At 41.9% G+C, this 59,290-nt stretch overlaps 1 protein-coding gene across 4 annotated transcripts; it reads left to right on the top strand.

Moving 5' to 3' along the window:
• Window positions 1-13,231: 13,231 nt before the first annotated feature.
• LOC131226124 (mitochondrial thiamine diphosphate carrier 2-like) lies at window positions 13,232-49,528 on the top strand. Of its 4 annotated transcripts, XM_058221829.1 has the most exons (9): window positions 13,235-13,419; window positions 13,540-13,594; window positions 13,711-13,878; window positions 31,474-31,590; window positions 38,474-38,585; window positions 46,680-46,807; window positions 48,068-48,220; window positions 48,668-48,817; window positions 49,235-49,528. In XM_058221829.1, exons 3-9 carry the CDS (start codon window positions 13,762-13,764, stop codon window positions 49,451-49,453), a joined length of 996 nt encoding a protein of 331 aa, XP_058077812.1. In that variant the 5' UTR covers window positions 13,235-13,419; window positions 13,540-13,594; window positions 13,711-13,761; the 3' UTR covers window positions 49,454-49,528. The 4 variants fall into 4 exon arrangements, with proteins under 4 accessions (XP_058077815.1, XP_058077813.1, XP_058077812.1 ...); XM_058221828.1 differs by lacking the exon at window positions 13,540-13,594; XM_058221832.1 differs by lacking the exons at window positions 13,540-13,594; window positions 48,068-48,220 and having other exon boundaries at window positions 13,232-13,419.
• Window positions 49,529-59,290: the final 9,762 nt, after the last annotated feature.

Raw genomic sequence — 59,290 nt, 5'->3', positions numbered from 1 at the left:
GTACGCTTTCGGAGTCGGCTCAGGAAAATTTCTCGGGTTTCAGGTCAGCCAAAGGGGCATTGAAGCGAATCTTGATAAAATCCAAGCACTCCTTGACATGAGTTCGCCCCGGACTGTCAAAGAAATACAATGTCTCACGGGGCGAGTCACAACACTCAGACGTTTCATATCCAGAGCAACAGATAAGTGTCTCCCCTTCTTCCAACAGTTGAAGGGTTATAAGAAGGCAGAATGGACGTCAAAATGCGAACGAGCCTTCCAGCAATTGAAGAAGTATCTGGGTTCACCCCCTGCTGTCCAAGCCCGAAGAAGGTGAGCCCCTATTCCTGTACTTTGCAGTTTCGGCCTCGGCCGTTAGCTCGGCCCTGATCAGAGAGGTCGGAGGCAAGCAACACCCTATATACTACATGAGCAAGGCTATGGTACCTGCGGAGACAAGATATCCGCCCCTGGAGAAGCTAGCGCTCAACCTCGTCATTTTAGCTCGAAGGTTACATTCGTACTTCCAATCCTATTCGGTCGTTGTGTTGACCAACTCCCCTCTCAAACAAGTTCTCTAGATGCCTGAAGTTTCAGGTCAGCTACCCCAGGTGGGCCATCGAACTCAAAGAGTTCGACATTCAGTTTCGTCCGAAGACAACAATTAAGGATGAAGCTGTGGTCGACTTCATTGCCGAATCACCACTCCGAATGCAGAAGAGGTCAGCGTCGAAAGCGAGACTATCCCACCAGAACCCCCATCCAACCTAGGAACTGTATCGAAAATCGAATGGATCCTCTATGTAGACGGATCATCCAATGCTAAGCGAGCCAGAGCCGGGATCATCCTGATCGCACCTGATTCTACGTCCATACAATACGCAATCAGACTCGACTTCAAAGCCTCAAACAATGAGGCATAGTATGAGGCTTTACTGACTGGACTCAGATTGGTAGCAAGTCTGGGTGTCCAGACTCTCCATATCTGATGCGACTCTCAGCTGGTAGTAAATCATATCTCCACCGAGTATGAAGTCAAGGAGACGAGGATGATCGCTTATCTAGACGAGGCGAGAAAGTTAATTAGAAGATTTTGGAATTATACGATCCACCAAATCCCCAGAGCAGAAAATTCGTGGGCCGATGCTTTGGCGAAGGTGGCCTCAGCCTCAGAAGGGAGGATCCCACGGATCGTTCCTGTCGAATTCATAGAACATCCGAGCATCGACCAGGTAGAGAAGAAAACGGTTAATCCGGTCCAAGCTACTCCGAGCTGGATGGACCCGATTTCCCACTACCTCACATCTGGTGAGATTCCCTTGGATAAACTGGAAGTCAGGCGCCTGAGAGTCCGAGTTGTGCGGTATGTCGTCCTCGACGGTATCCTATATAAGAAAGGGCATTCTCAACCCTACCTTAGATGCCTCTGACCCAACAAAGAAGACTATGTTATTTGGAAAATTCACGAAAGAATATGTGAAAATCATTCCAGCAGTCGAGCCTGGCCCTGAAGATACTTAGGTAAGGATACTTTTGGCCGACCCTCAAGCAAGATTCGAAAGACTACGTCCAAAAATGTGATAAATGCCAACGCTACTCAACCTTGCCAAGGCAGCTTGCGGAGGAAATGACTCTCATGAGCGGTCCGTGGCTGTTCGTTCAGTGGGGGATCAATATCATCGGCCCCTTGCCCACAGGGAAGGGGCAGGTCAAGTTCGCCATCATTACAGTCAACTACTTCACCAAATGGGCCTAGGAGGAGCCGGTTGCGAAGATCACAGAACGGAAAGTGATTAACTTCGTCTGGAAAAATATCATATGCTGGTTTGGAATTCTGCGCACTATCGTGTTAGACAATGACCGGTAGTTTGATAATGACAAGTTCCGAGGCATGTGTCAAGAACTCGGCATCACAAATGCGTATTCCTCTCCTCGGCACCCCCAGTCCAATGGACAGGTGGAGGCAGTAAATAAAGTTATCAAACACCATCTTAAAACAAAGTTGGAGAAAGCGAAAGGCAGTTTGGCCGAGGAGCTCCCATTTGTCCTCTGGGCCTACAGGACCACAACTCAGTCCTCAAGTGGGGAAACCCCATTCTCACTCGCCTATGCCTCGGAAGCAATGATACCAGTTGAAATTGGCCTTCCTACTACTCGGGTAAAGAATTACCAAGAGAACCAAAACTTCGAGCAGATCGCAGCTAACCTGGATCTGCTTAAAGAAGTCAGAGACATCTCAGGGCTTCGAGTCGCCGCTCGGCATCAGGAAGTGGCACGATTCTACAATTCCAAAGTCAAGGTCAGGCGATTCCGCCCAGGGGACTTAGTCCTTCGTCGGGTCTTCCAGAACACCACTGAGCCGGGGGCTGGGGCACTCGGGCCTAACTGGGAAGGGTCGTACCGTGTGGTCCGAACGACTAAACCGGGCTCCTATCACTTAGAAGACCTTGAGAGCCCCTAGTTCCCCCATCCCTGGAATGCCAAGCACTTAAAGGTCTACTACCCATGATGAAATAGCCTTTAAGGCTCTCAATAAGTGTACGCCTCCGAGCGACTAGCCTTTAAGGCTCCTAATGAAATTCACTATTTCCTCTCTACATAATCAGATTATCTATTAAGGAAAAGTTGCATCTCATATGCAGAGGCGGACTGAACAAGCTAATCCCTTAAAGAAGGGGTTAGAGCGTAATCCCATGAAAACTCGACAAGGCATCCCCTCTTAAAGTCAAGGAAAAAGCCAAAAGATGACCCAACTCCTCTATAGAGGAGTCGGCTCATCGCACGACTAACGGATAGAGCTGAGGTTTCTTGCCAATCGTGGGACGAGCTGACCCCCTAGGGGTTCGGACGCAACAATGATCAGGCCATAAAGGCTTAAATGTTCTACGAGACGGCATTGGAAGGGGCTGACCCGTCAAAGGGTCGGCTTAGCCATACCCTGAAATAAACCGACTTATCAACGAGTCAGTTCAGCAATCAACAATCAGCAGTTAACATTCAAAAATTAACTACGGATTAACATATATGAAAGTAAAAATCATCATCCACATGCCCTCTCTGGAGGGTCAAAAAATAAAATCAATCAGCAGTTAACATTCAAAAATTAACTACGGATTAACATATATGAAAGTAAAAATCATCATCCACATGCCCTCTCTGGAGGGTCAAAAAATAAAATCCATACACAAAAAAAGGGTTTCAAGTCAACTACGAAGAAATATCAAAGGCTATACGGTCGAAGGAACTTGGGAGTTGGGGGCTTGATGCAGGCTAACATCTTCAGCGGGCATGTCTCCGGTGTCTTCGGACAACAAAGGTTTGAGGTTGAGGTCCGAATACAAATCCTGGACCGCTTCAATACAAGCATCAAAGCCACAGTTGTAGAACTTGGTGGCTTCGGCGTCTCTTTCCTTTGAAGCCTTGAAGGCGTCTACCACAACAGCCACCGCCTGAGCCAGGGAGGCCTCGTCTTCGGCTCGCTGAGCTTCCATTGCTTAGGACACGAACCGGCTCCATTCTTCTACTGCCTAGGCTCTGGTCTGCTCTAGGACTTCGCCCAGTCGGGTAATCTCCTTGGCCAACGAATCCACATGGGCCCTAGCTCGCGTCAGCTCAGCCGCCGCCGCACCGCATCGGGCCTCGAGATCATTGATGACCCCCTTCAGCTAGAGCTCTTTAGTCTTCCCGTCCTCAAGTTGCCAGCATAGCTCACCCTGCTTAAGTCAGAGAAAAGCGGCTTCATCCCTCAAGATCCCTGTTTTGGCCTTGAGAGTTTCCACCTCGGTGTCGATCTTCCGACGCTCCCGCACTCTTTCTCAAGCCAAGAGGAGTCTCGAAACGGACTGAATGAGAACAGGAGAATAAATGAAATGGAAGTTGAGAAATACATAAGTAGGCAGGAAATACCTTGTAGAAGACAGCAGCCAAGTCATTCAGAAAAGAATCATCCGACTTGGTGAGAAGGCTGACGATCTCCTCCTCTGGGGCGTGTTTGGATGCCTAGTGAGCCAGGCAGGACATGTGGTAGCCTAGCTCGAACCTCCCTCCGCTCGTCCCTACATGGGCTGAGCCTGTACCTCCGTGGCCCCAGTTCTGCTGCCAGCCGAGGCCTGGGCCTCGGCCCTAAAATCATTCCCGGTGTCGAGAGGAGAAAGCATGTCATCAGTCATCCGAACGGCCTCCCTCCATTTGGAGGAAGATAGCACGGTAATGCAAGGTCCGGGGGCTACAGGAGGAGCCTCCACAGTAGAGGGAACGGTGGTGGGCGGGATAGAAGAAGTTATGGTTCCTGGGGAAGGAGTTATGGTTGTTAGGGAAGGAGTTATGGTTGCTAGAGTCGGAGCAATGATTGCCAAGACCCGGGTCTCGGCGGGCACCGCAGGGCCAGAGGGGCCCTCCCCGCGAGGAACGGCCTGCCTCCTCCGAGCGGTGGTCTTCCTTCGGGACTCGGCCCTCAACATTTCTTCTGCCATCGGAGTGACTTTCCTCTTCTGAGATCCATATGCCTCGGCCATGCCTGTGCAGAGAAAAACAACTCAGCAACTAAATGAATAAGTTTGATCTCTCCTAAGAAAAAGGAAGAAGGCTTACTGAAAGAGGTTGGGAGAGGTTGGGACTTGCAAAGCTCGGACCAATGAAGGTTGGCGACTATGATCAAGTCTGACCAGGAGCGAAGCTCTCCTGATCACGCCCTAACCTTAGCAATGCGGTTCTTCTGATCCGAGTCGAGGAGTGACGTGCCCCTCGGGAAATATACAAGGATAAAGAGAGCTTCAGTCCGACTGGAGTAAAAAAAGAGGAAAAAGAACAGGGAAGAAAATACTTAAAGTCCGACCTGGTTTTGAAAATCGGGTGAGGACCCGAGTTGTCAGAGTCCCAAGCACCGTTGCTGGCGCCTCCCATTCGCTCGCAGCCCAGAACCACTTGTTCTTCCAATCCTTATTAAAAGACGAAAAATTCATCACCAGCCCCGACCCTTTGCTACCTCAGGTAGCGAAGTAATACCATGGTTCTTGGTTGTGGTGCTTGACCAGGTACAGGCTTATCAACTCCTCTGGTGTCAGCTCTGGATTCCCGACTTGGCGCCAGATGATGAAGGAAGAAATTAACACCCTCCATGCGTTAGGGGTGAATTACCTGGGAGCTAGTCCGAGGTAGGCTGTTATGGCTCGGACGAAGGGATGCAAAGGGAGACGGAGTCCACATTGCAGCGCATAGAGAAAAATGGCTACTTCTCCCTCAGTAGGCGCGCCAGCGATGTCAAGGGGCTCTAGGGCCCTTATCTGAACGGAGTCTGGGGTCTGAAAATCCGAACGAATCCATCCCATTTGAGACTCCGATAGTATGAAGCCCCCTAGGACTACCTCCAAGGCCCGCCCACTCAGGGGCATCTCGATGACTTCGGTGGTTGTGGTCCGGGGGGCTCGGGCGGCTTTCTTCTTGCCGGCCCGATGAGTCCGAGCACCCACCTCTTTCTGTCTTTGAGGCGGGGGGAACAGGGGTACAACCTCAAAGGGTCCTTCAGAGGCTCCTCTCCCGTTATCAGAACTCCCCGGCTCGGTGTCATCATCATAATCCCGAACAGTTTCCAGATTGGACGACATTTTGAAGGGAAGAAAAAGGAATGCTAAAAGAGACTCACCGGACGATCGTCGAAAATCGCCTTTGCCGGAAATGCTTGATCGGTCAGAATCGCCTGCCGGAAACTTCAAATCAATCAAAATTGCTCTCACCGGAAATCGCCTCCTCCGGCACGCGCTCAAATTCAGAATACAAGTGGGGAGAGTGGTTCCGAAGGGAGTTTATATAAGCTATATTAAATCATTGCATTAATGGAGAAGAATGATGGCCGCCGCCGAATCATCGCGAGCTGACTCTAGGACACACGTGGCCGTCCGCTACTGGCTCGGTCCCTGTCAGATGGCACGTTTCTGACATTGAACAGGGGAAGCGTCACCTGGACGCTTCCGTGGGCACACGCGACAACCCATCATAGGCTCAGCTGTTATTCGGAATCGTAACCGTCGCCATGTGTCCGCTAAAGAACAGTCCATAGACGCAAAATCCTGAGGGAACAACGCTTCGAATGCTGGGACCACTATGATATCGGCATGCGTGGAAGGTTCAGCAGTTAAGGCGGTTGATCTTTCGTATAATTACTCTCCTTGTCCGTAGCTAACCTCGAAGAGTAGGGGGCTTCTGTTATGAGAAGATCTGAGCCCCTTACAGTCCCGAGGACTGGCATCGTTCTAGTCCAGTCGAATCTGTATGAATATCCAAAACGACGAACACTATTGAAGAGGAAGACCTTCAGAATGTGTAGTAGATAAGTGAAAACTAGTTACCCTCCGCTCGGTCTGGAACTCAGTTCGGATTCATGACAGAAGACGCATCTAGGAAAGGGAAGTCCACGTCAAGCCCTAGCGGACCCGTAGACGACGACCTTAAGCCGAGTAAGGTGTGACCCCACCGATGGACAACGGCCTGAGCTGAGGCCCCGTCCTCATCTCCAGCTTCGTTTAAAGAATGGTTGCCGAGCCGAGGGTTCGTCCTCGGCCTCATCCTCATCTTCCTCCAAGGAAGGGATGGCTCGAGCCGAGGCCCCGTCCTCGTCTCCGGCTTTGTTTGAAGAAGGACCGTCTGGTCGTGGGCTTGTCCTCGTCCTCATCCTTATCTTCCTTCAAAGAAGAGATGGCCCGAGCTGAAGCTAGGGCGAAATGTGAGTGCATTATGCATCAAACTTGGAAACTACCATAAGCGGACGTGACTGATAACTTCGCCCACAGATGCGCATGATATAATACACGATCCTTAGATTGCGTATAATATCTCCACGATCCTAAAATCCTCCTGATTGAGCGAATCGTGCTGAGATTAACGGACCCATACCATCTGACAATCAGGTATAAATACGATGAGACCCCACCGCTACGGGTATGTAAGATCTCACACCATTTCTATGTAATCAACTTAGACCCAGATTCCCTTGACCTGACTTTGGCATCGGAGGGTCCCCCGGCTTAGCCAAGGTCTCCTCTGCTCACTCTTTGTGCAGGGCAAGGGCTCGCTGTGAGTTCGCTGCGCCGAGTGGAGGGTGGTCTAGATTTTGTCCTCAACATTATACATTTTACTTTCGTTGTAATTAGAAAAAAAAAAAAAGTAAAATGAATAAGATAGAGTAAAAAAGTAAGAAAAGAAAAAGAAAAGAATAAAAAAGAGCAAAATAATGTTTGGAATTCAGGTGGATTAAGTACTAACCCCTGGGTTTTAAGCTTGGGATAGGTGGGGGTTCCGAGGGCCACTAAGGGGCCACTGTGATGTATCAATTTTATCCACACCATTCATCTATTTTTTTTTCATATAATTATAAAATATTAGACCGAAAATAAGGCAGATTCAAAGCTCAAATGGACCAGACATTAAGGATTAAATTCCTACCATTAAAAAATTCTCAAGGGCTATAGAAGTTTTAGATCAAGATGATATTTTTTTTTTTCACTTCACACGGGTGTATATGACCATATCAAACAGGTCGGATGGAAAATAAACGACATGGTGGACCCTAATAAGGTTTCAATGGTGGGCGTCCTTAGCACCGCTTCTTCCTGGGATCTATCTTATTTTGAACGGTGTGGATAAAAGTCATACATCACGGTGGCCGCCCAGTGGCCCTCAGATCCTCCGCCTGGCTTGATTTCGGAAGAGGAGTGGGTAGTACCTAATCCTCTTCCTTGAAATCCGGATCATTTGCCTGCCACAAACAAATTTTTCCTGATTTCCTGTACAGTAACTAATCTACGCGGTGGCCGGCATTGTCAACCCTACTTTAATAAAAGCGAAATAACAAATCACCTTCCAAGATATGCGCTAACATGATCGCTGGCCCATCTTTAGATGGGTCCCAATGCTTTGGGGGCGAAAATGTGCCAATTGGCAATTTTAGTGGGCCATGATCTTCAAAGCAATTGGACGCCCGAGAAAAATATGACCAAGTTTTTCTCAGCTGTCCATTTGTTACTTACATGATGGGCCTCCTCGACTTTTGGGCCAAGGCATCTACACGGGAACCCCCAAGATGGATGATCTGGATCTCTCACTTGTGTACAACATGGGCAGCATATATCAATGCCCTGGCCAGACCATCGACCATTTTCCCAGATCCGGTTCGTCCTAGGTAGAGTTGACGTTGGGTGCCCGGGTCCTGTCCAGACACTGCCAGCTTACAACGATGTTGACTTTGTAACCCAGCCCGGCTCGATCTGTGAAGAGATAAGCTGAGTCCAATCACCGTCCGTTTCCCGGCAGTGACCCATTCCAAAAAGTGGGTCCCATCTTCTTCTGTCTTTTGCCAAAAGGTAGTCCAAGTGGGTCCCATCTTCTTCTGTCTTTTGACCAGAGGGAGTCCAAGGCGAATTCACTCTTATCGTACTAAGTAAACTCTGTTGGGCCCACTGTGAATATATGTGGTTTATCCACACCGTCCATCCGTTTTTCCAGCTCATTTTAGGGTTGATCCAAAATTTGAAGCTTATACAAAGCTAAAGATGACCATATCATAGGAAACAGTGTAAATAATGATTTTCACCGATGAAACCTTGTTAGGCCCCACAGTGATGTTTATTTCTCATCCAACTTGTTCACAAGCTTACAAAAACAAGGACGAAGTGAAAAAACAAATATAAGCCTGATCCAAAACTTCAATGGCCGTCAAGAATTTCCACGGTAGACATTTAATTCACACTGTTTCCTGTGGTGTGATCCATTTTAGTCTTTCATATGCTTCGTTGTTGGGATCTGGCATTAAAATTATATGTTAAAATGGACGGACGGATTGGATAAAATACATAAATCACAGTGGACCCCACAGAGTTTACTTAGTACACTTACCGTACTGAGTTACTCGTTGCGCAGTCTGCTTCCATTGCAAGACTCGGGGGACGCGGATTGCGTCCTGCCCCCGCCCGGACGGTAATCCGTCCGGGAGGGGCTCTGTAGGGCCCATCGTGATGTAATTGTTTTATCCGTGCTGTTAATCACTTTTCTCAAATCATTTTAAGAAATGAGACAAAAATTGAGTTGGTTCAAGAGCTTAAGTGAACGACAAAGTAGGGATTGAATGTTCACCATTAAAAACTTCCGGGGAGCTGGAGAAGTTTTGGATAAGCTGGTATTTGTGTTTTCACTTCATCCAAGTCTACATGACCTTATTAATAGATTGGGTGGTAAAAAAAACATCACGGTGGCCCTTAGAAAGGTTTCAACGGTAGGTGTCATTATCACTGCAGCTTCTTTCGATATGGTCCACTGGAGCTGTGTATATGCTTCAAGTTTTGTCTCCTACATTAAAATGATCTGAGAAAAGTAATGAACGGCGTGAATAAAACATTTACATCACGGTGGGTTTCACAGAGCCCTGCCTATACCGATTACCGTCCAAGCGGGGGTAGGACGCAATCCGCGTCCAAACTCGGGCGCGGATTAGAAACTGACGAAGTTAGTATCCAAATGGCTATGGAAGCGGATTGCGTACTGAGTAACTCATTACGGTAAGCGTACGGAGTAAACTCCGTGGGCCACAGTGTCATTCATGCATTATATCCACTCCATCCATCTCTTTAATACATAATTTTAGACTTTAACTCAAAAATGGAATATATCCGAGCCTCAAATGGACCACACCATCAGAAATAGTGTGAATTGAACATCCGCTGTTGAAATATTCTTTGGGACAACAGAAGTTTTAGATCAAGCTGATATTTGTCTTTTCCCTTCATCCATGTCTTTCTGATATTATGAACAGGTTGGATGACAAATAAACATCACCGGGGGCCTTAGAAAGTTTTCAATAGTTGAAATCAATACTTCCACTTTTTCCAGTGGTATGGTCCACTTGTGGTTTGTATATGCATCAATTTTGGTTTGAACCCATAAAATGATCTGGAAAAATGAATGGACAGCGTGGATAAACCACATGCATTCATGGTGGGCCCAACTGAGTTTACTCAGTACGCTGAGAGCTTACTGAGTAACTCAGTACGCAATCCGATTTCAATGGCTACTGAAGTGACATCACCAAGCTCTGTGGACCCTACAACGATGCATATATTATATCCATGCCGCTCATCCATTTTGAGAGATAGTTTTATGCATGAAAAAAATAATGAGATGGATCTAAAGTTCATGCGAACCCCACCATAGACAGTGACATCCACCGTTCAAAAGTTCTTAGGGGCCACAGAAGTTTCTGATCAAGCTTATATTTTTGTTTTCACTTCATTTATCTCTATGTTAATTTATGAATAGGTTAGATCTAAAAAATACATCATGGTGGGCCCTATAAATGTTTCAATGATGGGTGTGGCTGATCTCATGGTTTTCTGTGGTGGGTCCACTTGAACTTTATATCTATATTATTCTTTTTCTAATGCCATAAAATGATCTCTACAAATGGTTGGACGGTATGGATACAATATATGCATCACGACTAGGTCCACATAGCTCAGTGATGTCACTTCAGCGATTTGGCTACTGACCATGCTAGTATCTTATCCGGGCCCACAGGGACGCGGATTTACTGTGAAAGCCTTTCGCAGCAAGTTCCTGCGCTGGGAACCTAGGCAGGCCCAATGTGATGTTTTTCAGGAATCAGCTCCGTTCATCCATTTTGTTAGCTCATTTTAGGAGAGTAGATCAAAATTAAGCAGAATCTAATACTTAAGTGAGCCGTACTAAAGGAAAAGGTGTTTAGGAAAATTCCTACGGTTGAAACCTCCCTAGGTTCGACAGTGATGTTTACATGCCATCCATACCGTTAATAACATCATTCCTACTGGGATGAACTGAAAACACAAATATTAGTATGATTCAAAACTTCTGTTGGCCCAGGAATATTTCACATGTGGACGTTCAATTATCCCAATTTCAGCCCACTTGAGTATTTAGATAAGGTTCATTTTTAGCCTCATATCTAAAATGCATTCAGAAAGTCAGATGAACAGGGGAACAAACATCCCAATGGGCGCCTCCTAAGTTTCCAGGAAGATTTACTGCTAAATCCTTTAGCACCAAGTGTAGAAAGTTAGGTGGGGCTTATTGTTATGTTTGTGAAAAACCCACCTATCGTTATGTTTGTGAAAAATCCATCCTGTCTATCCTTTTTGTGAGTTTATTTTAGGACCTAACGTCAAAATTGAGCTGGATCCAATACTTAAGTGGGCCACACTAAAAAAAAATGTATGTAGGAAAATTTCTGCCGTTGAAATGTTCCTGGTGTTGACAGTGATGTTTATATGCCATCTATACCGTTTATAATGTTATTCATATTAGGATGAAATGAAAACACAAATATTATCCTGATTCGAGGCTTCCGTGGCCACACGAATATTTCAACTGTTAACATTCAATACTCACGTTTCTGGCCCACCTGAGTATTGGATGCGGATCACTTTTGCTCTCATGTCCTAAAATGAGCTCAAAAAATGGATGAATGGAGTGGATTTTTCAAAACCATCAAGTAACAAGCACAGGGAATTGCGTACTGAGTGGGGAAGGAATTGCGAAAGGCTTTCGCAGGGAATCCCTTCCGGCTTCAGTGGGGAAGGAATTGCGTACTGAGTGGGGAAGGAACTGCGAAAGGCTTTCGCAGGGATTCCCGTCCGGCTTCAAGGAATTGCGTACTGACCACGCCGAGTAAAGTCGGTGGGCTCCACCATGAAAGTTTTGGATACAAATTATATTCGTTTTTTTACCATCCGTCCATGTTTTTATCTTAAAAACAGCATGGATGACAAATAAACATCACTGTGGGGGATTAGAAAGGTTTCCACAGTTAAAGTCATTATTTCCACTGTTTCCTGTGGTACGGTCCACTTGAACTTTTTATAAATTTCAATTTTTGGCTCAATACCTAAAATTAGGTTGAAAAACGGATGGACGGTGTGATAAACCAAAAACATTTACAGTGGGCCAACCGAGTTTACTCAGTACAATAGGGCCGATTTCCTTTGGTGGTTCCCTGAATGGGGGGCCTAACTTTATGTACGTGACTTACATCCATCACTGTTTATTCATTTTGAAAGCTTATTTTAGTGCAGGATCCAAAAATAAAAGCATTTCTAAATCTCAAATGGTCCCCAAAATAGTAAGCAGTGGTGATTCAGCATTAATAATTCTTGTGGTCACAACATTTTTCGATCAAGTTTAAATTTGTTTGGTTTCTTCATCCAGGTATTATTTACCTTGTCAACAGGTTGGATGGAAAATAAATATTCAGGTGTCACCCAAGATGTTTTTAATGGTGAGTATTCAATCACCACTGTTTCTGTAGTGTGGTCCACCTAAGAATTTTATCTGCCTCGTCTCTGTTACAATAAATCCTAAAATTAATGTTCAAAACGGATGGAAGGAATGGATCTAAGTCACATACATCAAGGTGGGCACCACCATCAGGTATACACCGAAGACAGCCCCCAACTGCGAACCCGGAGCTAGTCATGCCAAACGGTCTCCGCTCTTTATTTCCCGTTCATTTGGGTCTATTTGATTTCTCATATAAGAGGTAATAACCTATTAAATGGGTAATAATTACTTACTCATGTAATTACTGCAACGTGTCAGATGCAAACATTCCCAGCTAAACATTTCAGCACTGGAACCGTAGATGGCTGACAAATGAATGCAGGGCCACTGTGATATACATGGTGTATCTACACCATTCATCATATATGTTGGCCTCATTTAAGGTATCCACACCGTTCATTATATATGTTAGCTTCATTTAGGGCATGAAACCAAAAATGAGGCAGATCTAAAGCTCCAGTGGACCACACCACAGGAAAAAAGTGGAATTTGGATGCCTACAGTAAAAAAATTTGTGTGGCCCTCAAAAGTTTTGGATGAAGATGATATTTGTGTTTAACCCTGATAAGTGTTTTTATGATTTCATGAATAGGTTAGGTGACAAATAAACATCAATGTGGGCCCAATGAAGAAAATAATTTTCAATCGTGGACGTTAAAGGCCATTGTTTCTTGTGGTATGGGCTACTTGAGAGTTGCGTCTATCTCAATTTTGTACGTAGCCCCTAAAATCTCCTGATAAAACAGATGGACGGTGTGGATATCTCATGAACATCACAATAGGGTCCACAAATTTAAGTCAGCTTATTTTGACCAGTCTGGGAGACGAAAATACACTTGAAATTTCACACAGAATAAAAAGGTAATAATTAGCATTTCGCAGCGTATTTCCCACGCACACGAAAAATCAAACAGCGCTCTCATTTCCCCTCAGCAGTCGCACTTAAAATAGGAAAATCTTCGTCGGAAGCCGACATAAAGCCTTCTAATTCCCCGCTCGAGTCGCCTTAAAAGAGAATTTTTCCGCCTAAAACTCTCTTTCTTCAATGGCGGCCTGCTTCTCTCTATTTCTTTCACGTTTCAGGTACTCTTCTCCCTCTCTCTCTCTCTCTCAATCTCGTGAACCCACGATTTCTCTGTTTCTTGTTTCTTGTATCTTTTTTCGTTTTTATTTCAATCCTGTAACGAGAAATCTGTGAACCAGTACTTTTAGGCATCGTTTTCAGTATGCGTAGGTTAAGCACTTTAACAATCCCTGCGCAAGTTAGAACCTCCTGTTCTTCCCTCTTTTTATTTTGCCAATCGGTTCTGTTGATTTTCTATCTTTGATGTGATGATGTTTATTTGGGGTGTTGTGTTGGTGCGTATACTGTAGGTTTTGAAGGGAAGTGGATATATACATATATTTTCTTTATTGGTTTGGTAAATGGAAGAGTCTGGGCAGCTGAAACGTGCGTTTATAGATGCTACGGCAGGGGCGATCTCGGGCGGTATTTCTCGGACGGTGACTTCACCCCTCGACGTTATTAAGATTAGGTTTCAGGTCTGTTTCTGATTCCTCTCTCTTTTTTGCCTTCTTTCATTCCGTAATATGTGGATATTTGTGCGTGGTTGATCATAGTTCTTTTGTTATTGTATGGAGCTGGTGATTCTTGTTTGAAATCTAAGTGAGTATATGGAAATTTAGTCATGGAAATTTTTTATTTCGTTTTTATTTTCAATATTTGAAATATTGGAAAGCAATGGGGTGTGTTGCACACTAAGGCCAGTTGATGTACAATCACATTGGATTGGAAGCAGGAGCAACACCTAGTTAAGAAGGATTGATGTAATCTTGTAAAATCATGGATCCCTGGCGCAAGGCCTGCCACTGGTCTATGAGTCTCTGGCTATAAGAAAGAAGGAAATACTTTTCTTTAAGGACTTCTTTCACCTCGGTCCAGTGCACAGTTGGGGGTTCTCTTCTCCTTTCAATTTTACGCTCTATGTTGGTCCAAAAAAGTTTAGCCTGACCTATCAGCGTCATCTTAACAAGTATCACTTGACGGGTATCAGACATATCATACCACTCAAAATAGTGGTCCATGTTTGCCACCCAATCAAGGAATGCTTTGAGGTCCAAGCGACCATCAAAACTGGGGGCCTTAACTTTGACATCCTTCATGACTTACGCATCTGGATCATGATGGTCATAACGTTCCTCACATTGTCGTGGCACTTATGCTCAACCATGGCCCACGTCTTGGCCATGACCACGCCTTCGCCTATCAACTTGATCTCCAACCTGAGATTGAACATCTTCCCCAGTGTCGGGGTTTGCTTTTCTCTCTCTCTCTCTCTTTTTTTAAAAAAAATTCACAAAATCGAATGGGAAAAGCTCTTGCTTTTTTCCTTCTTCTTCCATCTTCATGAGATTTGAAGATAACTTTCATGTGATTTGGAAGAGAGATTGGTGTGAAGCCGATCTTCATCAACGGAGGTGCGAGGTCTCTATCTATCCCCACATCATCATCCCATCATTCTCCATCAAGGTATTTTCTTCAAAGTTCTCCGATTATCTCTATACCAAATCTTCACTTTTCTTCTAATCTCCATTACCCATACCCATTCACAAGCCAAACTCTAAAAAACCTTAAACACTTATAAACCTAGCCACATGTGTGACCGTACGGCCACACGTGTGAACCTCCCGGGTTGGCTGTACGGCTACACCTTATCTCTTTTGGTTTCCCATCACCCTTGGATCAAAACTCTCTTCACTATTGTCCTAAACCCTAACCCTAAACCTAGAAATCCATAACTTTCCTATTTTCCTAAACTACCAAACCCTAACTTTTCCCACTCTTCAATTCACCCAAAATCCTTACACCCCTTTTACCTAAAACCTAATTCCCATATCCTAACATTTAAGCCCTTTAACCCCTTCACCCAATTTGATTCTATAAACCCTAATTTCTAAATTTTCCCAATTTCTTAACCCTAATTTTACCCTAGGTAGTATTAGATCTCTCACTTCGAAATAGACTTTTTCCTATGCTAATTGGATGTCCTTACATCCATTAGATCCCAGTTTCTTTTATTTAATGATCTTATATAGCGATGTTTGGTAACCTACTCTAGGATTATGCATGATATTCTTTTGGTTTTCTTGGTATTTGTGATGATAATGGCAAGTTTTATGTTTTTTTTGTTAATTATTTTAATTTTGTTACTTGATCTCACACTATTTGGTTCATGCATCGGTCCTACATCAATCCAACTATATAAGATTTAATTATCAGATCATTTTGTTTGAAGCGACCAAACTTATAATGGAGTTCTTGTCATCATTTGAGGGCATGGCGTGCAAGTGCGAGTAATGGTGGGGACTTACGCATTATAGAAAAATGGCCCGTAACTCCCTATTATGGGCCAATTATGTTTTTTCTTTTTAAACAACCATGATGGCTGTTATGGTCATCATTATTCTTATCAAATACCTTGTTCAAGGGCCTAGGCTGTTTTTGCGCTACATCCTTTATCTTCTTCTGACTCTCAAATTGATGCACTTGCAATTCTTTGGAGTTGGGTCTTCCGCGGAAGTGCATGACCCCATTATTGGGTCATTACGAGCTTAACCGTCTATTCTGGCATCTTCTTCCATTTGAATAATTGCTTTACATGAACCGACCATCGAAGGGCTTTCCTATTTGCATATCTTTGTAGAACTTGGGCATCTTGATGTTTACATCGTAAGTGTAATCATCATGATCCTCTTGGTGGTCACCTCTCCTACTGTGGGATGATTGAATGGAACGCCATTGGAATAACTATTGTTGGACTCCACAATCTTATCACTTTCTCACGTACAAGGAGGCTCTACGTGATGTTGTCTAGATGGTGTCAACTTAGCCATAATATTTTAGATCTCTTGAGGAGCCTCTTACCATCTATCTCACCCTCCCAATCCATTTTTCCAAGGTGTTTCTCTTTTTGTTTGCCATAGCGATCTCCAAAACAAGCCCACAAATTAACTTGGCTTTGATACCAATCTTGATGAAGAGTGGATGGGAAGTTGTAGGAAGAAGAAGAAGAAAAGAAAGAAGAATAAGAGCCACACCTCACAATTCAAGGAAATTGATTTTTGGGTTTTCTTCTTCTTCAATAGAATCTCTTCTCTAAAATAGGCTCGCTTTCTTTATTCAAGCCACATGTCATCTTCAAAACTCTGTATACATATAAAGAAGCTCTAACCTAGAGTTATTTGCACCACTAAACTCTACTGAACCCAACCATTAATTCACCTTAAAAAACTGAAGTTGGTATAATGCATGACATTGGGTACTCTATCCTTACTCTTACACACAACACTTGATGGGATTGTTGTATGCAAACTTGGTTACAGGCAAAACCGCATCTCAGGTCCTAATATGGTCTCCCACCAAACATCGTAGCAGATTCCCTAAGCTTTGATTGATGACCCCCGTTTGACCATCAGTTTGAGTATGGTATGCTAAAGAGAACTGTAACTTAGTTTCCATCATGTGCCATAGAGTTTTTCAAAAGTAACACACAAACCGCACATCTCAATCTGACACAATGGTCTTCGGCAAACCATGCAAACGAACTATCTCCCCAAAGAATATCTTAGCCACGTTAGTGGCATCAGACATTTTAGAACATGGGAGAAAGTGAGTCATTTTTGAAAAGTGGTCTACAACTAGAAAAATGGAATCATGCTTTTCAATTGTCTTGGGGAGCCCAAGCACGAAATCCATGCTAATATCAACCCATGGGGTGTGAGGGACTGGCAAAGGTGTATATACCGGTGTTCTGCTTCCTCTGCTTTGCCAGCTGACAAGTCCTACATTGTCCTATAATATTCGCCACGTCTCGCTTGAGACTTGGCTAATAAAAGCGCTCATCTAGAAGGGCAATAGTTTTGTCATGCCCAAAATGACTAGTTTTCCCTCTATCATGAAGCTCTTAGACAAGAAAGTCACGAAGGGATGTACGGGGTATACACAATCTACTACCTCTAAACAAAAACTCACTGATTAAGACGAACTCACTACTATCCCTAAACTGACAATCTAAGAACGATACATACACCTCCAAATTTGGGCAACTAGGATAATATTCCTTTAAACGCTCAAACCCAGTGACTTCGACACTCATGGAGTGGAGTAATGCAACCCTATGACTCAATGCATTGGCGGGTTTATTCTCAACCTTGGCTTTGTGCTTTAACACAAAAGTATACCTTTATAGAAATTAGACCCACTTGGCATGCTTTGGGTTCAACTTCTTTTGCCAGTTGAGATAGCATAAAGTGTCATGGTTAGAGAATAAGACGAACTCTTGCGGTAATAGATAATGTCGCCAATGGCGCAAGGAATGCACTACCATATAGAATTCCATGTCATAGGTAGAATACTTTTGTGTCGCTTCATTCAGTTTTTCGCTAAAGAAAGCGACATGGTGTCCTTCCTGACTAAGCACTCCACATATACTTACACCAGACGCATTACAAGTAACCTCAAAAGCCTTGAAGAAATCTAGAAGTTGCATGACAGGAGCTTCAGTCATCTTGACCTTAATCTCCTTGAACGCCTTAGAGGCTGCTTTAGTCCATTGGAACCGGTAGAACCGGACCGGAACCGACCAAACCGCACGGTTTGGTTTGGTTCTGAAGTGCATCGGTTCCGGTTCCAAAAATCAAAGAACCGATTAGTTTGGTTCGGTTCAGTTCTCGGTTTGGGTTTCTGTAGAATTGAACCGAACCGTGAACCGGATAGTAGAATCGAACCGTAGAACCGAACTTTGAACTGGACTGTAGAACCGAACTTGGACCCGAACCTGGAAGCGGAACGTCCAGTCAATAAATATTTTAAAAAATAAACATAAAAAAGTAAAAAAATAAGTGTTGAGTAATGCATGTAGTGTGATTGAGAGAGTTTATGTAGGTGGGTTAGGGTGAAATGCAGTTGTAACTGTGGGATTCCTTGTGATGCTAAAGGATGAGAATGGTGGGCTGGGGTCATGGTTTCCAAAAGAAGGTACTTAGTTGGATCATGGTTTCCTAAATAAGGTACTCAGGGTTTGTTTGGATGTAACTATCCTAAGATGTGATGTGAGGATGAGGGTTGGGGGTGTGGTTTCTAAATAAGGTTGGTGTGTCTAGTGTTCGAAATATCAGTATTGCGTTATGTATCACATCCTTGGGATACAGATATGTATCGATTATCGCACGGGATGTATCGTTTGTATTGGGTAATTTATCACACTTTTTGGGAAACATGGGGAATCATTGGGAAAATGGTTGAATTTTTCAATGAAACTTCAAGGATTGTTAGAAAAGACCTTAATACACACTTTTAAATCATAACATCTAAAAAAAAGTGCACATAATAGGTTTCCTTTGTATAGGGTCCTAAGTTATGCATTGTCTAATTGAACTAATATTGAATACATAATATTTAGAATGTATGTGATGATCATTTCATCAAACACTCATAAATACTTCAAAATTAGTCTCAATTGACAGTTGGTTGAAGGGAAATTTCAAAAAAAAATTAATATTTTAATAAATTTAATTAAAAAATGATTTTTATTTTTTGAAAATTGATGAGGACTTAACAAATTAGTAGATCAACCCTCATACATGCTTGATTTCATGTTTGGAGTGCAACATTGCAAATAATTTTGGAGAAATTGGGAAAATTTCAAAATTTCCCCAAACAAGACCACCTACACTTAAATTTCAAAATTGGAGTGTATGTGATGTTCATTTCATCAAATACTCCTAAATACTTTGAAGTTGGTCTCAATTGATAGCTGTTTGAAGGAAAATTTCAAGAAAAAAAAAACATGGAGAACATGAAGAACCAATGGGTATTGAAATCAAAGCTTCAACGCCATGATTTTTTATGCAAAACATGAAGAATCAACAGATTTGTAACCATTTGACACCGATTTAATATAATTTCAACAAAAAACAGGATTGAAAATTGAAAATGCTTGCCATATCGAACATGTGGGATATATCGGCACTACTTATGCGTTTCGTTTTGCACAAGTGGTATACAAGATATATCGTGGGATATATCAGCTGATATCGTTGATTTTTAAAACATTGGGTGTGTCATAGTTTCTTTAAGAAGTTACTTAGGGGCTGTTTGGATGTAACTTCCACAAAAGGGCTTTTCCTACAAAACTGATGTTTTCGTTGACTTACTAATGTTGGTTTTGTGCGAGTGGCATTTTAGATGGTTTTGAAAACAATGATTTCGGATGTGCTGTGAAACTCTCATTTTGTTCCAAAATGAGGGTTTCATCTATATGAACGACCATTTTGACAGTGCATCCAAACAAACCCTTACATGGTTTAGAGACATGCATGCACGCTGCTATTGTACAAGTCGCATCTTCCAAAATTTAGACTATTTAATGTCAGTTCGATCTGAAGATACATTTGTAGTAACCATTTAGATGTGATTGCCATTGCTCTATAATGTTAGCCACGCCTCGCTTGAGACTTGGCTAATAAAAGCGCTCATTTAGAAGGGCAATAGTCTTGTCACACCCAAAATGACCAGTTATCCTTCAATGAAGCTCCTATACAAGAAAGTCACGAAGGGACGTACGGGGTATACACAATCTATTACCTCTAAACAAAAACTCACTGACTAGGACAAATTTACTACTACCCCTAAACTGACAATCTAACAACGATACATACACCTCTCCAAAATTTGGGCAACTAAGATAATATTCTTTTAAACGCTCAAACCAAGTGACTTCGACACTCATGGAGTGGAGTACAACAACCCTACGACTTAACGCATCGGCAGGTTTATTCTCAACCCCGGCTTTGTGCTTTAACACAAAAGTATACTCTTAGAGAAATTAGACCCACTTGGCATGCTTCGGGTTCAACTTCTTTTGCGAGTTGAGATAGCGTAAAGTTTCATGGTTAGAGAATAAGACGAATTCCTGCGGTAATAGATAATGTCGCCAACCGGACACCTGTCCATCCTGCCTCTACTCCCTTCGATCTCAACCGGACACCTGTCCTCCCTAACCTTCATCTTGCCTCTTGGCTTCCCCTTCCTGTGCATTCCACAGACTCGGTTCTTGAGTTGGATGAGGAGAAGTGAAGCAACATCAGCGACATTGGGCTCACCTCGTAGGAAGACATGAGCTTTCACCTGCAATTAATCCCTTTTGACGTTTCTCCAGAACTTCCGCTGTTTGAAGAAGATACGTTCTTCTCCTCGCAATCCCCTTCATCCTTAATGACTCCTAGATCTGAGTGTCTTTCGCTCCCATATGAGGGTTCGGAACTCAACCTCCTGTCTCTCTTCCAGGATTCTTCAGGAGCAGGCGTCATCATTGCGGAACCTCTCCAGACTAGAAGAGGTAATCCCGAGGCTGGGCTGGTATAGGAAGAGCATAGGGCTATGTTGAGCAAGAAGATGCAAAGGAAGAAGTGGATTCAGGACATCATGGGACACATCGGAAGACTGCTCGGACTTTCGTTCGGCGACTGCCCAGAGGACTACCTCGCTCTTTTTCAGTGCGTGGAGAATAGGGGTCGTCCGTTGGATCCCAACAGGTTTTCTCAGAAAAGAACCCCAAGGGGGGGTAAGAAAAAAAGATCAGAAGCATAAAGCTATTAGTTCAGGAAGCATATCTGAATTCTCTGTTGAGGCAGATAATAAGGGATCGCGGGGAAGTGAAGTTCTCCCATGAAGATGATCTCATGGAATGTTCGGGGGTTGGGGTCCAAACAAAAAAGAAGACTTATTAAGAATTCCTATGGCAGAAGTAACGCCCAAATTATCTGCTTTTAGGAAACTAAGGTGAAAGCGATGGACAATCGGTTGATGAGATCGATATGGAAGGCTTCGGATGCCAATTGGGTGCTTAAGGAAGCGTCGGGCAGCTCATGGGGCATTGTTATAGCCTGGAGGTCAGTGTATTGGACCCTTCTGAATAGCTCAGTGGGTTCTTTCTCCATCACAGCTACCCTCAGGAACAACACAATGACTTCAGATTTTCTCATTTGTTCGGTATATGGGGATATAAATAACAACTTGAGGGGCGAATTCTGGAACGAATTATCTTCAGTCTGCCAGAGCTTCAACGGCCCTATCTGCTTCGCTGGAGACTTCAATACCATCAGATTCTCGGGAGAGAAATCATCTAGGAACTCCATGAAGCCCCATATGGTTGCTTTCTCTGATTGGATTGATCGCAATTACCTGGTCAACCTCCCCTTTTTAGGCTCCCGCTTCACCTGGACGAATGGGAGACTTGATCCAATCTTGTCCAGATTGGACCGTTTCATTATTTCCCCTGAATGGCTGGATCTCATGCCTTCCTCTTAGTCGGTCCTTCCCAGGACAACTTCAAATCACTGGCCTATAATCCTATCGGCTAAGGAGGCAAACTGGGGTCTGAAGCCGTTTCGTTTTGACATCTCTTGGCTTCATGTGACAGGTTTCAAATCCATGGTGGTTGATTGGTGGAAGGAAATGCAGTTCCAGGGCTACGCGGGTCACAGACTCTGCTCCAAATTAAAGTTGCTGAAAGAAAAACTCAAGCAATGGTCAAAAGAGGAATGTTGAAGAGCGGAGCAGGAGATGGACTCGATCCTTATGGAAATCCAGAAGATCGACTCCCACGCAGAAAGCAGTCCTATGTCTAAACAGACTCTGGCGAACAGAATCCAACTTGTTCAAGCCCTCTCAGCAAAAGTTTTACAAAACAAAATCTCTTGGAAATAGAAAGCCCGAGCGAAGTGGATCAAGGAAGGTGATAGGAACACGAGATACTTCCACAATGTTGCTAGTATTCAAGCAAAGGTTAACCGAATCAGCAGTGTAATTTCAAATGGTATTCGGACGGAGGATAGAGAGGCGATTAGCAGAGAAGCTGTATCCTACTTTCAAGGGCTCCTTCAAAATGAGAGTTGGGCTAGACTGTGGCTGGACAACCTCCCATTCAAGCGCATCAGTGAAGAAGACGCCAGATTATCGGAACTTCGTTTCTCCTTGGAAGAAGTTCAAAACGCTGTGATGGATTTGGGTAGGGACAAGGCCCCCGGCCTAGATGGGTTCCTCGTCTTATTTTTTCAGACGTTCTGGGATCTCCTCCAAGATGAAGTGATGTTTTTCATAAACGAATTTTTTGATAGAGGAAGACTGTCAAAAAATATTGGTGCCACTTTCATCGCGCTGATTCCAAAACGTCCGGGAGCCTCTGAGTTCAGGGAGTACAGACCTATCAGTCTCATCGGCAGCTTGTATAAAATTTTGGCTAAGGTGCTCGCCAACAGACTGCAAAGAGTGATCGGATCGATAATTGCCCCTAATTAGTGCGCGTTCATCCTGGGCAGACAAATCACCGATGCTGCTCTTATTGCCAACGAATGCCTTAATTCCAGCCACCGATCGAAGAAGAAATTCATTTTCTGCAATTTGGACATAGAAAAGGCTTACGATCACGTCGAGTGGGATTTCCTCCTATACCTGATGAAGCATATGGGTTTTGGTGACCTTTGGAGAAGATGGATTGAGGAATGTATCACTTCGGCCTATTTTTCTATCCTTTTAAACGGATCCCCGAAAGGATTTTTTAAAAGTTCACGTGGGCTTAGACAAGGAGACCCTCTTTCACCCTTCCTCTTCCTCATCATTGGCGAAGCCTTATCCGCAATGCTCCTGAAAGCTCAAATGGAAGGCATTATCAGGGGAGTCCAAGTGAAAGGTGTTCAAGAGCCGATCTCCCATGTTCAGTTTGCGGACGACATTCTTATTTTATCTGAAGCAAGTCCAGATTCCGTTGCCAATCTGCGTACAATGATTATGTGTTTTGAAGCAGTTGCAGGGCTGAAGGTGAACATGTTTAAATCCAAATTATTTGGGGTCAATCTGGATGTCTAGGAGGCTGAAGATCTAGCGGATGTTATGGGATGCGCTATGGGGTCCTTCCCAACGTTTTTCGTCGGCCTCCCCTTGTGCGTTGGTCAGCCCAAAAAACATCAATGAGACAAAGTAATTCAGAGGTTTCACCATCACCTGACTGGGTGGAAGCGTCGCTACCTCTCCATCGGTGGGAGACTCACGCTTATTAAAGCAGGGCTATCTAATCTTCCCACCTATTTCATGTCCTTGTATTGATGTCCTGCTGTGGTTCTCATGGCTATTGATACTCTCAGACGCAACTTTCTCTGGAGTGGCAAGGAAGAAAAGAAGAAATTCAACCTTATGGAGTGGAGGAAAGTTTGCAAGCACTTTAAAGATGGTGGAGCCGACATTAAAGACCTTAGATTGATGAACCGGGCCCTTTCAGGGAAATGGATCTGGAGACTTGGCAATGAAAAGGACAGGCTGTGGAATAAAATAATCAAAGGTAAATATGGGAGCTCAGAAGGAGGCTGGTGGACGGATGATTCCTCCCTGTATAGGGCCTCTGTTATATGGAAAGGAATCATCCGTATGAAAGAAGAGGTTACCCGTTGGATCGGCTTTGAAGTGGGCAAGGGAGACTGTGTCCGTTTTGGCTGGACACTTGGATAGGAGATATGCCATTGAAGGTCAAATTTCCTTCTATATCCTGGGTGGCGGGTAAGAAGAACAGCTCGATAGCTGATAACTATTCTCTAGTAGCAGATAAGGTTGTTTGGAACATCCGTTGCAGAAGGAATTTGGAGGACTGGGAAGTCGGTGAGTTTGTTGAGCTGATGGAGCTCATTCAGGATGCTCCTCTTAATCAGACCTGTAAAGACAACATTATTTGGAAAGCAGACAAGTCGTCTCTCTTCACGGTGAGGTCCTTTTTCAAGATTCTGTTGGCCAACAACGGTAGTACCTCTCCTCAGCACCCCCATTTCACATGGAAATATGCTGTCCCTCCAAAGCTACAGGTTTTCGGATAGCTGGTTGGGAATAATAGAATTCTAACTCTGGACAACCTAAGGAAAAAAGGAATGATCCTCCCGAATGCTTGTCTATGTTGCCTGTCTTCTGAAGAATCAGTGAGTCATTTGTTGATCCATTGTTCGTTTGCCTACTCAATTTGGTCAGCCATTCTCTCCTGCTTCAAGGTTAGTTGGTGCTTCCCTAGAGATGTGGACATGCTCCTTAAGGCCTGACATGGTTTCAGATTGGGCAAACCCATTTCTCGGGTCTGGCGGATGGCAATCTTGGTGGTTTGGGGGGTTGTCTGGATAGAAAAAAACAATAGGTGTTTTCAAAATGAAGCGAAGCCTCCCCACTTATTCTCCTCCTATGTTAAATATCTCATTGCTGAATGGGTGTTCCATAGGGATGGGCTCAATGTAGATTTATCATTCCGTCAGTCTTAAAGGTTCTGCCTCCTTAGCAGTTCCTTTCTTTTGTTTTGTTCTCCTTCTTTTAATACAAGTTACCTTTCAAAAAAAAAGAGAAGATAATGTCGCCAATGGTGCAAGGACTGCATTACCGCATAGAATTCCATGTCGTATGTAGAAATCTTTTGTTTCACTCCATTTAGTTTTTCGTTAAAGAAAGCAACATGGTGCCCTTCCTGACTAAGCACTCCACATATACCTACACCAAACGCATTACAAGCAACCGCAAAAGCCTTGGAAAAATTTGGAAGTCGCATGACAAGAGCTTTAGTCATCTTGACCTTAATCTCCTTGAACGCCTTAGATACTACTTTAGTCCATTGGAACTAGGGGTGCACATGGGACCGGTAAACCGGACCGGAACCAACCAAACCGCATGGTTGGTCTAGTTCTGAAGTGCATCGGTTCTGGTTCCGGTTCCAAAAATCAAAGAACCAATTAGTTCGGTTCGGTTCTCGGTATGGGGTTCTGTAGAATCGAACCGAACCGTGAACCGAACCGTAGAATCGAACCGTAGAATCGAACTTAGAACCGGACTGTAGAACCGAACTCGGAACTGGACCATCCAATCAATAAATATTTTAAAAAATAAACATAAAAAGTAAAAAAAAAAAGTGTTGAGTAATGCTTGTAGTCTAAGTGAGAGAGTTTATGTAAGTGGGGTACGGTGAAATACAATTGTAACTGTGGGATTCTTGGTGATGCCAAAGGATGAGAATGGCGGGTTGGGGTCATGGTTTCCAAAAGAAGGTACTTAGTTGGATCATGGTTTCCTAAATAAGGTAGTCAGGGTCTGTTTGGATGCAACTTCCCCAAGATGTGATGCGAGGATGAGGGCTGGGGGTATGGTTTCCAAAGAAGGTTGGTGTGTGACGTGTGTCATAGTTTCTTTAAGAAGGTACTTAGGGGCTGTTTGGATGCAACTTCCACAAAAGGGCTTTTCCTGCAAAACTGATGTTTTCGTTGACTTACCAATGTTGGTTTTGTGGGAGTGTCATTTTAGATGGTTTTGAAAACAATGATTTTGGATGTGCTGTGAAACTCTCGTTTTGTTCCAAAATGAGGGTTTCATCTATATGAATGACCGTTTTGATTGTGCATCAAACAGACCCTTACATGGTTTGGAGACATGCTTGCATGTTGCTATTGTACAAGTTGCATCTTCCAAAATTTAGACTGTTCAATGTCAATTTGATTTGAAGATACATTTGCAGTAACCATTTACATATGATTGCTATTGCCTTCTAAGCGAACAATTGCTTACAATAGAATAGATTTTTTATTTTATTTTAAGAAAATTAAGATGGTAGGAATAGTATAAATTTAGTTATCAAATGTGCATGTGGGCAGGAACATGAAATCCCTCTTTTGCACTTGCCTATTACATTTGCTAGCTTTGCTCATGTTTCCGAGAGATCAATTCCTCTCGTCAGGAGGGGCCCACCGTAGTATAAGAAGCCTAGATCTGTAGAACCGAACCGGAACCAAACCGGTTTTTACGGTCTGGTTCCGGTTCGGTTCTAAGGTGCAAACGGTCCGGTTCTGGTTCCGATTTTCCTGGAATCGTTAGGAACAGTTTGGTTGTGGTTTCACCCCAGAACTAGACCGAACTGAACTGTATGCACCTCTAATTGGAACTCCCCCTTTTTATTGCAATCAGTAATGAGAACTATGATAGAACTAAACTCTCTAACGAACCATCTATAAAAAGTGGCTAAGTCGTGGAAGCTACGCACTTCGTGAATATTACGCGGCTTAGGCCAACTGACTATGGCCTTGACTCTCCCAGGATCCGTAGACATGCTCTCAGATGACACGATAAAACCTAAGAAGATGATACTATTAGACAAAAGCGAATACTTCTTGAGGTTGGCATATAACTTCTCTATCCTAGGGATCCTACACACTTGCCTCAGATGGTGGAGCTGTTATTCATTAGTCATGTTATAAATAAGGATGTTGTCAAAGTACACAATTAGGAACTTCCCCATGAAGGGTCTCAACACCTGGGTCATCACCTGCATAAATGTACTAGGGGCGTTGGTCAGCCCAAAAGGCATGACTAGCCACTCGTACAGTTTATCCTTCGTCTTGAAGGCTGTTTTCCACTCATCACTTGGGCGAATACGGATCTGGTGATATCGAGTATTGAGGTCTAATTTGGAGAAAATTGTGGCATTGGTCACCATGTCCAACATATCGTCAAGACGCGGTATAGGAAACCAGTACTTAATGGTAATCTTGTTGATGACTCTGCTATCCACACACATACGCCACGTACCATCCTTCTTGGATGTCAGAAGGGCGGGCACGACACATGGACTCATGCTCTTCTGAATGAACCCTTTTCTTAAGAAGCTCATCAACTTGCTTCTTGAGTTCCGCATGCTTCGTGGGGTTCATGTTGTAATGAGGAAGGTTTAGGAGAGTTGACCCGGGGACAAGATTAATTGCATGCTGGATGTCCCTCATAGGTGGAAGGTCATCTGGGAGGTTGTCAAGAAAGACATCACTGAACTCATCCATCACTGAAGTCACCTCACTAAGCAACTCTACACCAACCTGGAGGGTGGCCTCTCTAATCACGTGGGCATACACCTTTGAATCCTCCATAGTGTCTCTTTCAAATTCTTTTGCATTAATGATATGAAGAGACTTAGGTTTGGATTTCTTCAAAGTTCCAGAATCACCCTTCTTAGGTATGCTCTTGGGTGGAAGAGGACTCGATTTAATTTTCTCGCCCTCAAACATGAATGTACAAATATTCGAGCAACTGAATATTGTAACGTCCAGGTCAAATAACTAGGGCCTACCCAAGATGATGTGGCTGACATCCAAAGGAACCGCATCGCAATACAACAAATCCTTCTACGACCCAAACTAGATGGGGATACAACATCGGTGTGAGATTGGAATGGAGGACTCATCAACTGACGACACTTTGTAGGGCTGAGGGTGAGAATTGGCTTTCAAGCCCAATCGACTCACGAAGAGACCACGTTGGCACAACTGTCACCGTCCACGATCACTTTCCAATTCTTTTCTTCACACTTGGTGTAAGTGTAAAAGATCATGTTCCTGCACCAATCATCATTTTCTTGAGCTTGGGCAAAGACGCATCTGACTACTGCGAGAGTGTGGGTCTCCTGATCATCAAACTCTTCATCACTAGCACCAATATCAGGCTCATGTTCCTCTATGTCACAATTGTGGCATTTCTTTGCGAGGTGACTATAACCATTGCAACGGAAACACTGCATGTACTCACTTCCCTTCAAATTAGTGCTGACTAGTTGGGAGCACCAGTTGGGGCTTTGGTTTGGCTCCCAAGGTTTGGTTTGGCTCCCTGAGGAGCAATCCTGCTGCTGTAATCACGAGACCCAAACCACTTCATGGTTAGTTGCACTCACTAGGTATTGTTCAAGCTCGTCTACCCTAAGGTAGGCCTCCTCACATCATGAGGGATGAGCTCATGCCTAATCTCAAGATGCAAGCCCGTCTTAAAACTAGACATGGTCACAACAGGAGACTCATTGACATCACATTGCATCATGTACTCCTCAAATCTCTCGATGTAATCCGATACAGACATCAACCCTTGCCTTAAGGACTGCCACTGGTCCAAAAGGCGATCACGGTAGGAGAGCAAGACCTATTTTTCTTTAAGAAGTTCTTTCATCTCAACCCATGATGTAATGGGTTCATCTCCATGCTACTCTGCCTTATATTCTGTATTGGTCCAGAACAACTTAGCTTGACCCGTCAACTTCATCTTAGCGAACCTCGATCGACGGCGATTCGACATATCATATTACTCAAAGAAGTGGTCCATGTCAGCTAGCCAGTCAAGGAAATGCTTCGGGTTCAAGTGACCATCGAAACTGGAAGCATTGTCTTTTGACGCTCTTCATAACCCTTTCCTTAGGGTTGTAATGATACCGTTACTCTCTATGGGGCGTGTTAGCGCGCGATCCTACATTACCTACTCCCTGACTAAAGTTCCTATTACGACCCCTAATGGGTTACACTGGGACTGGACCCCGCTCCACTGGGTCCTTATCTGTTGACTCTCATACCTGACACTGGCGGCATTCCCTGGTGGCGAGGGTACCGTGAGAGGTAGCCTTTAGCCACCGCGTGATACGCGGTTGTTAACAGTCAGTTGTGCGGCGGTGGTCTTATTGTGCATTTCAATGGCTGTCAAACGGCGATTAATCTTTTTGAAAACCCCGAAAATCTGATTCAAGTTCATGGTGAGGAATAGACCAAAACCACAACCTGTTCGTGTTTGCATACACTAAATGATCCTAATAAGAGACAACCTAGCTAAATGTGTACTATATGATGAATGTGGTGCAAAGAAAAAAAAAAGATCAGATTTGACGGCGCTCAATGTGATGCTATATGACGCACGTGTTCTATGTTTGATGACCCTTAGTACATTAACCTCTATGGACAACCCTAGAATGATTGTAATAAGGCTAAAATTGAAAATTCAGCTACTACGGGTCTTAAAAGTCACTAAATCTGAAAATTCCAGCAATATAAGACTTTGAAAATACCCAAACAGAAAATTCATTAAGCCAAATTAGAAAATTCAGAAAGCTATATGCAACTTACATGTTCTACTATGGGTATTGGAATTTTGTCGAACGCCTGCCCTACGCTAGACCTAGGCTCTGATACCAAATTTGATGTATGATGTTGTAAATTATCCTAGGATGCATGATGAGAGATCAATTACACATTAATTTCAGCAATCAACATGTAAAATCAAGTATATCCATATAATAAGATTCGGAAATTCAGATTTATAACACGAAGATCCTAGGTTATCACATATGCGGTGCACGGAAATATAAAGTAATTCAAGAGCAACCCACTTGGAAGTAGGAACTTGCAACAACCACGTGGATAGATAATGATGCAAGCAAAATTCTGGTTTGGGGAAAGTTTCACAAAAAAATTCAAAATTTCATTAGGGTTTTGTATTCACGGATGGAGATTTTGGAATGAGTTTTTTTTTTTTTAGAGATACAAAGGATCTAGGGTTTAGGGAGTTTTGGAGGGAAATCAAAGAGGGAAAACCCCAAACGGGGGGCCTACACGTGGCTGCCCGTACCGACGTGGGTGCGTGCATGTGTGTGCACGTGTGGCTAGGTAAAGGAGAAGAAAGAGAGAGAAGATTGAGTTGGGTTTTGATGAGTTTAGAAGGTTGTAATGGAAAGGAAAGGAGGAAGACAAGAGAAGAAGAAGAATACCTTTTGAAGAAGAGAAAGATGAAGGATGCACCTTGGGGAATCCACCACCAAACAAGCTCTACCCTTCCACAATTCAATTGGAAGGGAGGGTTTCTCACAAGCCCTAAAACATAAGGAGGAAAATTCCTTCACACAAGGGAGCTTCTCTCTTATTTCTTCAGCCCCACCCTTCTGCTTTTATAATAAAAAAATCGGTATAATTACTACTATACCACTCACTTAAGTGAAATGACCCATCATCCAAATATAAGAAAACTAAAACACTTATTATTAATCTCATACAACAAATAAATCCTAAAAATAACAAAAAACATAACGGAATCAAGATCAAAGTCCAAGGGGCCTAGATCTGGTGGCCCGATGGCCTAATCGACAAGATCCAACAGTCGGATCGACACGAAATAAAAATCTTATGACTAAAATGGTCTCCTAAGCAGCCCACATGCATCGTCCCAAAGTGGGGTCTTCCTGATGCACGTCTAATGCATGTGGGGTATTCAAAATGGCCCAGCGGGCCCCATCTGGAACTTGTCTCCCATTCACAAAGGAAGCTGCGTTGATGTGGGTGGTCGCCTCTGTCTTTGGTACACCTGAGTAGGTTCTCTGATGTCCCTATCATTACTACAGGCTGGAATTTTCTTGAAAATAGATAAAATAAGTTAAAGTATGTCTCCATAAGCTGTCTCTTGTAATTGGAGATAACCACCCATTGCCGTAATGGACAGTTGCTCCTTGTTTCCTTTTTTCAAATTTTTTTTGGGTTGTTGGTGAAACGAAAGTTAAAAGTATGCATCTTGGATGCTGCACAATGTGAGTGAAAATTCATGGCATTACAGGTGGTGTATCGTTTGCGTCATTGATATGTATCTATGCATATTGTTTTGGGAGCTATCTTGTAAGTGCTCTGCTAACAAGACTTTTTAATCACTATCCACAGATCCCTTGAAGCCTTTTAAAGTGTGAATGAGTGTATGTGATAATAAGTTGGGAGAAGGATGAGTCTTGTTTTGAGCCTCATATCTAGCTTATTACAGTCAATCCAGTTGGAATCAGCATACATTGTTCCTACCGAGATATGCTATTTCTGGTAGCAGTATCAATTGCTTTCTAATCAATCCTTAGACCGTGATAACCAATTTCATTGCATTACTGATGGAACACCTCTTAATCATATTTTTGCAAACTCATGAACCTCAAGAAGCATTATGTCATCATTGGGAGGAAGCAAGGTTGTTATAATCCCAACCAGTTAAACATGTATAGTTTGTCATCTTTTTCTAATAAGGAGGGACTCAAATCTTTTACATGGAGCATATGCATTCATTTCAAGGTTAGCAACTTGATTTGTCTTGTGCTTTTCTTTTAACTGATGTGTCCACTATTTAGGCCAACTCCTTTCAGACATGCTGCTAAATGTGCATGCATTTTGTTTTGTGGGCCCTGTACATCTTGCACAACATATATGGACTTTGAGAAAGTCTGTTTTGGAAACTATTGACAGGTTCAACTGGAGCCAACTTCTTCAATGGCTTTACTTCGCAGAGAATTGTATGGAACATCAAAATATACTGGGATGTTGCAAGCAACTAGAGACATTTTTAGAGAGGAAGGCTTGCCGGTATTATTTGCTTATATTTTATTGTGACTTCATGCTACTTTGTTATGCCCTTTTATTTTTTTCGATGATGGTTTGTACGAGTCATTTATGCAATCTCCAGGAAAACAAAATCTATATGATTTCACTACCAACATCATATGACTCTGTTTATCATCACTCGTTGCAACATTAAACAGCTCAAATTAATATGTGGACTAGCTATAAGGAAACCTCTGCTCTTTATTAATATGCTTTTAGTTTTTTAGAATTGGGTAAAGCCTGTCATGCCATTATATATTAATATCCTTAAGACCATGAAATTTTCTCTTCTCAAAATTTGTCATCTGAGAACAATGTATTGTACAATTTGTACATTTTACTTTGAATGAAACTCTTATATCTATATAGATGGAGGTAATTTTTCATTTTCAGCAATGGGTTGGAAGAAAAGGAAGAGAACTGCTGTTTCTGTTGTTACGAGAACTGCTGTTTCTGTTGTTACATATGGCTGCATATCTTGGTTTGCCAATAAAGTTACACCATGTGGAGTCTAATACTTGCGTGCCATCTTGACACACATAGAGACTCCTGATATTCATATCCTGGAATTATGAAACATGAGATTGCAATGCCAAAAAGAACCATGATGTTAATCATATTTGGCTCTAGAAAATGGCTATGTATGTTCTTTATCTGGTAGTCTTTGGTATATTTATTCTGCTTCTATAGGACTTTTGAAAGATGGAATTTATTAAAGCCAAAGGCCAAGAAGAATAAGAAAAGCAAACAAAACAACAGACAAAACAAAAACAAGAGAAGAAAGACAAGGAAACTAAAACCTAAGAACTTCCATCAGGGAGCCCACTCCCTGATATACAAGGCGACCTTGCTGGAAACACTAGCGGCAGACAATCGCAGAAACAATGGTTATTCCTTTCCTGCCATAGTGCCTAAAAAACTGCCAACAAGGCTATATTCCATTTCTTCCTTCTGAAGAGAGCAGTGCTGACAGCATGCCAGGATTGAAAAAGGGCTTGGACAGAATAGGCAATCACCCAGCTAACCTTGGCAGACCTGAGGATTCCGGACCTCACTCTGCGAGAGAAAGAACAATGAATGAACAGGTGGCCAACAGATCCTCCCCTCGAAGACACGTCTGGCACCTGTTTGGAATGATGAAAGATCTTTTATAGAGTTTGTCGATAGTTTCTTTTTTTTTTTTTTTTACACACGCACTCACACTCCACACACACCGACGCACTCACACCACAGTGGTTTTTCACCACAATGGGTACTCAAACCCATGACCTCGTGTTGAAACCCTTGTGAGTCTACCACTGAGGCACGAGTAAGGACCCAGGTTGTCGATAGTTAGAATCCTATTACGTCTGGCGAGCCAAGCAAAAGCGACAACTTTAGGAGGAGCTTTGTAGGACCAGACATAGGAAGTGTGTGATTGGTATCAACAACTGATGGAGGAGCAGGCAGGGTCGAGTGAAGAGACTGAACTGAGAACGCACCATTCTCGGAATGACTCCAGTCTAGAATCTCCTTTTCCCCCTGATTGGGCTCGATCCCGTGTAAAAAAAAACTGATAGGAAAGACACAAAGTCACCTAACTCTGTGGTGTTAAGGTTTCTTCTGCAAGGGGGAAGCAAAACTCCCCTGCTATCTTAGAAGGAAAAACAGCTAGCTACAGGAATGTTAGCTAGTGGACAAAGATTCACAATGGAGGGGAACAAATCCTTGAGGGGAGCATTACCACACCAGACATCTTCCCAAAATGAACTCTGGAACCATCCCCTATAACAAAGCTTAATCCACCTGCCACAATCAGCGCAACCTCACCTATTGATTTCCAAAGAGCAGAAGCCCTATATGAGGATGAGTCCCTCGTCCCCCATCCAAAGGGAGAGGTCTCATACTTAGCAATGATAACCCTTCTCCACAAACTAATGTCTTCCATACCAAATCTCCAGACCCATTTACCCAGCAAGGAGGAATTAACCAGGTCTAAACTTTTGATACCTACTCCCCCTTCCGGGAAATGTTTGCAAACTTTGAACCAATTCAACAGGTGGAATTTCCTTTTGGAAGCACCCCCCGCCACAAAAAGTCCCTTTGAAGCCTATCTATGCGATTTAGCATAGACTTGGGGCATTTGAACATGGACATGAAGTAAATGGGGAGATTGGAAAGACAAGCTTTAATAAGAGTGATGCGGCCACCTGGGGATAGAAGCTTACATTTCCATAGGGAAAGTTTTCTGGGTAAGTTTTCTTTCTATCCGCTCCAGAACTTTATCCCATTAGTGTAAAGCAGGCTTTCCCAGACAAAGGGGGAGACCCAGGTAAGTAGAGGGGAAGCTGGCAGGTTTACGCCCGGAAACATCATCAAAGGACCCAGTCTCTTTAGCAAATAAATTGATACCCAACGGTTCACTTTTTGCTACATTAATTCTGAGGCCCGAGACCATTTCAAACTATCCAATGGCAATCCTTAAGGTGGCAACATGAGACTTAGAGGTTTCGTAGAACAACAATATCGTCTGCAAATTGCATATGGTTGATGGGATAAGGGGAAGTTTGCAACTTGGAAACTAGAGTTGAACACAAACTAAGTTGGCTAGGTTAACTCGCTTAGTTTGGCCCAATCAGTGTTTTAAATATCGACAATATATTTTGTATCCCACCTGTGCGATACGAAACGCATAGGTAGTGCCAATATATTCCACATATTCGATCCAGTGAGCATTTTCAATTTTCGATCCATGTTTCTGTTGTTAATCACATTAAACCAGTGTCAAATGGTTACAAATCTATGATTCTTCATGTTTTCCATGAAAAATCATGGATTTGGAACTTCGATTTTGAGATTTGGGGGAGATGAGTCAAGTTGCGGAAAATTGAGAAAAGTCGAAATTTCTCAATTTCTCACAAATCAGTTGCAATCTTTGTATCCAAATACAAAATTAAACATGTATGTAAGTTAATCTAGAGATTCTTCTTTTGCTTTTGAATGTATTGCTTGTGTTTCCATACATGTCTTCCTACGTTTATAAATTATATGAATAGACTTTGAATATACTTGCATCAGTTCAATTGAAAAACGCATATATTAGGACCCCATACAAAGGAAACCCCTATTATGTGCACTTTTTTGTAATCTTTTGATTTCTAAGTGTGTATTGATATCTTTTTCAACAATCCCTGAAGTTTCATTGAAAAAATCGACCAATTCCTAATGTTCCCTTGTTTCCCAATAACAACGATACATTACGCGATACAACCGATATATCCCATGCGATAACCGATATGTATCCATATCCCAAGGGTGCGATACATTACACGATAACGATATTTAAAGCATTGGGCCCAATTTAGCTCGGCTTGGTTTAGCTCGAATCAAAATTGACCTGAGCCCGAGCTGTATGCCAGCTCGGTTTGGTTCGGCTCGAACCTTGGCTCGGTTCGGTTTGGTTTGGCTTGGCCGAGTATGAATGTAGTATAAATACAAATCTCCATTTCACTTCTTTTGTCTACAATTTCAAAATCAAACTAATCAAACAAGCTAAACTCGATTCGGCCCAAAAAAGAGAACTCGAATAAGCTCGAACTTGGCTAAAACTTGAACCTGGCTCGAGTTTGGTTCTATTCGATTTCCAAACCAGGCCGAGTTGACCAGGTTGTCTCAATGATCAGGCCGAGCTGAACTCGAGCTAGACCCCTTGGCTGAACGAGCCGAGTTGAGCTGGGTTAGAGTTTGGCCTAGTACGGCTTGTGTACAGTTCTATTCGAAACCTCTAAAAAGACCTTCGTGCTGACCCCTACAGAGCATATGACTAAGAGCCTCTGCCAGTGTCACAATAATAAACAGAAAGGGGGAAAGGGGGTCTCCCTGACAAATTCCCTCAGAGGATTTAAAGAAACCAAAGGGGGGCGCATTCATTAAAATAGAGAACTTGGCCGAAGTGATGCACGAGCGAATCCGGGTTCTCCATTTTCCCCCGAACACAATTCTTGGCAAAATGTAGTAAAGAAAAGACCACTCCACATAGCGACAAGTTATTTTGAAGTCTAACTTACATGCAATTCCTTTATTTTTTTTTGTTTGAGGCAGGAGTCCAAGCATTCATGAGCTAACAGAGCACTATCCAGGATTTGTCTACCAGCGATGAAAGCACTGCGATATTACCTGACTAATGACTTTAACAATGATCTTATAAGGGCTGCCAATTAGGCTAATGGGCCTGAAGTTTTTCAGATTATCAACGCCCTATATTTTAGGAATTAAAGCCAGGAAAGTACATCCTAGTTCAGAAGGAAAACTGCCATGAGATTCATTAGCAAAGTCCAAAATATCATCTTTGATGATGTCCTAGAAGGTTTGAAAGAAAGCTAGGGGAAAGCCATCGGGGCCCGGGTCTTTATCACTCCCTAACCCATTGACAGCCTCCATAATTTGCTCCAAAACGAAGGGCACTTCCAGAGACTTTGCTTTCTCGGGGTTGAGCGAATCAAAGTAAAGATTATCAAGGGAGGGTCGCTGGAGGCTTTCATTGGTCAAGAAGGGACTGATGGAATTCCACTACAGCCTTACAGGTAGGATCCTTGTCCTCGAGCCTAGTGCCATTAATAGATACGGATGAGATGCAGTTAGCCCTAGCTCTGGCGATGCCATGAAAAAATTTAGTGTCGTTGTCACCAACTTTGAGCCAAACAACCCTTGAGCGTTGGTGCCACCTGATCTCCCCCTCGTTAACCCGAGATTTATAATCCATTAAGAACTTGTCATAAGGCCCCTCTCTGTAGAATCCAGAGCTTGAATGGACGATAGCAACATGTCCAACTTCAATTTATTAAAAGAGAAGCCAAACAAAGAGGGATGGTGAAAAATCATCTGAAAAACAATGAAGAATTAGTAAAGAATAAAGGATTGCAACCAACAAAAGCTTTCAAATCAGCGCCCATGATGTAGCCTAGTTCCAGGCCTATCAAGAACTTCCTGCCAAGAGCTGGAAACATTGTGGAATGTTTTATTTTCCGCTCTTTCCACACCAATAAGGTAGCCGTGAAGCAAAACCTCCAAAAAGAACCCCTTCTCTTCCCTTTACAAGCATCAAACCATGCCAAAAAAAAAAAGATTTGAAATGTTGCCCAGCATCACCCAATTTATGTCAAAAAGCTGTAGGAATTGCCACCAAATTCCAAAGGTGAAATCACAAAGCATGAATAGACGCTTGACTGATTCACTAGCCCGTCTATAATGCCATATTGGAGATGATGCATTTATAAGCTGAGCTTCTGTGATTCAATGGTTAAAACCTAGACTTCGCTTGACATTCTCTTGTGGACTCTTCAAGTCTGGCTGGTGATGTGGCCTTTTTGCAGATATAGTGATTCACCAAATTGAGAGCAACAGATTTTTCTTTTTTGAATGTTAAAAGAGTCTTTATTAAGAAAGAAGGGTGGAAAAATTACAACAAGGGCTCCAAAGATGAGAGTCTGGGAATGCCCTCTTGGGCAAGGGAGTAAGCTTCAAAGTTCCATGCCCTACCAACGAGAGAGTATAAGATGGTACTAATAACTGAGTAAAGGCCATACTGGACTTTTGCTTGGAAGATGATAAATCTTTTTGAAAACTTTTTGGATGGAATCTTTTGAAAGACCATGATGAGATTGGAGAAGTTAAGTTCAAGTCTTTTGACTTCTGCCCAAGAAGGGAGTAAGCTTTAATAACAAGCTTTATGGAAGAGAAGTGGTGGCCAGAATGAGGTGGGTTAAGTTCAAGTCTTTTGACTTCTGCCCAAGAAGGGTGTAATCAGGTCTGTGAGTCAATTTAGGTAAGAGTTTGATGATGGGGTTGAAGGAGAAGAAGCAAGATGAATTTGCTTGCCTCTCGGCACATGCAAAATATTAATGAAATTTTAATTGGGTCAACTCTTGACATTTTTATTGCAAACTTGACTCATCTTCACAATAGACTTGTCCGAGTTATGTGCATTGAGCCTTACAAATCTTGTTTTGCCTTTTCTTTTTGAAGAATTATTATGTAACAAACACAAATATTACAACAAAGGGAGAGAGTTCTGAAGTGGTGGACGGTCTAAAGGCACCAGCCTTAGCTATATAGTCTGCCCCAATCATATAAAAGAAAAGGCCCCAATCATATAAAACAGGAATTCTCATGATTGTTTAGCAGAAGTCTGATGATTGGCAAAACTTATATGTGACTATGCTCCATATATTTTAATGTACTCATTAGTTCAGTAATCTTGATCATATTTTGGTGTTACTGTGCTCTTTACTGATGAGACTTTACCGATTTGTACGAGCGCCCAACAACTTAGGGTTGATTTAAATGGTAGATTGCAAAATCTTTACAAGAGCCTGCACACCAAAAATCAACGTACCTCATTTACCCAGGCTCTCAGAACTGGTCATGGCAGAGATTCACATGGATACCGCTTACATGCTAACTTAGCCCGAACCCAGATTGACCCCTGGCCTACTTCTACATGGTCCCACTCAACATTAAATCATTCTTTGTTTTATTTTATTTTTTTGGTGAATGGGGTGAATATCATTGAGAACCAAAAAGGGGAAATACAACTAAAGCAGCACTGCCGAACCTAGCCGGCAGGTAGCACACCCGATATTGAATCATTCTTTGTGATAATTGAATAGTCAACAAAAAAAAAAAAAAGCCTTATTCAGAATATCAATAACTTCGCAAGTTTGGAGTAGTTTTTAATGCTGTTGATAAATTGGTTTGTGTTATCATGACTGCTGTTTGGGATATTCCTAGCTTGGTGTAGGCAGGTAATTTATGAAATATTTTAAAAGAAGAGGGAAGAGTACCTTGTATGTGCCTCTGTCTTACTCAAGCTAATTTCTCACAACAGGGTTTTTGGAGGGGTAATGTCCCGGCACTACTTATGGTCATGCCTTATACTGCCATACAATTTACGGTGTTGCACAAGTTGAAAACTCTTGCAGCAGGTTCATCCAAGTCAGGTTTGCTCTTTTTCAAACATGCATACATGGCCTTTAATAATATATGTGCTTATGCTGAAATTTAAAATTAGTTTTAGTCTCTGTGGTGCAATCCATATAATGTTTCATAGGTTTATGGTATTAATGTTCTCTTATTCATCTTGCATAGCATAATGTTATATGTATATGCACTAATCTTCAAAAGAAAAAAAGAAAAAAAGAAGACGAAAAAGAAACAGAAAAAAAATGTTATGTGCACATCAATTATTTCGAAGCACCTATTTGGAAACACTCTTTTTCACGTACGAACATTTATCATCTATGAAAGAAGCAATTATATCTAGTTAAAACTGGATAATATTGGTCTGGATCTTTTCTTCTTTTTTTAACTTTCTGTGCATTTTGTACTTTTCTACAATTCTACTGTTTTCATGAACTGGGTGTCTTTAGTTTTTGTTATTCACTAATTGATGAATGTGAAGCTGAAAGAGAAGTGGGTCAGTTTACACATGGTATGTAGAGCCTAATTAACAAAAGCAGTTTTTCCGGTCCCAAAGATTAGGGTGAACAAAACAGTAATTCTCTACAGTGCTCTGCTGATGCCCATGATTGGTTTTTGAGTCTTTCTGAAAATTTCGTTTTGGTATTTCCATATGTAGGCTCAAAATTATGCAGCCAGTAGCTTAAATGACTGCAGTCCCTCTCAGAAGCTAGCCCCTGAGTGCCACCTCCAAGTTGCTGGTTAGCAGGCCGATGTCTCATTCATGAATTGAATTAACTAGACAAGTTATTTCACCATCTAAGAACGGCCATGCATCACCACCTACGGAATCAAGATAGAGCTCTCAATGTATCAATGCTTACATTAGATGGGCAGGCTATGTTTCCAATGTTGAGTCAAACTAAGCTATATGCTCTGCTCTTAGTGGTGCCCTTGAAAGGCTTGGATGGGTGGGCCCATAGGATCCGACAATATCTTTATGATTTTAGGGACCTTCACAAAGCCAAGTTGGACGACCTTCATCTAGTGATCCGCCTAACTATAGGAGCAAAAAAGAGTTAATCATCCCTCTGATCCATGGTTAGGATGTTCATCGGACACGATTAAACAATTTAGATTGTTTAAAGGCAGCCTAATGGACAATTGTGTAATTCTCTCGTTATTCCTCTCGATTTTTTCTTTGGGAAATTTCTGAGATGCATCCCTTTATTGAGAGAATGCCTCCCTTTTTGAACTCAGAGGATTATGAGTTTCTTTTTTTTGAAAGGTGTGAAGAGGATTAGAAGTTTGGAAATGATAGAGATAAAGGGCTTATCCTTATCATTTCCAAATTCCTTGCCTCATCACAATCCTTTCTTGGTTTGAAATTGAATTATACCTTCAAGAGAAATAGATTGCAAAATGGATATCCACCTGGAGATATTTTGAAGGGAAACCTCCTTCATGAACCCAAAAACATTGATTTCTCATCTATGGTCGCGATGCATGTTGAGACTATTCTCCCCCCTCCACACACACACAATTTAAGCTCCCAACTTTTGTTCTTCATGATAGGTCCATTGTTTGCATGACAAAGGAGTCCTATAGAAGTGGCACTTTGGTAGAAAGATGAGGCTGCACGCCGACTTTTAGCATGCTGTAGTTGAGCAGTGAGCAAACTGAAAAATTACAAAGGCAGATGTGTGCTCATGGTTGAGATTGGCCAATGGTCCACCTTCAATCTCCATCATAGCATACGAGTTGAATGCCAGGACCAGGGTACATATACAACGAGACCCACCTAATGAACATCCCTGCTATCAAACATGTGCAACTAGAGATGTGTGAGTTTCAATTGCAATTCTCAAATCTCGCACTTAAAAGTTAAAACATCGTTCTTTTTATGCCAATTCGCTTATGAGGACACCAGAGCTGTCATCCGGTTGATGAGATGACATGCAGTTAAAATTGCATCAATCCAAAAACGCTTCGGAACCTTCACATTTAACAAGCCCTAGCAATCTGAAGAAGGTGACGGTTTTTACGCTTTGCAACTCCATTTTGTTGTGGTGTGTGTGTGTTTGCACACATGATATTTGATGATTGATGCCATGGGATAAAAGATATGAATGAAAATAGTTTACTGTATATTCCTTACCATTGTTAGATCTTAGAATGCACTTTAGCATTAAATTGAATTTAAATTTGCATATGAAATTCTTTAAAGCACATGAATACCTCAGCATGGTTTTTCATCAAATATAACTATATCATTCTAGAGCAATCATTTACAAAGATCATGAAACTCACAACATGAAGGATAAAATTTGACAGAACAATTTAGGGCTTGGTTAGTTTACTGACATAGATAATAAGCTTAAAGGAAACTTAGGAATGTACATAACTAAAGACAATGAGAGATCTAGTGTAGGATAGACAGTGCCCTCCCCAGATAAGCTTGTTGATGTACCATCAACTAGTGTTACAGAAGGGATGGATGGGGACTTGAGTAACTGAGATATCACACTACGCTTATCGATCATGTGTTCAGTAGCTCCAAAATTAATAATCCATGGGACATTCTCAGAAGAAGTAAAGCAAGCTGCACCTGATTAGGCAAAAGTAGCGGTAGAGGAAGGGGCTTGGGTGGAGTGATCTCTCAGAAGTTTGACATATTCTTCCTTGGACATAGTAACCGTGTCACCTGAAATATTTGGCTCAACAAGAGTGGTAGACTTTGATACATACCTTTCAGAACTATCATCCAATGAGCGAACTTGATTAGCCAAGCTGGCTTTCCCATTAGATCCTAACATGTATCAACTGTGTAATTGTTAAAACCACAATGAGTACAATGTCGATTACCACTCCCGTGACCTCTACCACCATCATAATTTGTGCCACGACCACCCCACATAGTCCTTCCTCCAAGGTGACCTCCCCCTGAGTCTCTACTTCCAACCGACCACCGTGACTGCCTCGGCTCTCCCCATCACTTCTGTCACATGCAGAGATGAAAACAGGCCGATCAGATGATGATGAACCCTGTGTGGTTATACTAGCTGTACACTGAACTCTATTCAATGCCTCTGTGACTAATGAGATCTCACTTCATCCAAGAATTTGAGATCTCACAGGTTTGACTTAGGTTGGAGGCCAAAGAGGAATTTAGTGATACAGAATTCCTCCCTCTGCCTTCACATAGTCTCAATGTCTTTAAACATCGGTTGATACACATTCAATTCTTCCCACATACCCTGCAGGGCAGAATAGTATTCTTCCACACTTTTGTCTCCTTGTTGGAATGTAAATATATTTTGTGGAAGCTTATAAATACAAGTTAAGTTTTCTCTCACTTGAATACATCTCCTTCAAGTTATGCTAGACTTCTTTTGCAGTCTTGAAGAAGATGACATTCGCATTGGTATGTGGCTCTATACTATTCCACAACAATGCTATAATTTGAGTATCTTCTGCTACCCAATCATCATAGTTCATCGTGGTTTCATCAGGTTAGGGCGATGTTAGATATTTAACTTTTTGTTTTCCCATAAGAAAAACTTCTATAGACGTGGCCCACTGTAGATAGTTTGTTCCATTCAGTTTGGTTGATGTGTTTTGGAGGGACATCGACTCTGATAGGGACACAATACCATTCTTTAATTCACCATTTATTTCCATATTGACAAAGGGTTCAATACACACTAGGGAAAACTTCTAACAAAATTGAACTTCACACACATAGAAGGATGTATAATTCCATGAATCAACTAGATCATTACCTGCTTTCACCCATACACCTTTTTTTCTTTGATCAACCATCAACAACCTTCACGAATAATTTCCATCTTCAAATTTGACCTTGTACTTCAGACTGTAGATCCAACTGTAGATGACACAGGTAGAGTATGAAAGTGGGCCTTACATGCCTTTGTTGAATATGATTAGACCACTCACTGAGCGGTGGTACAACGAGAGAAAGGAATTAGGTTAGGTCAACCCCAGGCATGTTAGGCTTTCCCTGAAAAAAGGAAGAAAAATAAGGAGGAAAAGATGATAAAGAGAGAGAAGCAAGAAATCCGGATCACTCGTGTCTCTGAGGCCATGTAATTTGAGATGGAAGAAGAGAAGAACGAATGAAGAAAGACAAGTGGAAGGAGAAGAGGAAAGGAGAGAGCATAAAGAGCTCCACATGCCCCACCTCTCTTTTGTTATAAAATAGGTCACTAATTGCATTGAAATTACACTTATACTCTTTGCTAAAAGATAAAATGAACAAATAAACTAATGACTATGGGCCTAAGGACTAACCTAAACACAAAACTACGGCTCAACATAATGTCAAACATATGCGGACCACATAGGAGACTGGGGGGACCAGGGACCCACACATGTGGCTAGGGTGGCCCACATGTTTGACTATAATGCAAGCATTAACACCAGCAATGAAGATCATCTGGTGCAAAAATCAGGCCAGTCCATTCATCAGACGAGCCACACTATTGTAATCAATAGATGGCCTTCAATCCGACTCAAAATGCAACTTTGGCCCACCTAATGAGTGCATCTGCCTGGTTTTCGAGTCAAGTGATTGTCACAGTGGATCCCGCTGATTACGTCTCAGATCTCTTGTACTCGTGACATGTTGGTGGGAAAGATGGATTTGCATGCTAAATTATAATGCAGTTGCAGTTGGCTGTGGGCATCTCTTTTATTGGGCACCATAGGGCATGGAGATCAGAGACCCTGCACCAAGGTGTTCTGTAATGGTAACGGTGGCCGTAATGGCCACCACCGTTACCTTTACGATACAGGTTGTAACGGCTGTTATGGCCCCCATAACGGCCGTTATGATTTCTTTTTTTATTGAAAAGAATCCCGAAAAACCTGTGTCTGCCCCGTAATGTCGATTAAAAAGTATGGAAAACCTGTATATTCCCCATAATAGACAATTACGGGGCTGTTATGGCCTTTATAGGGGACGTAACGTCCCGTTAACGGCAATTACGGGTCATTTTTTTCCATAACGGCCGTTACGACCCCGTAACGTGTAACGGTTGCCACTGTTACCTTTACGTAACAGCCTTTATGGCCCCGTTACAGCCTTTACAGCACACCATGCCCTGCACTGTACACATGTCAAGGGATATGGTGTATATGGACCATCCTCCTGCTCATCTCTGCTGTGTGTGGTCCATGTTTCAAAACCACATGGATCAAAAAATTGTAGCCATCACTTCCACTTTTTGCAACTGGATGTCAACTATTTAACCAACTTTGTTTGTCATTGTCCATTTGAAGACACCATTGGATGCCCAGTATCACCTAGTTTGTGTTATTTTTTAATGATAGTCCATCCATGATATGGTCAACTATGTGAACAGTCTTGATCCGCTGTCTCCCCTGCGGTCCTCTCTCACGTATGGTGGAGGTAAACATCAGCGAAGATCATCTAAATCACAGGCCAGTGGCTATGAAGCATTGTCCAAAAATCACACCTAGCAAAGGATAGTGGCATCATATTCTTCATTGATGGATATGTTAATGATCTATTTGATGGCCTATGATTGTTAGTATGATTTTCTATTTGTGATGCATTGATAACGGTTCATATGAGGTGTACATGTTTGGTATGTTTGGTGAATAGATCAAATTGGCCTAGATAGGTAAAAAAAAAACCAGGCCAATTTGTTGAATGGAGAATTTCTCAAGTTCTTACAAACTTGCTTGACTCCTGCTGATTCAGTGGACCCGCCATCAAGCAAGCAGAACCCGGCCTTGTCACTGTTTCAGCTAGTAGTTTGGATTGGAAAAAGAAAATTAAAAAAGGCAAGATATGTACCAGATATTCACAATGCCCTCTGCTTGATGATTGGTCGGGGTCTTTTCACAGGTGCTTAACATAGGGACATGTGTTGCCACCCTACCACTTTCTCTTTTATAAAATAAATCTAGAGATCACAGCTTTGAGGGCATTGAATCTATCTTGCTTTCAAACAAGTAGAGAACATATAAATGTTGGATTGAGCAATTTAGTTGGTCCAACAAACTGTACAGGCGGAAGCCATCTTTCGGTCACCAACCTTTCATATGATCATCTAATATGGGAATACTTGGGCATGGCCATCAAATCAACAGCTTGGGAAGGGTGTGCCTAACCTTAGTGGGTAAATGAAATATCTAGCCTAGAGGTGATATGGAAAATCTCATAAAAAATGAATGGCAGCTTCTACTGGTTTATCACAAGCCTTTTGAGCCCAAGAGATCACATTCATGGCTGGAATTTTCTTCAGTGATTACCTGGACCTTCAATCGTTGATGGAAAAGGGTGGAGACCTCTCAGGGCTAAAGCTTTGGCTCGAGTTGCATCACCTTCATCTATGGGAGCAATGGGACACAAGAACAAAGTAACAATCAAACCATTTTCATCTCTAGTTGCTCCCCCGATCACACTTTGACCTAGATTACCAAGAGAGGAAAAATTACAGTTTAGTTTCATCAACTCGAAGGGGGCATGGCCAAGTGGAGACAATTTTTACTTTGGTTAGCTCATTTTGATTTAAACATCAACGGAGTTTTTCTTTTTCTTTTTTATGTGGGTGAAAGTCATAGGGAGTTGACTGGATTTTCAACCTAAAAAGCTCCCAATTGGTCATGTTTTTTCATGTCACACAACTTCAAATTAAATGTACTCCTATTTCTGATAGTTGTGTTTTTTTTTTTTTTTTTGGTAGCATGATTTAATATGTAAGGCAGGGGATGGCGGTGCCATGCAATCATAAATCAGTCCACAAATACAAGAGAAATTGCTACGAAACAAGAGAGGAAAATGAAAAAAGACAGCGAAATGGGAACTAGACAAGGTATTCAATAAGGGTAATGGTGGTTGTAACGGCCAATCTTATGGCCATTACGGCCCTATAGTGGTCATTTTTTTTAGAGGAGGAAAATGTATCGGCCTCGTATCAGCCTGTTATGGCCCATTTTTTTTTTTCCAAAACAGGCATTACAGCCTTATATCATCATGTAACAGGTGTTACGTGACCATTTTTGAATACCATGGAATTAGATCAGCCAAATTCACTTACCCAAGCAAGAAGGAGAAAATATCTCTCTCTCTCTCTCTCTCTCTCTCTCTCTCTCTAACAAAATTTATTATGAAGCCTGCCAAAAGATAGGAAAAGAATACAGCACAATCAGGGCTTAACAACAGAAAAAGAAGCAACTGAAGTCGATCTTGTGTTAGAGGCCCATGCCTTTACAAACTCCAAGATTAAATTAATCACCTTGCAAACCGTGGAACTCCCATTTCGAAAACACCGCACGTTCCTTTCTTTCCAAATCACCCAAAGAACTGCCATAGCAATGAACCTCCAAGTGACTTTACTCGCCTTCCCACCCCCTCCTCCATGCCATGCCCAAAGGAGGTCCTGCACTGACTCTGGTATAACCTAGGAAAGAAGTCCCGCACTTCCCGACCTAAGGCACAGTGGATAAATAAGTGATTAATAGTCTCTGCGTCTTTTATGCACATTAAGCATATATTTGGGAGGACTAGGGATCTTCATTGAAGGTTATTGATTGTGAGGGTTCTCTTTCCGCCGACTAACCAGACTAACCAAACAAACGTCATGACGTGAGGCAGGGTCCCATGATGCCAATGAAGATAGGGGTGGGAGGGACCTTGGGTGCTAGCAGTAGCTGAGATAAATTGGAAGAAAGACGCGACGGTGAAGTTCCCAGATAAATCTCTATTCCTTTTCTAACCTTACTTTCTTATCAATTCACATAAACTCAAAAGCCCCTAAAACCCCTGCAAAACATCTTTTTATACTCCCTAAAACAACAAACCTCAGCCCTTGGAAGCCTCCCTAACTTTTAATCTCGTTCATACTTGATTTTCTCATCAGACAACAAATTAAATGCGCTACCATTTCTGATACTTGTTTTTGTGTAGCCTGATTCGTTATGATTCTATCCTCGTGCTTGATATGATTCTGTGGTTGAGGTTTATTTGTATTCAGTTCTTGACATATGTATTGGATATGCGTCACTAGAGTGGAAGTAGTTCATTTCTGTGCTCTCTTGCTCATTCTTTCTTCGTTTTGGCTGCCTGTCGTGTTGTTGTTGTGCAGCGGATCACATTCATTTGAGTCCTTATTTGTCTTACATAAGTGGGGCATTAGCAGGATGTGCTGCAACTGTTGGATCATATCCATTCGATCTTTTGCGAACCATTTTAGCATCTCAGGGTGAACCAAAGGTATGTCCTTTTAAGTCCTTTCTCACATCAATGATCAGACTTTGTGCTACGATTGTCAATGGTTTGATGATGAAGAAACTAACTCTGGTGTGGTGTTTTATAGAGCTTTATCTGTTGAATATCTTATGGTGGTCCTGAAATACAGTTCTTATTTTGCTATTGTAATTAGCATGTTATGAATGATTTTCAGTTGACAGTATTTGCAAAAAGCCAACTGCAACGCTGGATTTTGTCAAAATAGATGAGAATAGTGTTCATTTGGCTCTTGCCAGATTAGTTGACTAGGCCGCAGGCCCTATACTTGGTCATATTATTGATGTGTCATGAATCATGAATAAAGGCATGAGGGTCAAATGTATCCATGGCCACCCCTAAAATCTGAATGTTAGGCCAATATTATGTTTGATGAATATGAGGTTGATTTACCAAAGAAAAAGACTCAAATTGTGGAACTTCAAGATGCTCAAGGGAACAACCTTGGGTGCTTGTTTGAGAAGTTTGCCTCTTAAGTCTCGTCTCTCATCATGCCTGATGATGGAAAATAAACTGTTTGAAGTTCGTGATTGTCGTATAAAGTGGAAAGAGTTCTCCCTTTGTTACAGCATAATTTGGCACTCGTTTGACAGGTAGAAGTGATTGGGGGAGCTGCCTGATGCATCTTGTAAATTTGCCAAATGACACCCTATTTAAAGTTCTCATTGGGCTGTTGAGATTGGCTGCAAACCATTTTGTCACCTCTCTAAATGCAGCCTTAAGTATCCATATAATTCAAGATTGTACAATTTTCATCCTCTCCATGGTTGGTAAATGGGTTCAAGTCCATTCTTCATCCTGGTTTCTTGGATTCTTTCCGAAGTCTTTGCGATCATAGGATCTTTGCATTTTAAGATTCCAGGGATGATTGTTGTATTTGTGATCTTTTGTTACAGCTATAATCGTACTCAGGTCATGTTACCCATCCATTTCAAGGATCAACCATGTTAGCTCATCTTTAACTTGTCATCATTCTCTTTGGTTTGCCAACCCAACCCACCCCCCCCCCCACCCCCCCCCCAATGTGCTTCTTATACCTGATCGCTACTTTTGGTAACTCCAAACCTCAGACAAGAAGAAGGAAAAGAAAGAAAAACTTTAGATGTGATAGCGAATGCATGAAAGTCTTGCTCATGCATTTGCACACATATTCATATCTGTATGTAGAGTATAGAGGAAATAATGTATGAATTGTTTGAAGACACTGAAATGCTCAATTGTATCCAGGTTTATTCTACCATGAGATCTGCTTTTGTTGATATAGTCAAAACCCGTGGCTTTACTGGGTTGTATGCTGGATTATCCCCAACTCTTGTCGAGATCATTCCTTATGCTGGATTACAATTTGGCACTTACGACACGTTCAAGCGCTGGACCATGGTAATGTTCTTCATCTTCTGTACCTTGAGTCATTATTTCATATGAACACGAGACCTCCCGCTTTGATACCACTTTGATGCAGGACAATTAACCACTTGCTTTAAAAGCTCGAATTGATAGAGCACGGCGAATTAATCCCTTTATCTCATAGCCCAGGCCCTACATTGCATGGGTTAGGACCTCGGCGAACCCCTCTCGTGGGCCCCACATCACATGGGTACCGTCTCACACGGGCCGCCCACTCCGAGTGTGCCCCTGCATCCCACAGGCCACCCCACTCGAGCCCGGTGTGAAAATGCCCCTGCATTAATCCCCCTTCCCACCCCCCTTCTTTAAAAATAATAATAAAAAAAAGTCTGTTTATTCTTTCTTTAAGCTGAAACAGAGGGTGGATTATGCACTTTTGCTGTAACCTGATAATACGATTATATTTTGTGTTACTCATAGGAGTGGAACAGATTAAGATCTTCTCAGCTAAGCTCAATCCAAGCAGATTACAGCCTCTCGAGCTTCCAGCTCTTTCTTTGCGGATTAGCAGCTGGCACGTGTGCCAAAGCTGCTTGTCACCCCTTGGATGTGGTCAAGAAGAGGTTCCAGGTAACTTCTGCACGTCGAAAACCCAGTTCATCTTTTAAATGAAGAGATGTTCAGGTGATTTGGGAGGAGAGTCTGAAGATGATGTTAGATGGACTTTACAAGATCCAAAGAATTCATCAGGTGGTGCCAGCGGAAACACGTTGCCCTTGCCGGTCAGCAGACTCATCTTGGACACTGTATCAGGAGAAAAATAAAATAAAAAATGGTGGTTAGATGTTTAGTCTGATTCATCAGTAGACCAGCTTGATTTTTAGGTGAGGGTGTATCCATGGAGGCCTCTCACCTGATGAATGGCCCAGATCTTATATGTTTGACAAAGCCTGCTGTGAATCACCTGTTCAACAGCTCATGTAAATCACCTTAGATGTCTTTTGCATATGTTCTATGTTTCATAACACCCAAAATTTCCCAACGCAGATTGAAGGGCTACAAAGGCATCCTAAGTATGGGGCACGAGTAGAGAGACGGGCCTACAAAAACATGTCCGACGCGCTAAGACGGATCTTACGGACAGAAGGCTTGGCTGGCCTTTACAAAGGTATTCTTCCCTCCATTGTAAAAGCAGCCCCAGCAGGTGCTGTCACATTTGTGGCCTATGAGTCCACCTCCGACTGGTTAGAGTCCATCTTGACTTGAAGAAAATTGACATGATTCTGATTTTTCTTTTTTCTTTTTTCCACACTCCAATCTTTGCTATTGTAATCCGTGCCATTCAATCATCCAAAGCTCTAATCATCGATAAAGCGGTAATTTCAAAGGCCGTCTGTCAATTTGTAATGAGGATTTTATATAAACGAACGGAAGTGCATTGAAAGGGTGCCCTATTCATATGAAGTTGAAAGCTCATTGCCTGCTGCTGCATGCATAATGCAGAATGATGATAAGACTAATGCTTTGGTATTTGAAAGATGATGGGTGTTTCTATTCTAATGAAGCAGTTTTTTCTTTGTATGCCTATAATGGTGCAGGTTGGGCCCTCCTTTCCTAAGCCATTGATTTGATGGGCCATCTTGCCCTAGCTCCCATAATAGAATGATCATGTCAAAGGTTTAGGCGAATGAAAGATCAGTGGGCCCCACAAGTAGTCTGTGGGGACAGCTGAATTGCTCAATCCAACATTTATATGCTCTCTCTGCTTGTTTGCAAGCTAAGATAGATTCAATGCCCCACAAAGCTGTTTTCCAGTCTAGATTTATTCAAGGAGAAGCGCTAGGGTGAGGGTATTGGCAGCGCATGTACCATCTCTGCAACAAGATCTGGGCCATTAATCAGATGGGGCGCACTCTGGGAACTTTTGGGTTGGTAGAGCTTGACCTATCTAGGCCCACTCCACCACCATTAACTGCACCTGCAAACATGTATACCTGTATGAAATCATTACTGATGTAGTGTTGGTTGAAAATCACACCAACAATCATGGCCGTCAAACTCGTGGCCATCGCATGGATGGTTAAAATTAGAACAGCCAGTGGTTTAATGGAGAATTAGATGCTAGCATCGTTTGATGTGTGTGGCATGCGAATCAAGGACTTGGACGGTCTTGGTTGACATCACCTCCACCATACAAGTGGCAGGGGGTACGGTGGATCAAGACCGTTGACATGGTGGATGGTGCCATGGAGGAGCCATCCTTAAAAGATGACCTAGACCAGCTGATCCTGCACATTTTAATGTAGTCTTAGATGTACGGTGACAAACGAAGATGGTTTAAATGGTTTACAGCCAGGTTTTTTTTTTTTTTTCCCGATAATGTGGACCATACGAGCAGAGCATGCACCATATCCGCTGCCACGTGTACGGTGCAGGATATCTGACCTTCATTGCTCTGTTGGGCCATCTATTTTGGCCAAGGCGTCGTCAGATGTAGAAGAGATCCGAGGTGAAGAGGTGAGCACCACCATGTAGATACACTACCAGGTGGGCCAAAGTTGTATGTTGAGTCTGGGCGACGGCTATATATTGATTGTGACGCTCTACCTCGTCTGATGAATAGACCTGTTTGGTTTTTGTACTTCTCTTGGTTTTCTCACTGCCCATTTACGGGGTGCAGCCTCATCTTTCCGCTACCATGAAGATAGGCCTAGGTCCATGGCATCATAATTGTAGGCCTGTAGATGAAATCAATGGATGCTCCATCATCTGACTACATCTAAGGAGTGGATCAGCCTGATTTTCGTGACAAGTCATCTTCATAGTGGGGTCCACTTTTTCAACGGTTGGATTTTCTTTTCCACAACTTTTAAAGGGTTTGAACCGAACCAGATCGAGAGAGTTTCAGTTCAGATCGAACCAGGTCAGACGTCACCATACATGGGAATTTTCTTATATTTGGCTGGAGAGATGCATGGTGTCCACTTGTATTGAATTTGTGCAAGCGGGGCCATTATTAAGTGATATAGACCGTTGATCAGATGTTCCTAGCGTGGTGATAGCGTGGATGGACTAGACATCAAAACTGCAGAGTTTTTTTTTTTTTTTTTTTTAAAAATTAAAAAAAAAAACAATTATCTACTGCAGGCAACCTATTAGAAGGCTAGGATTATCTAATGATGGACTTTGTTATGTAAGCAATCCATTAACGATGGGTAAGGTTTGGGTCATCGATCCAATCATGGCCCCTCTTCTAGGACGCGAGTTGCGTGTAACCTTTGGAACACCGAGCTCGGGTAACCAAAAGCTCTATGGCCCACCACGTTGTCCGTGTGACGTCCATTTGTGGACGCTGGATCTGGGATGGATCATGCTCATGCTGACGGTGGATTTAGAAATATTTGTGGATGAGATTGTAAAGTTGTTACATTTAAATAGAGTCGTCACCAGTAAATTAATTGTTGAGAGTCAATTATTGCATATTCTCCCCTATTTATATCTTGGTTTTATGAATATGAGAATGTTTAATGGTATATTTTATACATGGTTTTGTTGCAAGGTGAATCTGAGAGTTTATATTAAAAAGAATGTTAAAAGTATAAATTTGATGCTCAATAATCACTAAGCAAAAAGATTGGATCTTAGAATACCAAGAATGAAGAATTCACATGCCAAAGATCCAAGAAAACCAAGTGAGGAATGAAGATGATCGAAGTTTTAAAGTGAATTTTTGTGATCCTCGACTAGTGTAAGCTTCAACTAGTTTAAGCTTCGACCAATCCTATCTCCTACTCGACTAGCCTAGGAATCTTCGGCTCGAACTCTAAATTCTTGTCATCTTCAACCAGTCGAAGGTTGTCTTCAACTAGTTGAGGGTTACGTAGATTTTACACAGTCTGCTTAAATTTGAGGCGGTTTCTGAATTTTTCTAAGTCGGTTCGCAAGGAGGCGTTTTACAACTATAAATAGGAATCCTTAGGACGTTCCTAGGCATCTTTTAGGGTTTGAGGAGTGGAGCAAAATGGTGGAGCTGCCGTCCGAGAGTTTTTCTTCTTCTTCTTTAGTTATTTTTATGCTTTTCTTAAAAGATTTTAGTTCAATCATATATATGGTTAGCTAAACCTTTTAGCTAGGGCTAAGAGGCGAATCTTGTAGCGTGATTGAGATATTTGTTTTTCTTTAATTCATGTTTTTATTAAACCTCATGGATTTTAGTTCTTTATTAAGGAATATTTCTAGTTTTTAATGGTTTGTTGTGACAAATTACAATAAATCTGCAATTGCTTTGAATATCTTCTTTTCCTGATCTAAGATTGTGAAATTAGTTAGTCCTGTTGTTCACTATCGTCCCTTGGGCATGGTAGGGTGATGGAATCCTTCCTAATCTTCATAATTCTCTTATGATTAGTTGTGGGATTGGTAAATTCTGTTGTTTGCCATTGTCTCCTGGGCATGGTTGGGTGATGGAATCACTTCCAATCCTCACAATTCTCATCCGTTGATATTAGGTTCATGAGAAGTTTAGAGATTCAATTATTTCTCTTTCCAATTGGATAGCATATGACTCTAATTCTAGTTGGATTTCCTGAATCAAGCAAGGTAGCATTCTGAGAAGCTATAAGTGGATCCTTGGCACTGTAGTTCCTTTTAATTGATAGTTTTCACTTTAATCACAATTATTCACTTTATTTTAGATTTCTCTTCTCTTAGTTTTAATTCTAGTTAAATTTTAAAACACACGAGTTCAGTCCCTGTGGATTCGACCTCGGTCTCACCGAGATTATTACTACACTTGAGGTTGTGAACATTAATCAGATTCCACACTGAACTAAACCTCGTAGAAATATTATGATAGAGAATCCGAGAATTCATTTATCTAAAATGACTCCTTAACCTGTCATTGGAGATTCTAAGTAAGAAACCACGGCTATAGAGAAAATGTATTAGGCACCCACTCTACCTGTACAAATGTATGGTCTTTACTTCACGAGATCTTTTGAACTTTCGATGATTGAATTACTATTTGCGCACTAATGTATGTAATGTGTGTAAAATACCGTGTTTAATGCACTATCATTGCCAAGCAGTGTCTCGGGCTAAATAAATCTGCCCTAACTCACTTATCTGTCCAGCGGAATAGCCAATAGACCTGAGTTTTGATGGGTAGGATATGAGAAACTAGACAAGCCTCATAGTATATACTCGAGTTGACTGGGTGAGAATGCTATATATGAAATGCTACACATGAGGAGGGAGTTGAGAAGGAAAAAAGGTGTTGCACAATGCTAATACTAGGATTAGATGAAGCTTATTAAGGTTGGACATCTGGATGGACAGTAATGTTGCAAGGATTAGATTGAGTGGCTCAGATCTAGGCCTGGATTGCTCGGAAGACTAGGGATGTAACTGGATTAGGCTAGACCTAGGCTAGGCTATCTTTTGCTGCTCTTTCCTCTCCTTGGTGGAGGGATGGAATGCTAGGCTAAGGGCTTAAGAGGAGCTTAAGGGAATTCTTTAACTCTTAGATGATTCTGGGTTTTTAAGGGGGTTGATGATTTACTGGATGATTGAAATAAAAAGGGGAGGGGGTTATTTATAGCCCCCAAACCATTTTTTCTAGTAATTTTGGCAAAGTCCAGGGTTACAAAAGGGTTGGATGGTTTAGATTTGAGATTGTCATGTGGCAAGACCTCATGAGTTGGTAAAATAGTAAAGATGAGCAAAGGGAGAAGGTGCAGAGTCAGTTCACAAGGCACACGGATGGAGCTTGCAAATGGAGAGACTGCACTTGTATAGGACCCCTACCAAGGCAAAAGACTTGCTACGTGGTTGGCGGCTCCCAAGGAGCCACCAATGCCAAGCAGGGCCTCTTGCTTTGGTAGGTGAACTCCCCCACGTGCATGAAGGCTCTACCTTCATGGGTGGTGTGTTGCTGTTTACACGTTTCTCTTTGATTGAGCTTTGGATTTGGGCTTAGTTTAGGCTCGCTTTAGGGTTTGGCATGACTAGGTTATTTGAATGGGTTGATGGACTAGGTGGGCTGATCGGGTGAGTCAACTCAGTGGGTTAACTCATTGAGTTGACTCAGGGTGTGATAAGGTTTTGAATAGGCTTTTCTTAAGGTTAGGTTTTAAAGTTTGGTTTAGGGTTAAGTTTAAAGTCTGGGGTTTAAATTTAGGGGTTAGGGTTTGTCCAACTTGGTCAGCTTGTTAGCCTATGGTGGGGTGTCTACATATGCTCCTCTTTGGTAGAGGTTGCCTACAACAGAATGCTAAAGCGAGTGGACAGCCCACCTCCTTAGTCGGATTTGAACATGGTCTGGGTTCATTGCCTTTCTTTGTATCAATGTCAGTTGATTGTTCAAAAGTAGATAACTCACACATATTATGAGTGTTTGGAAAAACTATTGCGATTGTCCCTATGCTTTCTGTGGCATTATGGGTACCAATCACAATCCTTTCGCTTTCAATCGGTATGAACATTGGAAGAATTCAATACAGTAGAGCCCTTATGCTTTCTGCGGCCTTACAAGGATATTGACTGGAGATGTAATGTTTGTTACTTCTCAGATCACCCCAAGAGTACTTCTTTGTGCTTCATAATCAAAATGGTTAGTTGCCCTATGCTTTCTGCAGCCTTATAGGGAACTCACTATGCCAACTTGGACTTAATCAAGTTCTGCAAGTATTTGGAACTACGTATGTGCGGGTGACCTCTTTTCTCTCAATCGGTTAATCTCAACGCTTAGGTTACAATTTGTCTTTTCCACTATTTTAAACGGTTTCTTCTGACTAAGGCTTGGCCTATCATCGTCCCTTACATTAGCATTTGGTATGGTCGTCCATACCTTGTATGCATTTGGATTCGATAGTCTTCGGGAAAACTGTGAAAAATCATATCTTATTTGATTTTGTGTTGGCCCCCACCTAGAGATATGAAAGATCTCTTAGTGCCTCGGAAGCCTGACACTCTGTTTTTTTTTTTTTTAAATAAATTAATTTTTGAAGTTTTCGTAAAAGCTCGCCCCATTATGGGGAGTGTTACTCTGTGGGATTTTTATTTTTATTTTTTTTTAATTGCAAATGATTTTGGTAAACAAGTTCGACTCACTTAAATACCTCCACTGGGGATGTTCATGGGTTTCACAAGCAGGTTTTATTGAAAACATACAAAGGGGTTGATCCGTCTTTCTATAATAGGGTAGTCATGATCAGGATTAACTTTTATTGGAAACACTATGAATGGATTCAATCTGTCTTTTCGTAATCTGATGGTTGCAGTCGAGATTGTCTCCACAGGGCATACAAATTTTTGTGTGTTTTGATGGCCATGATCGAGTTAGAATGTACTAGGGATTCTGCTCTTAATGGCCACATTCAGGGTTAAGATTCAATGGGGTAGGTTTTCACCTTAGCGATTTGTCTTGTCTAGTATCCATACGGTTCCGATTAATGCCCATTATCAAGATTCCGACCCGCCAGAGATGAATGGTTGGTTCTATCGTCTCAGGTTGTAATTGGACTTGCTGGGGATGTATGCATTTCCTAGTGGTAATTTGGTTCATCTTATTAGAAGCAATGTGAATTTGACTAGTGACCATGGTCAAGATCCCGATCTGTGATTGAACGGGTCCATCATCCCAAATTAGTTGGATTCCCTAGGGATTGGCAAGGTTTGAGATCCCACTGTGGATATTTTATGAGAAGCAGAGCCAAGATTGGTTATGTTTTGGAATACTTTGGTGAGTCGGCATGTAGATTATTTGTGAACGATCGAGATTGATGCCGATTTTTTTATTGAAAATATTTTGGGATTTTTGAAAGATGATCCGGTCCTTCAAATCGTGAATCGACAGTTGCGATTAATGTTAATTTTTATTGAAATATTTTTGAGAACTTTTGAAAGATGATCTGGTCCATCGGATCGTGAATTGACGGTCGTGATCGATGTCAGTTTTTATTGAAATATTTTTGGAAATTTTTAAAAAGGATCCGGTCCATCAGATCGCGAATTGATGGTCATGATCAATGTTGGTTTTTGTTGAAAATATTTTTGATATTTTTGAAAGATGATATGGTTTATTGGATAACGAATCGATGGTCGCGATCGATGCCAGTTTTTATTAGAATTTTTTAGATTTTTTTTAAAAAATGTTCTGGACCTTCGGATCGTAGGATTGACTGTTGCGATCGATAGAAACAACCATTCATCTCTGGCAGGTCGGAATCTTGATCATGGGACTTGCTGGGGATGTGTGCATTTCCTAGCAGTTAGCGCTCCATTGAGGATTATTTTTGGTATGATTTGGACAGATGGCGGTAATCTAGTCCATCTTATTAGAAGCAATGTGAATCTGACGGGTGACCATGGTCAAGATCCTGATCTGTGATTGAACGGGTCCATCATCCCAAATTGGTTGGATTCCTTAGGGATTGGCGAGGTTTGAGATCCCACTGAGGATATTTTATGAGAAGCAGAGCCAAGATTGGTTATGTTTTGGAATATTTTGGTGGGTTGGCTTGCAAATCATTTGTGAACGATCGAGATCGGTGTCAATTTTTTTATTGGAAATATTTTGGGATTTTTGAAAGATGATCCGATCCATCGGATCATGAATCGATGGTCGCGATTGACGTCAATTTTTATTAAAATATTTTTGAGAATTTTTGAAAGACGATCTGGTCCATCAGATTTTGAATCGACGGTTGTGATTGATGCCAGTTTTTATTAAAATATTTTTAGAAATTTTTAAAAAGGATCCGGTCCATCGTATCGCAAATTGATGGTCGCGATCAATGTTGGTTTTTGTTGAAAATATTTTTGAGATTTTTGAAAGATGATATGGTCCATTGGATTGCGAATCGATGGTCGTGATCGATGCCGGTTTTTATTAGAATTTTTTAGATTTTTTTGTGAAAATGTTCCGAACCTTCGGATCATAAGATTGACAGTTGCGATCGAGGCTGGTCTTGATTGAAAGTTAAACTTACAATATGGGGCTTCCACTTTTGATTGACACAACGAAGGTGGGTTGAACGCCCATTCTCGCACATTGGCTCATGTCGATAGGTGAGATTACTTTGTGTTCGAGGAGGCTTTAATACCTGTCAGGAGATGAAGAGCATTTTAGTAGAGTATTCGGCGCTGGGGGAGATATACTTACCTTTTGGGGAGGATGACAGGAGAAGGGCACTCGCAGAAGGCACCCTATAAGTTGACTGAATGACTGGAGAATGTTTATTCTAGAAGCCTTTTATGAATTTATATCTTGTTTGTATATATCTAGATGACGGTAAAATGAACCTTTTTTTTGTCTTTTAAAAAAATTATGTACGCAAATCATGAATGAAATGAGATGGATGGAAGTAAAAATTTGTGCCAAGTGCTTGTATGTCTGGTGTGACTGTGGTTTGGACTCACTGTATGTATTTATAGATGTAGGAATCATAATGTCTGACTTAGTTGGATGTCATACCCAATTTTCTAATCATTCGCCAAGGGTCCCAATCCCCCCTTAAGATAGTGTGCAATGGTCTCTTGTCCTTACATTTTGGGAAGAGTTTAAAAGAATTATTGATTCATGGTTGTCATCTTTGCATCTGTTGAATATTCATGTTGTTTGAATCTTCCATGTATCTATTTTTTTCTTTACTTCTCTCTTGCTAATGTTGCCCGCAACGCCCTTTTGGGTTTTCATTGCGTCTGGCTTGTCCCCCATTTTTACCCGTAGATCTTTTTCGGGTTTTTACTACGTTCCGGTGTTTGATATTGCCTACCCCTTGTTAGTTTTGCTATTTTTACCCTTGGCACCCTTTCGAGTCTTCACCAAGTCCGTTGCATGCCTGTTATTTTTACTTGGAGCACCCTTTTGGATTTTCACTCTGCCCACTTTTCTTAGTTACGTTTTTTTTTTTTTTCTTTTTAATTTTTCTTTGATTTCTTCAATTGCATCGAGAGGTAGATTTCTATCCTTGATGACCAATTGACAACTCTTCCCACCTTGTCTTGAGTTACAGTAGCCAATCCGTTGACTTGAGCTGAGATCATCCTAAGGTGATGTAAGTTGGGATTGGCTTCTTTTTTTTGTCAATTTTTTTGTTATCTTGGATTATGCACTCTTATTTTATCCTTATTTCTTCTGTTTCTCTCTCTGTTTTTTTTAAAATAGTTCTTTGACCGTTCTTATCGAAGCACTTATTTGGGGAGATGAGGGAGTGATTCTTAGGATGATCAGCTTTTGTCAGTTGATTTCAACTTTTCTATAGCAAGTCTTGTCATAGTTAGATAAGCTTACCTGTGAAATATCTTCACATTATTGGCATTAATTGGCTCTACAAGATCCTTACCTCGTAGATCGATGAGATGAAGGGCACCTCCTAGGAACACCTTCCACGTGATCATTAGGCCATCTCATGTGAACTTTGAATTTTCCCATTGAGTCTTGTAGATTCAGTAGTAGAATGTGCTTTATGATCGTGTTGCCGTCCTTGAGACTTTCTCTTCCAATCTGTTCGTGGTAAGCATTTTCCCCATAGTTGTGTGTATAGAACTTTTCAGGTAATGTGCCTCGACTTCACTCTTCATCATCACTTGTATCGACGAGATTTCGATTTAAACTTGTAGGATCACTTCTGTTTCATAAGTTAGCTTGTAAAGAGTTTCACCCATAGTTGCATGTACATATGTTTGATTAGCCTAAGACGCATACATAAGCAATACATTGTCTTTTGATTTTGAGATTCTAGAGGAACTTGTCCATCTTTTAATTCACGGAGGGCATCCCACTGTCAATGACGATGGTGTGTGGGAATCTTTAACGACTATTGATATTGTTCTTTATGAGTATTGGCATGTGAGACTAGGATGTTGCCTCTATCCATTTTACGAAGTAGTTGACTATCATGAGTATGTACTCATGACCGTTATATCCTGTTGGGTCGGCTTTTCTATTGATGTTGATACCGCACTTAAAGAATGGCCAGGGCATTATTAGGTTGTAAAATTTTGAAGCATACACATGGATCCGGTGTGCGTGCTCTTGTTTCTTGAAATACTTCCAATAATTTGTCTTCATCAAGCCATGCGATCGCTTTCATCATTATC

This window comes from Magnolia sinica, chromosome 14 (genome assembly GCF_029962835.1).
Source record: "Magnolia sinica isolate HGM2019 chromosome 14, MsV1, whole genome shotgun sequence".
In the NCBI taxonomy this organism is placed as follows: Eukaryota; Viridiplantae; Streptophyta; class Magnoliopsida; order Magnoliales; family Magnoliaceae; genus Magnolia; species Magnolia sinica.
The sequence above is the reverse complement of the archived record's forward strand: the minus strand, read 5'-3'. Positions and strand labels throughout refer to the sequence as shown.

Bases quoted from the DNA above. Each gene is read 5' to 3' on its own strand.
- LOC131226124 (XM_058221828.1), top strand. From the start codon at position 13,762: ATGGAAGAGTCTGGGCAGCTGAAACGTGCGTTTATAGATGCTACGGCA. The intron at 31,591-38,473 runs GTATTATTTGCT...TTCTCACAACAG, and splicing joins TTAGAGAGGAAGGCTTGCCG to GGTTTTTGGAGGGGTAATGT. The intron at 48,818-49,234 runs GTAACTTCTGCA...TTCCCAACGCAG, and splicing joins TGGTCAAGAAGAGGTTCCAG to ATTGAAGGGCTACAAAGGCA.